Source organism: Eumetopias jubatus, unplaced genomic scaffold (assembly GCF_037043125.1).
Source record: "Eumetopias jubatus isolate StellerSeaLion01/CBP00866 unplaced genomic scaffold, mEumJub1_p1.0 scaffold_16, whole genome shotgun sequence".
In the NCBI taxonomy this organism is placed as follows: Eukaryota; Metazoa; Chordata; class Mammalia; order Carnivora; family Otariidae; genus Eumetopias; species Eumetopias jubatus.
The window spans coordinates 13,335,729-13,396,676 of record NW_028274822.1 but is presented as its reverse complement, the minus strand read 5'-3'; the positions used below and the strand labels follow the sequence as shown (position 1 = coordinate 13,396,676).

General features: G+C 39.6%; 1 protein-coding gene and 1 pseudogene across 1 annotated transcript; both read right to left on the bottom strand.

The window, feature by feature from the left end:
* Window positions 1-3,243: 3,243 nt before the first annotated feature.
* Window positions 3,244-37,829, bottom strand: VPS4B (vacuolar protein sorting 4 homolog B). Its single transcript, XM_028102931.2, has 11 exons — window positions 37,569-37,829; window positions 26,118-26,229; window positions 24,585-24,741; window positions 21,597-21,664; window positions 18,241-18,360; window positions 15,360-15,516; window positions 14,829-14,977; window positions 14,241-14,322; window positions 12,668-12,887; window positions 9,245-9,385; window positions 3,244-7,435 (listed from the first exon to the last, which is right to left on the bottom strand). The coding sequence occupies exons 1-11, from the start codon at window positions 37,593-37,595 to the stop codon at window positions 7,334-7,336; spliced, it is 1,335 nt and encodes a 444-aa protein (XP_027958732.1). The 5' UTR covers window positions 37,596-37,829; the 3' UTR covers window positions 3,244-7,333.
* Window positions 10,047-10,830, bottom strand: LOC114208789 (RWD domain-containing protein 4 pseudogene; annotated as a pseudogene).
* Window positions 37,830-60,948: the final 23,119 nt, after the last annotated feature.

Here is a 60,948-nt window from a genome sequence, read left to right as displayed (position 1 = left end):
TTTGCCCTCTTGGGTTCAAGCTGCCAAGTAAAGAAACTCAGGCTGGACTACTGAACGATAAGAGACCACAAAGCAGAGAGAGGTCCCGCCAGCTCAGCAGGAGGCACTGGAGATAGGAGTGAAGCCATCTTGAATTCTTTAGCCCAGTCAAGCCACCCGAGCCAACACCACATGAAGCAGAGGCAAGCCCTCTCCATGGAGCTCTGCCTAATTTGCAGTCACGAGAAAAAAAATAAATGGTATTTTAAGCTGACATTGATTTTGAGTGGTTTGTCATTGAGGAAACATAGCAAACAAATCCCGTGTAAATATTCTGTGTTTCATGCGATAGTTTTAGCATCCATTGATATTTGCCTGGGTCAATTATTTCATTGGGGTTGCCAATGAAAATTGGCTACATTTTGCTGTTCTCTCTACAGCAGAGAGAGAGGGAGGGAGGGAAGAAAGGGGAGACAGGAAGAGGGAGAGAGGAAAAGCACTAGCTTTCTGTCAACTTGGTATAAATTACTGTTCCTCCTAAGAATGAAGGGTGAATGAATGCTTAATCTTTCCCATTATTAGTTTCAGAATAAAAAGTTGAATATTCACCCCCCAAGGACGGCAGATGAGGTTCTCTGCCCCTCTACTTCTAGCCTTCTTTCAATGCTGGTCCTCCGTATTTGCGTGGTCCCCACGCATGTCTGTCACTGAACTCAAAGCGCTGCGCTCTAATTGCTGATTCATTTGTCTGTTTAGCTGAACTATATGCTTCTTGAGGGCAAGCACATTAGAGGCGAAGCCAAGTATGTATAAATTCTAAGCGAAATGAGACTTCTGTCATACCCCTGCTTTTTTTCTTCATGCATATTATCTTACATGGTTTAGATAATATCTGATATGATTTTTTTAACCATGCAATTGCTTTGTCTTTTGGTGATTTTGATGTTTTTTCATTTCATTTTTTAATCAAAAGAGTAACTACCCATGGTTATAAAAACAAACAGTAGCGTGGGCCGGTTATGTAAATCAGCAGTTCCTGACCCTCAAACCCTCAGCTCCACCAGGGGTAATTAGGTTTGGTTCTTTTTTTTTTTTTTTTTGGAAAAATGGCCACGATATCTTTCAACTCAAATGCCTTTTTCACTGTGTTCCCCTTGTCTCCCTGTGACAGGTGGGATCTATATCCTCTCCCCTTGAAACTGGAGGGCTTTTGTGACTGTTTCAACCAGTAGAGTATGCCAGAGGTGACACACAGTAACTTCTGAGACCACCACTAAAGGGAATATAGTTTCTGCCTCTCTGGGATACTTGGATCTTGAAGCCTTCGTCCTGACCGCCCCGGGGCGGCCATGCTGCATGGAAGCCCCCACTAGCCCATGCAGACACCGCTTGGAGAGGCCCTGAGACTTCATGGAGCTCTCCCGCTGTCCCCTGGCTGTGTCAGTGCTCTGCTCTTCCAGCCCCAGCCCCTCTCCGATCGCCACTGTGCACATGGCTCCTAGCTAGACCCCGCGAGCTAGAGATCCACAGATTCTGATCCACAGAAATCAAGGGAGAAAAACAGTGCTTTAAGCCATGATGGTCAAGCCTCTTGGAGGCCACACTTGGGAGTTTTTTGGTTATACTAATGAAGTAGCATTTACTTCATTTACCTTGGTCCCGAGGACCCCAGCACCACTGAATTATTGCTTATGATCTGAGGCGAAGATCATTCTGTCATGCCAGCTCTATTACCTCATGTGCTGACCAAGTCCACTCGGCTTGTACTGGTTAATTGACATTACTTGGCTTCTGCAACCAAAGGATCTTTCCAGCTCCAATCTTTCAAAGAGCCAGTAAAATAACTGGGAGTGTATTTCTTTCACCTATCAAAGGCTCAGTTAAGGGACTGGGTTATGGATCTTCTCTGGGAACAGTGAAGCCTTGTGAAGGTTCTTACAAGGTGAATCCACGCCAGCATTTCTATTTCCTAAAGATATTGGGTTCTTCCTTTTACATTATATATTAATGGAGTTCCAAGTGGGTCGATTGTCAAATTATTTCTTCAACCAGCCAAACAATTAAAACCACTCGCAGCAGCTCAAACCAAAATACTAAATTCAGAGTCTCTGTTGACTGAACCCACATCAATAAGATTTGATCATTTCTGAAACTAGGTTCTCCTTTTCTTGACTGATCATCAAAATACTCCACTTCCACCCACAGTGCTCCAGGTTATGTCCTGAGACTCAGAATCCTTCAAATCCTCATAAATTTACACATCCCAGAACTATACACCCTGCTCTTTGCCTCCCAAATTTCCTTACCTTCACAGCAAAAAAACAAAAAAACCCCCACAAAACTGAATCTGAATTCAACTGATTATTGGTAACTTGGTAACTGCTTGGTAACTTGGTTACTTGGTAACTGCACAATCAAGTATTGTTTCACTTGACTATTTTAGTACTGTGAATGCAAGAAATGTTTATAGTCATAGAAGATCCCTGGGCTTCTCTCCCTGCCCTGACCTCAACTAGCAGTCCTTGAAGTTCTCATGCCTTCATTTTGTTCTACAGCAGCTACGAAGCAGTTCCCCAATGTCTTGTCCTCGCTGGGCACTTCATTCCATGGGATCACAGACCATAATGTAATTAGCTGTCTCGCCACAAGCTACCAGATTCCCATCGGGTCAGATGCTACTGATGCTGCTATGACCCTGTTTTTAATGTCCTGACATCCTTGTGGTGCTCAAGATAGAGGGACCTGGATGGCAGCACCTGATTAACCATGGCTAGTCAGGTGCCCCTGTGATGGCTGCCTCGTGCTGAAGAAAAACAGGATGTCCCTACTTTGGTTCTGTAGCAGGAGGCTAGGGGCATTCCCAAAATCAGGAAGGCAGTTTGGATGAATAGCACTCTTCCAAAGTCCATTTGTTTGAAGAATTATCTATGCTGTCTTATTTTTTCACTCTCTTCTTAAAAGCTGTTGTTATTTTTATAGGGCTCCAAAGAGGGAAACAAATTCCTGTGATCAGCTCTCAGCCCAACTGTAATTCCTCCCTAAAAACTTTTGCTTATTTTGGGAAATTAAAATATTTAAAGATGAAAACAAAGGAAAAATTAACAAGCTTCCATACTGCTACCACCCAGATTTAGCCACTGTTAATTTCTTGATGTATTTGTTTTCATTCCTAATTTTCTTTTTTTTAAAGTAAAAGCGTGGGAGAGGGGCAAAAATAATATATGCTTATTGTAAAGTATTCAAACCGAGAAAAACATACAAAGATTCATTCACTCAATAAATATTTATTGAGCACCATCAGGCACCAGGCACTGTTCCAGATACTGAGATACAGCAGAAAGAGAGAGGAGAGAGAGAGAGAGAGAGAAAAAAAAAACAAACCAGCAAAGAAAATCCCAGTTCTCACAGAACATACATGTTAGTAGGAAAAATTACAAATAAGAAAAATAGTAAACTATATAGCAGGTTACATGGTAAGTGCTGCAGAAGAAAAGAAAGCAGGGATTGGGTATAAGAGCATCAGGAGGGATTGCAATTTTAAATAGGATGACCAGGGAATGTCTCACTGAAAAGGTGACATCTGAAAATATACCTGAAGATAAAAAGAGGTAGAGAAAATTAAAAATAAAAAAAAATCAACCAAAATCTCACTACCCACAAATAACAAAATGAACATAAGGTGAAAATAATTTGTTTCTATGTATATGTACAGGTATCTGGGTGAGTGATTATATAAATGGACAAAAAACATACAGCTAGGAGAAATATACTATTATAAAAATGGATTCAAACTATAAAATATATTTTTTAATCATCAATAAATTAAGCATCTATTTTTGTTTTTGGAGATATAGAATACATACATAGATGTACAGAGTGACCTACATATCACCCAGACCCAGATTTGAGATTACATTAAGTCTAGAATCAACTCAGAATGGATACTTTGCTAAGTCTTCTGACTCATGAACATCTACTTACTCAAGTTTTTCTTTGTAGTGTATCCTAGTTTTTTATGTGAAGGTCTGTGTATCTTTCAGACTTATTTTGAGGTATCTGATGCTTTCTGATACTATTATAATTGGTATTGTTTTCATACTTTCAATTCCTAATTGTTGCTCAGATAACCACCATGATTTTATTAACTTTGCGTCCTGTAATCTTAGTAAATTCAAATTCTAAGTTGTTTATATTAATTTGAATTTGCTACATATACAATGTTATCTGAGAATAACAATTTTGTTTCTTCCTTTTTAATCCCTAAACTTAGAAATTCCTGTCCAAAGTTGAAAAGTGGTGATAGCCGGGGAGTAGTTTTCCATAATTCACAATTAAGTATGATGCTTGCTATAGTGCAGCTTTTCCTTTTTTTTTTTTTTTTTGCAGATGCCCTATATTAAGAGGCTCCCTTCTTTTCCTAGTTTGTAAAGTTTTTTTAAAAAAAATCATAAATAGGTACTGGATTTTATCAAATGCTTTTTATGACTCTAAAAATGTAACTTCTGTACTTTATTTCTGTAAATGCAATAAATATTAATTTTTCAATTACAAACAGACTTGGTTTTGTGTGGCACCATGCTAACTGCAATTTGATTTCCGTGGCACGACTCTCCCACCGCAGCAGATTTCAAGCTGCCAAAACAAGCTCACGGAACTCACAGGTAGGAAGAGATGGGCACTGGCTCTCCTAAGCCAAGAGGAGCCAGTCCTGGCCTACCTCTGATTTTACTCCCCAGTAACCAAGACGGAAATTGATCATTTCACTAGAGCAGCAAGAGCAAAGTCACTTCAAATGATCTATTTTATAAAAAGCCTCACAGATAATCTAGGAAGCCAAAGGTAGGACTGGGGGTAGTTTAGGAATTCTTCCTGGCAGAGATGATACAGGCCATGAGCTAGGTCTTAGTGGAAACAATGGGATTTGGACCAGCAGAGAAGGACATTGTAGTACAGTAACAGAAGGTGGTAAAGGAAGGTATGGAGGCAGGAAAGCACATGACATCTATGAGAGCTCACAAAGGGGAGGTAAAAGCAGTGTCCATGCTGGGCACTTGCTGTTGTTCCATTTGCAAAAGCATCAAGCAACATCTACGGCTACGTTACAGAGGCGTGCCTCAATTTCTAACCCATGCCAGTGAAAAGTGGCTGAATGGTACTTCACGTTAATAATCAAATATATATACTCATTTTTTTCTGCATGTTATCAGGAAACTCAAAAGTTAATTTTCTTTTGAAATTCTTTTTATTAAGACTCCTATCGTTTCCAGGCTGGAGGAAAAAAAGTGTTCTTCAACATCTAGGGTACAGCTCATAGAGGTACACCAAGTAGCCTCAGAAACCATCTACCCCAAATTTTGTAATAGTCCAAGTTCAGGCAGAGCCTGAACATTGTGAGTACTTATCTGTCCCTAAAGAACTCACGGGATATGGTCTACGTGCTACCATTTCAGAGTAAGTCTAAAATTGTTTGATTCCAGAAATAGGTTTAGAACCAGAAATGTAAAAAATGTAGATGTAATATAGAAAATGGAGCCATGGCTGGAAGTGATATGGATACTGAGCTACCCTTCTCTAAGCACACTCAAGAATTAAGTGTGAGAAAGTACCTATTGGGTCATGTATTTTGTCAAATTAAGTAAAATACCTCCTCAAAATAAATTCTGGATTTACAAAAAATTCTGAATTTCAACTATTATATAATTATGTGAAGTCTCCTAGTGATATAATTAATAGCAATACTATATAATTCTGAGGCTGATAAAGAATATAAATTATTTTATAAGGCAGCCACAAAGAACTGTTAGTCTGCCAACTTAACTCCCAACCCTCACATTAAAGTTGAAGAACAGAATTTTCATGTGTCCATTCTCAATAATTTCTAATGATATCTTTGTATCTAATCAATTTAGATAATATTTTCTCCTTTACAGATCCCAAAATAAAGCAGCATACACAGAATATACCCAATAGTAGGTTATATCAATTTACTTCACATAAGAACAGCGTATTTCAGGCCTATGATTTCCATTTAGTATCAACAAAAACAATCCGTACAGAAAATCCAAAGGCAACGACAGAGCATTATACATAAAATGTGCAAATATACTTTAAAATGCAAGTTATTCTATAGTATTTGCAAGGTAGAACTTTATAGTCATTAAGGAACCAACCTCATTCCAGCTAACTTAATCATCCTTTTGCATATATAACCAATGCAAACGCACAAGGCACAACTTAGTGTTGATGCTAAAGTGTGTAACATACACCTTCGGATTTATTTGGAGATATTAAAATAACATAATCATGTTTGTATTTTATTATTTAAGGAGACATTAGCTCATTTCTAAAGCTTCACAAGCGTTACACTTGATAACATATGTGTGGCAAGGACAAACTGTTCCCTGGACTTAAAAGGTAAAAGACAAGACCCTTGGTAGCCTATATTTAAAAAAAAAAAAAAAAAAATTTTATATATTTATATATATGTACACACACACCCCCACAAGAAACTTCCCATAATTCAAAGGGAGGCCATTCCTTTTAGCAAAAGTTCCCATTATAGTATTTCATGACAGAATTATTTAAAAAGTATGTATTTATTTGCCATCTGTTTTGGTCAATCTTCCTACAAAAAGATACTGAAATAGACAATTTTCTTCTTCAAGATGAAGACAATACCAATTTAGAAAGTCTTTCGAGACTGCACAGTGAAAGGTATTATTTAATTAAATATAGAAGTTTGTTGCTCTTAAAGAAAATTACTGATATCTACACAAAGAAAAATGTTAGTCTATCAAAAATCAATGAGACTTGGCTAGAACACAATTCAGAATCTTTCAAGCCCAATCACAGTGCTCTTTGCTGTTTTATTGCCCATCCCTGAGAATATTCTATTATTTAAAATTTTTTAATAAAGTAAATAAATTTTACATTGATGAGAATTATGCTTAAGAACTGTTTTTCAAAATATAAAGTAAGCCCTATTTCATTTTGGTAAAAAAGAAAAAAAAAGAAAAAGAAAAAAAGAAATGCTCTTTGCAAATACCACCAATTCTAAATATTGGTATCTCAATCAATGTTCATCCTCTTCCTAACTGGGTAATTCCTATTTTTTGCCATTCATGTAACACTCATTTCCTTATTATCCATTATTTTATAATTTTTGTTAACAGGAGCATTTAACTGGTAATGGAGCAAAAATACATATAAAATTAAAGGAACTCTGGAGTGAAATCTGTATTTCCCTGTGGTAAAAGAGTTTTACTGGAAATAATCTGAATGCCATCCAAGAAAGGCAAAAGGACCTACGAAATAAAGAACACACATGGTAAATGTCTTCCTCGTTGTCTTTGGTTTAGCCTTCTTGGCCAAAATCTTCTGTAAACTTCTTTAATTTCAACAAGTCATGTTCGTTGACTGTGGGTTTTGTGTTAGATAGTGACCGTAACATATCCGACTGTCAGGGAAAAAGAAGGGAGGAGTATTAGTAATAGATTTAATCAAATAAAAATCATTGTATTTATTATTAACTAACTTCCCACCTGAGGTTAAATCTAAGTATTTGCAGTGTAACTAAGTTACTAACAATAAACTCTCTTATTCTTTCCAAAGGATGTCTTTGATCCTGTTCTTCCTTTGCACAGTAACTTTAAGCTGCTTGCCTTGTCCTGACCACAACTTTCAATGGCTCCCATTAGCTATCAGGAGTATAATCCTTTTAGCTTGAAGATCAAGGCCTTCCAAAATATGTCCCTGATCTCTTTTCTGGTCTTATCTGTTTTTTTCTTAAAACAAGAGAGTTCACCAAGTGCAGTCCAAAAGGAATTTAGTCATTCACTTATAGAAGTTATTCACTTATACTTATGTGAAACACAACACCATTTAATTAAAACCAACTATACTCAGAATTTTTTAAAAAAGATTTTATTTATTTGAGAGAGAAAGAGAGGGACAAGAGAGTACTGGTGGGAAGGAGGGGAGAGGGAGAGGGGGAAGCAGAGAGCCCAAGATCAGGCCCTGAGCCAAAGGCAGACATGTAACCGACCAAGACACCCAGGCGCCCCTGGAATTTTTAACTATTAATTAAAATTATGATCAAAATGGGAAGAAAATAGGCTAACATCAGGGATTCATTAAAAGATTAACTTCTGGGCTATGTCTCTTATAAAACAGTATGAAAAATGGTCAAAGAACAAAATCTTTATAAAAAATAACCCAAGTGGGGCACCTGAGTGGCTCAGTTGGTTGAGCGTCTGGCTCAGGCCATGATCTCAGGGATCCCCACCATGAAGGGTTCCACATTCAGCAGGGAGTCTGCTTGAGATTCTCTCTCTCCCTTTCCCCCAGCCCCCACCCGCACTCACTCTTCTCTTTAAAATAAAGAAGTAAATCTTAAAAAAAATAACATAGCAAGGACTGAAACAAAAAAGGGTTTCTGAATAACTTCTCAGAGAAGCATAATTAACACATAAATATATCTATATACATACTATGTACTTATAGAGGTACGTGTATGTCTATAGATCTATGTGTACATATCACATAAATAAGTTTCTCCTCTGGAAGTTACTGTTAATTCCGGCATAAAGCTCTTTGAAAATCTGTAACTGAAGCAGAAGATTTAAAAAACTCAGGTTGTACCAATGAGAAAACATAAAAATAATAAATGTAGCTTTTCACAGTAAGCTTCCTATACCTTACAAAATAAGTCTTAAGAATTATAAATCCCTCCAATATAAACTATAGAAATGGGATTTTTTTATCATAAAAATTTGGTTTCAGGACTTTTTCTTTCAAGCACTACATTAAACTTTCTACAAAGCTTGAAGAAGTAAAACAGAAAAACACCGATTATGATTACTATGACAGATGCATTAAGGTTTCTGGATATTTTACAAAATCTTAGATTCAGAAAAGAAATTTCACCAGTTCTACTTTTTAGTTAAGTCTTGACAATAATTTATGCCATATAAATAAGTATTCTGTTGATAGTATCCCAGCCATAAGACCTATATAAACTTAGAAACCTGTTTTTTGAAAAAGAGCTTTTTCACTTAAAATTTTTCTTAAAGCCCAAGAAACTATTTCAAAGATAATTATTTTTTATATTTTTAAGTTCAATTAACTTTACAACTTTTTGAGTAGTATTACACAAACATGCTTGATCACACTGATATTTTCTAGCTAATCTTATGTAACTGAAAATGTTTATCTTTGTCTCACAAATGACAAACCGTTATGTTTTAAATTTTTTAAAATGTCAAACCATGCAAACAACTGGCTCCAAAAGTTTATCCCCAGGAACCTCCATCCATGTCATTTCAATGGCACCAGGGTCACCGGGAGAACAGGGTGTTAGCAGGTCATCTATTATTTTGTTGGGATCATCTCGTGAGGGTCCTCGCACCTGGAATAAAAAGTAATCTGAAATATTTACTTGAACAAATTAACTAAGTTAAGATTTAGGCAATTATCAAGACATGTGAAAATGTACTACTCTGTATTTTGTTAAAATGTTTACTTCTAAAAATAAATATGAATATACAACAAAATGTAGTTATCTTTGGGTGACAGGATAGATTTTGTTTGGTTTTGATTTTTTTCCTGTTGCTTTCCTGTATTTTGAAATTTCCTACATTACTTACATGATCAAAGGAGAAAAGGAATTAAAATTAAAAAAAAAAGAAACATCTGTGGTTAAGAGTTCTCTTTTCTCTAATGCCTATTAAATGGTCTTAGAGTCCACAAAAAAGGCATCCTCAATAAGTCTCTTAAGTTTTCTCCATTTTCCAAAACCGAGAAAGTTCTGTGATATTTGGAAGATTTATAAGTGTGAAATCACTGAATCTTTCTTTCTCAACAAAAATTCCTTCTTTAAAAATAAGTACAAAATTAAATGCTAAGTGTAATTTCAGTGCTATTTTGAGATTCCTAACTGATTTAAAATAAAATTTTAATAACACCCAGAGACAAAACTTTGTGACTTAGAGTCACATGCAAGTATTTTTTTTTAACATTTCACCTTTTATTAAGGCAAGTTTGTGAAAATAATACAACCAGATCTCTTCATGAACTTTCAGCTTAAAATGTTTTTTACATAAGAAACATACAAAAAAAATTGTTTTATAGAAAGCCACCTCAATACCAGAAAAAGAGTAATGAAGGATTTTGAACCCAGTTTACTTCTTAAAGGATTATCTTCCCTTGTCTTCAATTCCAAGTACCATTCATCATCTTTAGAGCCAGTTTTGCTTAAATGCTTCACCACATCAACCCAGTTCCATCCTCGAGGCAGTTCTCCTTTGTGATCTGTTTTATCGACTGGCTTACGTTTCTGGGTTTTTGAAAGCTGTTCTTTTTTTCTTTTTTTTTACTCCGTGGGGCTGTATTGGGATTTCAACGGAGATGATAACTGCTTATGGGTATTACAGAATTCACGGGCTGGTGATTCTCCATGAAGTGCTCCTTACTGTCCTTGGCATATTCAAACAACGTGTAGGTCATGGCGGTCCCTAGATCGATCTCCACTTCTTCCTGTAACTTGGCTAATATGCTCTGCTTTACAGCCGATGATACCGTGTTGTTAAAAAAAGCGTTCATAGATATAATTGGAGGTGTTTGGGGATATGCTTCTGTCCAGGAAATCTCTATTAAGAAGGCTTTGGGATCACCATTTTCACCTATCCTGTACTGAAATGACACTGGACCTAATTCCTGGAAGCTTTCATCTCCTTCATCAATAGAATGTAGAGCTTCCAGTTCCATCTCTCGGTCCTCGTTGGCACTCACTGCGTCGGTCGTGGGACGCCCCCCCAGGAGGGCGTCTGCGACAATGAGAAAGCGAGGGCAGTGGCCCCGGGCGTCCCCCTTCCAAGCCCTGGGCTGCGGGAGGCACACCCCTCACACAGGGGGCGAGAGTCACGCGCGCCCCCAGCCTCCGGGCAGCATGAAGCCGCCTGCAGGGGTCTGTGGGCGGGCAGCCCCAGCACATGCAAGTATTTTATAGGTGGCAACAGATCTATGCTAAATTGGGGGCTGCTTTCACATTTAATATTTGACAATGATCAATCTTAAATATTACGTCAGGATTAGGGCAGATGCAGAAAAATAAACATTCTAGCTTTACTCATTATGTGTATTTTATTGTCTGTCTTTCCCCACAAAAATTTCAGCTGCAGGGATTTTTGTGTTTGATTGTAGTACTTTCTGACTTAACTCTACACTCAGAGTAGTACTTTAGACATTTGATAAATAAACAAACAGGCAATCTTGTTTTTGCTAATTGAAATAATCAGCCTTAAGAATGGGAGTAAAAGATGGAGCATTGAGATATCTACTAGATGGTGATGCAGGAGGCCAGATGTTAACATTCATTTGGCTGCCTCACCTTATCCTCCTAAGAAGGACCCAGCTTCAGGGACACAGAAGCTGTCCCTGGCAGTTACATGGAGAATAGAATGGAAAGTTCTGGGTAGGAAAGGACTGAGTTCCTAACAATCAATAGCTTCTAAATGCAAAGAGAATTTAAAAGAAAATACAATGGCTGGACATAAACTTGACCCTGAGCCTCCTATATTTCCCTCAGTAAAGAAGTGGCTGCAGAAGGAAAGGGCTATTCCCACCCCGCCCCGGGCTACTCAAGTGCTTTATGAGAACTACTTCATTTCTTTCTCACAGTTGTACTTTGAGGCAGTGCTATTGTCTCTACTGTAGAGATGATAAAAACAAGACTTAAATGGGTAATAAAATTTGCTCCAGGAGATATAACAAATTGTGGAGTCAGGCTTTAAATTCAGGTTTTAATTCAAGCTCATCATTTTTTTTTAAAACTTATTTCAGTGTGGGACAAGACATATGTATGTAACTTAGTCATGATATATCAGTCTTGTCATATTGCTGGATTAAGTTTGCTAATCGTTTTTCAGGATTTTCACGTCGATGTTTATGGTAATATTGGGTATTGCTGTCCTTAGCAACAGGGTTGGTACAAATTACCTACTCCACCATTACTTAAATATCTTGGGACATCCCAAGACCACAGTCTTTTTACAAAATGCTATATGCTCAACCCATTCATGCAGACAAAACAGTGCATGGGAAGCGGGGACTCCGATTCTGAAGTACACGTGACCTAGAGAAAAATCACGTGTCTGTACCTCTCTGGTCGTACCTTGGCAAACCGTGTTAGCAGCCAAGTCCCAGTTTAATCCTGTTAACATCTGAGTCTGAGATTAATGATCAACAGGTGGCAACAGGCACCTCTTGTAGAATTTTTGTGAGGAACGAATGAAATAGTGAGATATAGAATAGAACACAGTGAATATTTAAATATTAGCTATTGGTATTTTTACTTTGTTAACGAGGTGTAAATGCACCAGATTCGGCTCGAGGATATTCTAGTTACATCAGCAGTAACTATACATTTAAAGTTTCTATACTTATATCAAAATAGTAAGTACTTCAAAAATCACTGCATAAAAAATTTTAAAATACATTAAGACTATTAATAATAGCTATTAATAAACTTTGTGGGAGAACTTATTTTCAAAGAAATGGCAACGTTTATTCTATAAACCCATTATTTATTATATAAAACAGAAACCTTCCTGAAATTCTTTGAAGACAAATCAACAATGGTCTCAAAACTTGACTTTAAAAGTATCTGAAAGGATGGAACAAAGCTCCTTACCTTTTTAAAATGAGTAGCTGACTGCACTTTTCTAACAGGCTGCATAAGCGCATCACGCACAATGACACTTATGTCTGCCCCCGAATAACCGTCTGTTTTCTTCCCAAGTTCTCGGAAGTCTGTTTCTGTGAGACTGTTCTGAGTGGTCCCCAAGTGCAGTTTAAACATCGCTGCTCGGGCATGGGCCTCAGGCAAAGGAATATAAATTCGTTTCTCAAATCTTAAAATGAAAGAAATTTACGTCAAAAATATTACTACATATATTTAATTTCAACTGAAAATTCAGATTCCTCAAGAAACGAGATGCTCAGATATTCTCATTTACATAAAGCTAAGCTGAATAAGTTAAATGGGCCCATTGTGTCAGAGTTAAACATATATATTTACATTAAATAATGGGAAAATATCCAGAACACATTAGCAACTAACAAGTAAAACCAAAATAGCCAGAGAACCAGTTTGGAGTAATTTAATCTTTCTCACATGATTTTTGGGTTATTTTGGCCATAGTGTTTATAATGTCTAGAATTCACAACATGATATGTCCCACAAGATTAGCTTCTCATAGAATCATACTCTGAACTCCTGATCCAGGGATTAATATGGTTAATCATATGAAATAAGAGAGGGCAAAATAATTCTCTAAATTCAAAACGGTAAAGCTACTCAAAATCTTATCTAATAAACCTATGTCTACACAAAATGTCCACTTTATTATAAAAGGTACATTCAGGATAAATAATTCTAGTAGTTCATAAGTAAACACTGTTTTATTAACAGTAACTTTGCTTGCCTTCTCAGAATTTCAGCATTTGGGTAGGGAGGAAGCAACGAGGGAAAATTTAAGTGGCTGTGAAGACTTTTAGTTCTTTAGGTAACTCTCTGTGGCTATGAGAATTTTAAATTTCCATTATTTCTAGAGATGGGTTTAGAATTAGGCCATTTTTCAAAAATAACCAGCAGATCTCCTTTCTTAATACTGGATGGTAACCTAGCATCCTGGCAAACCATCAAGTGAATGGGATAAAAGTGGCAAGAACTGGTGCTAATTTTTACCATGCAAAATTAAATGAATGAAATAGGGAACGGTGTGCATGAAAAGTAACGAGTCGGTATACCTTTCCTGGAGCTCAAGTTCAACATGTAATTTAAAAATTATAGACATAAAGTTTTAATGAAAATATATCTTGGTTGTCTAGCATACTTTAACTTATATGATTGTCATTTTGCTAAAATTTTATGTGAAAGTTTCCCATTGAAATACCAAGCTACATTTGTACATTTCTGAAGCATCAGTGCCTTACACTAAGCTTAATTAGAATTAAAAGCATTAGGTAATATATTTTCCAACGTGAAAGATTCTGTATACGAAAATCTCATATCTTCAATATAGCAAGCAAGTAAGCAAACAAATGCCTGCCTCTCTTCCCCCAATGCAGGGGGCAACAGGGTTAGAGTACATCAAAAAAATTCTGAAAAGTTGTCAGAATGCCTCTTCAATGAACAAAAAGGGAACTGTCACTGACTTATTACATCTGCAGTGAGAAATAAGATCTTCATTGTATCATCATACCTTCTTCTAATGGCAGAATCCAGAACCCAGGGTATATTTGTAGCTCCCAGAACCAAAATTCCATCATTGTCTATACCAACGCCTGCATCAAAATACGTAATATTTTAAGTAATTTGTCATTTTAGTGTTCTTTGAACCTCATCTATATGTTAAGAATGTGGTGTTTTAATGTTAAAGTGCCTCATCTTGAGAGTCTCTCTCTGAAAAAACTGTCTTTAATCAAAGATCACATTATTCAAATATGATGCAAATATTTCCAAGAATCAAATTTGCTAGACTATGGACAAATACTATTCATATTCTTCTCAAAAGATTTCATTTGAAGTCTACACATTCTTTCACTGATAGTGTTCCTGGTAGGTTATAAGCGAGTATGCGCATCTCCTTATTGTTTATGCCAGAATCCCACAGATGATTGCAACGGGGTGCAGACTTTGTGTGCATGTGTAGGACAATCAGAATGAAACATGGCACAGTGAGAACACTTAGTCTGCTAAAATGGAGAAATTCGGCTTGAATTTTTTCCATTATTATGATAATAGCAGTTATAAAATAAATAGAAACTATTTTAGAAGTCAGTACCCCTACCTTGCATTTGAACTAGGAACTCCGTCTTAATTCTACGGGCAGCCTCGCTTTCATTTTCACTCCTTGAGCCGCACAGAGAATCAATTTCATCAATGAAGATAATGGAAGGTTTATTCTCTCTAGCAAGTTGGAATAAGTTCTTAACTAGCCTAAAAATAAGTAAAAGCTTTCAGTTTTTTAAAAAAATAGTAAATGACACATGACTTAATAAAAAACACTAAAACAGAATATATACAGTATTGTAAGAACTCTAAAGTCCAATCATGTTTTGGGTCCAGAAAGTAAGACTCCTACAATTGGATGATTCAGTTTATGGTTTTACTAAACTATAGTATATGTAACTGTACATATGCTATCTTTTCCCTATGAAATGAATTTCAAACTAGGGACTGATCTGACACAGAAATGAATACTTATGTCACTTCTCTGAATACCTATGAATGATATAAGCCTATTAATTTATAGACTGATACAACAATTACCAGGCAAAGAGAAACTAAAAAAAAAAAAAAAAATCAGCTTACTACTTACTTTTCACTTTCACCTAGCCACTTTGAGACAAGGTCAGAGGAAGATATTGAGAAAAACGTGGAGTTGTTTGCTTCTGTTGCTACAGCTTTGGCTAAATAGGACTTTCCTGTTCCAGGCGGCCCAAATAACAGAATTCCTCTCCAAGGCGTTCTCTTGCCTAAAATTTGCATTAGAAAAATAACATGAGAATCTCAAGACGGTTAATTTGTTACCAGAGACATCATCCATACTGAAGAATACTGTGAAGAGGTTTTCACTCTACAGCTATCAGAAGAAAAAAAAAACTTTTAAATAAATAAAACAGAAGTAGCTCATTTGCTTTTTCTTTTTTTTAAAAGACTTTATTTATTTGAGAGAGAGAGAGAGAGAGAACGAGAGAACACAAGCAGGGGGAGTGGGAGAGGGAGAAGCAAGGAGCTTGATGTGGGACTCAATCCCAGGACCCTGGGATCGTGACCTGAGCCGAAGGCAGACGCTTAACCAAATGAGTCACCCAGGCGCCCCTCTTATTTGCTTTTTCTGGAGAACACTTTGTCAAATATGTTTACATAGATACAATCCTTCTAACAGGAAGTTCATTTACTTCACTCATTCATTCAACCACTATGTACTAAAACCACAATGTATAGACCGAGAACCTTGAATACAAAAGGATCTCTGCCCTCCATGGGCTTATAGTCTAGTAAGGGCAGAATTGTTCAGTTAAAAGGTACTTCCTGATTGTCTGCTGTGTGCAATACTCAATATCAGAATACAGTAGGATAAACTAGATCCACAGGGCAAGGGCAGCTGGAAACATTTTCTTTTAAATATTTATATTTCTTATAAAATATTTTGATTCTTTAATATTAAGAATATTAGTCTTTTAAATATTTTGGAGGAATGAAACTAACACAGTCTGACTGATCCCTCACAAAGTTCTATTCAATTCCTGATCCACAAGGAAGAGCAGGTTACTATTACAGAGAGCATATTCAAGGTGGTTGGGTAATGATGAGGAGACTCCCTGAAATCCTAGTTTTGCCAAAATATAACAAGTGAACAAATTAACTCTTTGTATTTCCATTTTCCTAATAAGAAATCACAATACTGCCTGAAATAAAACAGATTGAGTTACATCTGGCAAAAAAATATCAAATATACATTTAAAAAATTCTAGGTTCAAACTATGGATGGGTACATGGTATCTACAGAAGAATGACATGTAGATGACTAATGGCAGAACTAAATACTGTTGTATTTATTGTTATGAAACCCTCAACTTTGATTTGAGTTCTATCTTCCTATTTTAAATGTCTGCAGTTGTAAGTCAGTGTTCCCTTAAGTGCGGTATATACGACTGGTGGCATAGGAAGTGCTTTTCAGGTAGTATACAAATACTTTTTATTTAAATCATTCTTAAAATGTGTATTAGAAAAATACAAATTTTTCTATTTAGAGTAGAAACAAAGCAATCTTTTAAAATGGAGTTACTACAGAAAAACAAGAAAGAGGATTTATAAGTTCAAATACAGGCAAAACCATCTATGGTGTTAGGGGGAGTCAAGAGAGTGATCACCTTCGCAGAGGAAAGATCTGGCAGAGGGACTTGTGGGTTTCTGGTATCATTTCTTGATCTTTGTGATGATGATTACGTAGATGCACTGACTTTCTGATAATTTGTGAAGCTGAACACTTTTAGGTTCCTGCTGGTCTCTGTATATTTATGCTGTACTTTAATAAAAATATGCTCTAAAAGTGAGTGATTTAAAGAAAAATATTTAAAAATATTTACATATTTAAAATAATGGTACACGTATATGGAAACAATCATAAGGAAGATACATACATGACTTGTGTTTGGAAAACACTGGTGTAAGTAATAGAAAATGAGCTCACCCATACTTTTGTGCCTTTACAGGATCACGATATCAACTTTTACACTGTTATTTCATATTTCTGAAGTTAGGTTGTAAGTCATACCTTGCTTGGCGGACCCTGAGTGGCTCACAGGGTCTTTGCTCATCACTCCTCTATATGACATCACTTTCTGGACCTGTTCAGGTTGAGGCCAACACCACAGATTTGCTCTCTACATAAAGCAGCTTGTTTCTAAAAGGGACAGCCTGTTTCACGGTTACGCTGTGGGTATAGCCACATCACCACAGAGGCAGGCTATCAGTTACAAAAAGGACAATGGAAGGAATGGTTCAGCACAGACAAATCGGCTGCTGCTAGAGCTGGAACTTCAACTATACCCAGATGGTTGTGTTAGCAATAGTCTCCTCACGGTGAGAACGAGCTGTCCCTAGAGGACAGGTACTTCGTCTGAAAATGTTAAATAATTCTTGCTCCGCTTTGTAAGAAACGGGAAAAACTCTGATCAAACTAGTACGTGGCCACTGTAAAAACTTCGGATGAAAGTTCAAACCCATCATCTTATCTTCTAGGTATAACATTAGCATTTTTGTCAGTCTGTCTACATTTACTTCTCAGCACACACATTTATTTCACAAATGTAGAGTCATACTACACATGTTTATAGCTTGTGTTTTGATCTTTATATATATGTGTGGACATTCTTTCATGTCAATTATAACATAGATCTAAATTTCTTAATGTAGACGCACCCTCTAACTGAACGAGTGCACAGTATTCTGCTGCATGCTGGTGATTTACCCTTTGCCCTACTGGCTGACATTTAGGTTTTTGGCAATATGTGTATACTACAAATACGTGTATGAAATAAAGACTTTTGTGTAGAGGTATATCACTGCCTTATAACAGAATTTATTAAGGTGCTAACTTATAATATGGTGACAAAAATTCACAATGCTCTACCTCAGTCGTCAATGTTAAATTTAAAACAATCATCAGAAAACCTATGTAACAGTCATCTCACCTGTAAAAAGATGAGGGAATTTAATAGGCAATATCACAGCCTCTTTAAGTGCCTCTTTAGCTCCTTCGAGACCAGCAACATCACTCCATTTCACATTTGGTCGCTCTATAACAATAGCACCTACAAGAGAAGTACGTCATCTTTAAATTAAGTAAGATTATTCCATCACCCATAGAAGACACCATGAAATAATGACATTCAAGAAATACATTGTAAAACTGTCTGAAAAAGTTTTATCTATTTAAAACCTTCTTGAAACTGTGTGATTAGGAAGTAGCTGTTGGGGCGGAGTCAGCGGCTGTCAGAAAGCTGGGCTGGGTGACTGGCTAACCTAGGGTAGGTCACTTAACTTTCCGATTTCCGCTTCCTCACCATGAAATGAAAAGAATACTGTCTGCCCAAACTACTTAAGATGGGTCAGTGGAGGGATCAAATGACATAATGAATATTAGAGTGTTTGATAAAGCACCAAGCATTACATCAAGTGGTTACAATGTTCGAATGAACTGATTCTGAAGTATTAAAAGTACCTGTTCAATGGGGGCTGATCTACTTTTTTCTTAACAAAAATACCCAGTGATCTAATGCTCTCCTTAAGCACCAAAAGGAAAAGATACTTAAGAACTTAGACACACAGACAGACAGACGGATAGATAAATAGTAGAGAAAATGGGAGGGAGGGGATGATGGAGAGAGAGACAATGTGCTCCTGGAGATCTGCAATACTTTCCTGAGATTTGCCAAATTTTCTTTGGAGCCTATAAATAGACCTACTTACAATTTTTGCACATTAAAAAGTTATCTAAATGATTTAGTTTTTCAATACAATATATTCAGAAGCCCCAGCACTTGTTGCAGTGAGTCTATAAAAGGTTTCTTCTAATATAGCTTACTGGCAAAAGTTTTTTGAATCCTCTTTTATCAAAAGCTTTTCCAAAAGCTGGTTCTAAGGTGATAAGGAATTGTTTTAAGTACAGCAAAACATCACCACTTACACAATTCACTGATTACCAATGAAGTTAGTTTTATGGGTATTTCTTCTTGCTACAAAACATCATTTATTATTATAAGAGTAGTTATATTATACAACCTACTTATGAAAATCCTTAGCTACAGATTAAAATTAAATGAAACCAAAAATACTTCCTGCATTCTAAAAGTTCACATTAAGTATAAATTAAAGCCAATTCACTTCTTCTTTTCTATGTTCCATTCAGTTTAGTAACCCTATGTGAGGAGATATTTACATCATCTGATAGGATTTTGTGATAGTTAAAAAAGAAAAGTAAATTTACTTTCTGCATCAGCAGCATCTAGTAAACTGAAGTTTTTTCTAAGTATGGATTTTCTAATTATGCCAAAACTTATCTTCACATATAACTAATACTTTTTGAGGTTTAAAGGTCACTTTGGAATGTTTAGTGACACAAGATTATTTACATAAAAGTAATATTAATAAAAGTAGTAATTAAAAAGGGGAGAGGGATTATTGGGAATAAAAGCCAAATGATATGTCTCCAATTATATAAATTTATCCAGTCTTTGATTACACTCACGTTATTAAACCTCAAAAGTCACTGAGCATCAAAAGAGCTAACAAAAAACTCAAATCATAAATTCTTTAATTTTAATAATCAAATACTATACTTAAAGTCATAACTTAAAACAGAAGTAAAAGATTTAAAATACTCTTTCAGAAAAAAAGAGGAAAAATTCAAAAAACGGTATCATACAGTGAAATCCATGAGCAAACTATTAAATGAAAAGATAGAAAAAAGGACTCTGAGATATGAAAGGCTAGGACTCCTTCCATACTCCACTTCATCCTGAAATTCCAAATAAATTTCCTCATTTAAATATTTTCAGCATTTGTATTTTTATACATCTCTGGTTCTTATCATTACTGATTTTAAAGAAAAATTCCCTATTAAAAACGGGCTTGTATCTTTTCCAAGACTAAAGATACACTCCAGTTTTTACTTTCTGGGGGAGAGAGGGAAACAAAACCAAAAGGACAGGAAAAAAACATCTTTTGCCTTACAATCGAATTAAGGCCACCTGGCACAGACCGCTGGGTTGTCCAGCAAAATGGACTATGAAGTGTGTGCCCACACTGTTCCAGGCGGTGGTGGTGTGGCAGCAGAAACTCAGCTTTTCCTTTTGGACGTCATCCACCTTTGAAGTTCTCATTTATAAATTAACCTCACTAACTGTAGTGCTTTCAAGATATTAACCTTATAGTATTCTCCTATATACCCCAGTGGGGCTGGTAAAACCAAAACTAGAATAAAAATGAAGAGACTAGTTGGTACAGCAAGGTTAAAGGACTGGCCAAGCTAGATATATTCACCATTCACTAACCCAGCTGTGCCTCTATAATGGAAATCCTTCCCAGTTATGCATTCTATTTGGCAAGATTCAAATGAGCAAAATACATAAAATTCAACTCAAAAAGTCATCAGCTAACATATCAAAAAACAATCAAATCTCAGTAAAAGCCAGCAATTAAACAGGTGCAATTTTAGATACATATAGCTACTAATGTTTACTGAGGCCCTAAAATTTGTCAGATATAACATTGGCAGTTTTTACACTGTCATAATCTTCTAACTGCCCAGAAACGAAGGTATTAGTAATTTCCATTTTAGAGCTGGGGTCTTCTACTCTGAGAGGTTCGGGAACCTGCCCAAGATCAGACCGCTTTTCCGCAGCGGGCCCTGGAGGGGACTCCAGATCTGAATGGAACCAAAATCCATACCTCTCATCATGTCACTATACTACACGCACAGGAGAATGAAAGACTTCTAGAGTTCTGGAAGGTAAAAACAGAAAGCTGAAGAGATAAATGTAAATGGCGACACTGAAGAGATAAATGTAAATGAAATATTATAAAACATAGATGAGAAAGGTCTGGAAACATGAAATAAACCATCAATGAATCAGCTACAGCAATAGCAATAAAAGCCAAGTATGAGTCCCAATTTATTCTGTTCCTCTGACAATTTGGAAATTTTAATACTGTCAGATTTTATAATGTGGCTAGTAGTGTAAATGCTACCTTTTCTAAAAGGGGGCAAATAAGACAAAATGAAAAAGGGTAAGTTGACTGACAGGTTTTTTTAAGGCACATATAAAACCAAACAATGTTTTTACTACATGGGAAAAACCAACTTAGTAGAGACCCTATACAGCAAATCCTATGAAAACTGACAAAGTCAGCATGTGACCACTGGGAACCAAAGCCAGTTCTTGAACCTCATTTGAATAGAGGGGGAAAAAATAATTCAAATAGACAATTCACTATGAGGTTTTTAAAAAAATAAGATAGTAAATTTAAAAATGAAATCTAAAGCAACCTTGAAGTTGATTCTGTAGTTTCTTTTTTTCAGGATCATCAGATTCTCCTTCCCCATCACTGTCATTCCTAATAAAAAGAATTTAATATATTCAAATGATCACTCATTGCTATCAAAATAAGGCAAAAATGAAGGAAAAATTAATCTGAAATCTGTAACTTAAGTGGCAAAATAAGACATTCACATTAAAAGTTATGCTTATTTTATTACTTTTAAGAGTATATTAAATAAAATAGTAAGCAGGCATATTACCCATCAATACGGAATCATGAACAGGAAAGGGGCAAAAAGACCAGAATGAAGTCAGGAACCAGCTCCAAATTCCCATGACATACCTATGTATGTACAAATTCATAAATGCATGCCCCCACGCCTCATTCCACAAAAGACTTAAGATGAATTACAGGAGAGCTGTGAACAACATGGAAACACCAAACCAGGCAAACTATGTATCAGAATGAGAAGCCATATCCAGGAAAGAAAAACCGAGAATATTAATTATTTAAGGTATAAAGGTCTATAATCCTTAGTCTGGGAGATCCAGAGAATAGATGAAGCTATTGATGAAAACGAACTGAGACCAAAAGACAATAAATCAACCCAGATATTTCATATCTGAGAATTTATTGTGAAAAAATAATTTAAAAGGAGTTCAAATATTTGACTACAAGGATAATCATGCTCACACTGTTCCCAAAAGGGAAAAATTAGAAATAAAGTATGTTCAATTATGGGGAGAGACTACGTTGCATATGATAGACTACGCTGCAATCTTTAAAAATGATGTAGAAACAGTTTACTGAGATGTTTATAATACAACGTGGAATGAAAAAGTGATAAAGTAAAAAATATGGCATTGCATCATTTTTTACATAGAACATATAAAGGGAGACTTAAAAGCTTGACAGATTTTCCCCCAAAATGGGATTGGCTTGTTCATCATAGGATAGTGGGCTTATGGGTTGGGCAGAGACTGCCAAGTGATCCACTTGACATTCACTCCAACCTTGTTCTACCAGGCTTTCTTCTACAATAAAGACTGTACTTACAAAAAGTTGCCCTTTCCGGGCTTCCCTGCAGCTCGGGCCCCACATGAGACCTAAGTTCCTCCAAGAAGGTGGAGGCAGGAACTGAGGTGGCAGCTGCATGAGAGGAGACCATCCCTTCGAGGGAAAGCCCTGGCGTGCTGAGGGACCTGTGGCAGACGTCCTACTGGCCCCTTCCTGGCATCAGAAGGCCTTGACAGGGGTGTTGGCAGCAGTGGGATCCCTACCAGAACCACCCTGGTGGAGGTGGGCATTTCTCCTAACAATATGGAATCCAAGCTTGATTCCCGGCCCTCACCTCAAATCTGTAACGTCAATACTCTATAATAAGCCCCTTTTTGTTAAAAATTAGCCAAGGTGGCCCTGCTATTCAATACAGAATTGGCACCCACCCACCCCACCCCTCCCCCCCTTAGGTAGCCATCTCAGGAGGGGAGAACACAGGGTCTTCAAGCAAGACCAGAGAAGCCTCAACTCACAGGGAGGAGAGGACATTTCTGCTGGCAAGGGAGTCTCAGGAAGAGTAGGGGTTCCAGGCACTTGAGGTTAATGAAATTTTTCAGAAGAGTTTCATTTTAATTTTGGAGACCCAGTCTTCCATTAAATGGCCCAACCTTCACATAAGAAACCCTAACATTGACTCTATGTTGAAATTCAACAATCCGTAGGATTAGCTGGGGTCTGATTTTTGTAATGTCAATGCTGTAGGTGCAGAAGATAAAAATATTCTTAGGTGTCACAAGAACTCCCTGGTTTCCTGACCATGTCTTGAAGAGAGAATATAAAATCTTGTGCTTGTAATTCCCTTCAAACTCTCCCATGTGGTCAACTCTAGTTTTTTTTTTTTTTTTTTTTTAATTTTTTACTTCATTATGTTATGTTAATCACTGTATATTACATCATTAGTTTTTGGTGTAGTGTTCCATGATTCATTGTTTGTGCGTAACACCCAGTGCTCCATGCAGAACGTGCCCTCTTTAATACCCATCACCAGGCTAACCCATCCCCCCACCCACCTCCCCTCTAGAACCCTCAGTTTGTTTCTCAGAGTTCATCGTCTCTCATGGTTCGTCTCCCCCTCCGATTTCCCCCCTTCATTTTTCCCTTCCTGCTATCTTCTTCTTCTTTTTTTTTTTTAAACACATAATGTATTATTTGTTTCAGAGGTACAGGTCTGTGATTCAACAGTCTTACACAATTCACAGCGCTCACCATAGCACATACCCTCCCCAATGTCTATCACCCAGCCACCCCATCCCTCCCACCCCCCACCACTCCAGCAACCCTCAGTTTGTTTCCTGAGATTAAGAATTCCTCATTATCAGTGAGATCATATGATACATGTCTTTCTCTGATTGACTTACTTCGCTCAGCATAACACCCTCCAGTTCCATCCACATCATTGCAAATGGCAAGATTTCATTCCTTTTGATGGCTGCATAATATTCTATTGTATATATACACACCACATCTTTATCCATTCATCTGTCGATGGACATCTTGGCTCTTTCCATAGTTTGGCTATTGTGGACTCTAGTTCTTACATTCCTATGTCCTTCAAAATGGCCTTTGGTAATAGCCACAGAGGCCCTGAAGTACTGCCTTCAAAAGACACTCCATCCTAGTGACCACAGGAGGTTATCTAAGTACCTTGTGCCACTGCATCCCATGAACTATGAGTATCACATCCTCTAACATGAACCAGAACCTCCTGCCTCAAACTCAACCAGGGCAGATAACTCCATCCCAGAGTTTCATTTTTTAGACATCAGAGACGATGTTCCAATAAAACTATTTACAAAAACAGGCAGCAGGTCAGATTTGGCCTATGAGTCATGGATTGCCAACACCTTGTTTAAACAAAAGAAACTGATTTCACAAATTAAATGTCATTTTATCTTTTAATTAGATATAATAAAATCTAACACTCTAAAATACATACCCCTTCTCGTCAGCTGGACTTGGCTGTCCCTCTTTCACTGGCTTCTGTGGATTTTTCTCTTTCTTTTTCAGGTACTCCTTTAGTTTTTCTGCTCTATCAAGATATTCTGTACACTTTGCCCTGATACTTTGCTTGGCTTTATCACCCTGCGCTTCATCTATTAAAGGGAAATGAGAGAGATTTTTCCATTAGTATTCTGGGTTTAAACAGACAGGTTTAAACCTAGACACAATTCTGAGACAAGGATAATCTATTTTGGGGGAGGGAGGAAGAGCATCCCTAGCTCATCATAACCAATGATCATCAACTCTTCTCTGCTGCCTCCAGCATGGTTGGAGGCCAAGAGTGGGTCTGAGTCAGAAAAAAGATCTGAGCAAGACACTAGGATATTTTAAGTTAATGTTAAATAATAAGAAACTGTTTAATATTCTTTGGGTTTTATATTCTTCCCATAACATTTTGTGCAGATAGTTGAAAGCTGCTTGTCTCATACAAAACCAATTACAAGACAAACAGAAGTAATATTAACCATTTCCATTAATGTCTACATAAACTTTATTTCATAGCAAAAAAAAATGACAGAATCCCATATATTATATGTACTACTAATATTGTAATTTTACTACATAAAGGTCTCTGTGAAAGCAATTTCAAAAGCAGACTTCGGCAGGACGTGCAGTGCATGGGACTAGCCCCACATATCTTATGTTATGATTCATTCTTAGTTTCACTTTTATTTGACAGAAAAACCTCAAAATGAAATGGAGCTCAAAAGAAAATCCTGAGTTATTCAAATACTAAAACTGTTATTTAAAAATAACTTTAAGAGGGGCGCCTGGGTGGCTCAGTCATTAAGCGTCTGCCTTTGGTTCAGGTCATGATCTCAAGGCCCTAGGATCGAGCCCCGCATCGGGCTCCCTGCTCCGTGGGAAGCCTGCTTCTCCCTCTCCTGCTCCTCCTGCTTGTGTTCCCTCTTTTGCTGTGTCTCTCTGTCAAATAAATAAATAAAATCTTAAAAAAAAAATAAAAATAACTTTAAGAAAGACACTGTTTTCAAATGCTCAGCATTAGGTTTAAGATCAAGAAAGACAGTGTTTTTTACCCATTTTCCCCTCACTGCTGTATCCCAGTGTCTACAACAATACCTGGCACATGGGAAACATGCAATACATATTTTGAAAATATACAAATAAAATGTTTCCCAACCTATTTTTTTTAATGTACTTAAAAGAGTATTTTCAGAGATGCTTAGAAAATGTGAGGTTCATACATAATCTGAGTACCTTACCAATAAAAAACTATTTCCACTGACTATGTGGTATTTTAATATGCTTAGGCATACAAAGTAATAATTAACTATGGTAACTGTGCACGTTTGTTTGCTGAATACTCAAAAATTACTAACAAGCTAGGGGGAGTTTTTTGCAAATGGATGGTTTAGAATTTTCTGGCATTGTACTTCAATTTTTATAAATGAAATAGAATAATCTTTTCCTTTAACGTTTTAAAATAAAAAGCAAACTATGACCTTACATTTAACTATATGAAGAAAATACTGAACAGCGTGTTGGTAGAGTTGAAGAGCCTCCTCATAGTTCCCAGCTTTGTCTTCCTGGGCTGCTTTGCCAGCAAGATCTATTGCTTTCTGTTTGAAGGGAGGCAAAATCATACCATCAAAATCACATAAGCATTACTTTGAAGTAAATGTTCATACTGAAAGTTTTTTTTTTAATAAAAGCAACCTTAAAACAAACCCATCTGTTTTCTCTAAATCTCAATTGCATGTTATTATAAATTGTAATGATTTATAAAATGTAAACTACATTTGTTATACGGGTAAATGCTATCTGATTTCTACTTTATCCAGTACTAATCACTAAGATTCTCATACAACTTTCATTCAACGGAAGTCAAGCTAAGAGCTAGTAAGGAATATCTGAATATTATGAAAATTCATGTTAAAATCATTCAGGGAAATTCTCAAAAATCCACTGCTGTTATAGATAAAGTACATAACAATAGTAAAATATAAATGGTATAAAACCCCCTCAGAAGCAATGGGGCAATGAAATATCAAGAATTTGAAAATACCCAAATCTTTTAATCCAGTAATTATCTACAAGGTTAACTGAACCAAGATAGTAACCAGAGGGGTCTTTAAAACAAAACAAAATAAAACCGGAAAGCTTGAATTTTAAGCAGCAAAAAGATGTTACACAATAAATTATTAGAGGACCATTCAAATAACCCTATTCCTATCTGAAACAGCAAGGACGAACAAAAATACCCCAGGAAAAGGACGGAAAGAAAATTTAAGAGAGGCTGTCTTTGATAAGACTCAACTTTTTCTTTTTCTGCTTTTTCACATCTTTTAAAGATGCCTATAATGAACATGGGCTTTTGTGTAGTATTAAAAACAAAAACAAAAACAAAAACTCCTGAAATAGATCCATACAAATATGCAAAACCAAGTTAATGGTGGAAGAACCAGTGCTGGAGCAATTAGACATCTGTAAGAAAAAAAACCCAAAACACAGAGACTGAGCATCTTGTTTTTTTGTTTGTTTTTTAAAGCAGGCTCCATGCCCAGCATGGAGCCCAACATGGGGCTTGAACTCACAACCCTGAGATCAAGACCTGAGCTGAGATCAAGAGTCAGACCCTGGGCAGAAGACATGAACAGGTATTTCTGCAAAGAAGACATCCAAATGACCAAAAGACCCATGAAAAAGTGCTTCACATCCTCGGCATCAGGGAAATAGAAATCAAAACCTCAATGAGATACCACCTCACACCAGTCAGAGTGGCTAAAATTAACAAGTCAGGAAACGACAGATGTTGGTGGGGATCCGGAGAAAGGGGAACCCTCCTACACTGTTGGTGGGAATGCAAGCTGGTGCAACCCCTCTGGAAAACAGTATGGAGGTTCCTCAAACAGTTGAAAACAGAGCTACCCAAGACCCAGCAATTGCACTACTGGGTATTTACCCCAAAGATACAAATGTAGTGATCCGAAGGGGTACGTGCACCCCAATGTTTATAGCAGCAATGTCCACAGTAGCCAAACTATGGAAAGAGCCTAGCTGTCCATCAACAGATGAATGGATAAAGAAGATGTGGTATATATATATACAATGGAGTATTATGCAGCCATCAAAAAATGAAATCTTGCCACAATGTGGATGGAACTAGAGGGTATTATGCTAAGTGAAATAAATTAATCAAAGAAAGACAAGTATCATATCATCTCAGTGATATCAGGAATTTGAGAAACAAGACAAAGGATCATAGGGGAAGGGAGGGAAAAATGAAACAAGACGAAACCAGAGAAGGAGACAAACCATAAGAGACTCTTAATCTCGGGAAACAAACTGAGGGTTGCTGGAGGGGAGGGGAGTGGGAGGGATGGGGTGGCTGGGTGACACTGGGGAGGGTATGTGCTATGGTGAGTGCTGTGAATTGTGTAAGACTGATGAATCACAGACCTGTACCCCTGAAACAAATAATACACTATATACTTTATATGTTAAAAAAAAAAAAAAGTCAGACCCTCACCTGACTGAGCCACCCAACAGGTGCCCAGAGACAGAGAATCTTGACCTAAACCACTCTGTACAAAAATTACCTCACTATATTGTTCACCCAAAACTAATTAACTAACTGGAATTTAAATAAAAACTTTCTAAAAATCACATATGCTCTTAAAAGCAGAGAATTTTCTCTGGTTCAAAGTAGGAGATAAGAGGCAGAAGGAAAGGTCAGAAAGAACAGAAGCAGGATGAAAATTCAACCAACCACACTGGATGGAAGAAGAAAGTGGCAACAAGTCAGAGTATGCAGGTGGCTTCTACAGGGGGTGAATCACCCTCAGCCGACAACCAAGAAAAAGAACCTCAGTCTGACAACCACATGAAACTGAAATCTGCCAACAACCTGAATGTGTTTAGAAGCAGATACATCCACCCCTAGAGCCTTCAAAAACAAACAAAAATGCAGCGCTGCAGACACCTTAATGTCAGCCTGGTAAAACTCCAAGCTAGAACCTACCTGAGATATGCTGTACCTGGACTTCTAGCCTATTTAATTTGAAAAAAAATTAACTCACAATGGATTATAGACTTAAATATAAAATGTGAAACTATAAAATCTTTAGGAAAAACACAGAGAATTTTTAGCATCCAGGGCTAGGCAAAGGGTTCTGGAACTACATACCAAAAAGCACAATATATAAAATGAGAATATGGTATTGGCATAAAAACAGACACATAGATCAATGGAACAGAACAGAAAGCCCAGAAATAAACCCACACACATATATGGTCAATTAATTTACCACACAGGAGCCAAGGATATCCAAAGAGAAAAGGACAGTCTCTTCAATAAGTGGTGAGGTGACAGGGTGGTGCAGTCGGTCGGGCATCCGACTCTTGCTTTTGGCTCGGCTCATGATCTCAGGGTCATGGGATTGGGCCCTGCGTTGTGCCCCACGCTCAGCGGAGAGTCTGCTTGGGATTCTCTCTCTCCCTCTGCCCCTCCTGCTCGTGCTCTCTCTTTCTAAAGTGAATAAGTAAATTTTAAAAATGAAATGGTGTTGGGAAAACTGGACAGCAACATGCAAAACAATGAAACTGTCCTACTGTTATTACACCATCCATGAAAATTAACTCAAAATGGATTAAAGATTTGAACATAAGACCTGAAACCATAAAACTCCTTAAAGAAAATATAGGCAAGTAAGTTTGGACTCTGGTCTTGGTGATGATTTTTTGGATTTGGTAACCAAAAGCAAAGGCAATAAAAGCAAAAATAAACAGGTGGGACCACATCAAACCAAAAAGCTTCTGCACAGCAAAGGAAACCATCAACAAAATGAAAAGGTGACCTACTGAACAGGAGAAAATATTCGCAAATCGTGTATCTGCTAGGGAGTTAATATCCAAAATATATAAAGAACTCATACAACTCAACAGCAAAAGAACCAAGCAATCCAATTAAAAAATGGGTAAAGGATCTGAACAGACGTTTTTCCAAAGATATAACAGATGCCTAAAAGGTATCTGAAACAGCATTCAACATGACTAATCATCAGGGAAATGCAAATCAAAACTATAATGAGCTATCACCTCACACCTGTAAGAAGGGCTGTTATCAATAAAACAAGAAGTAACAAGTTTGGTGAGGATGTGGAGAAAAGGGAACCCTTGTGCACTGTTGATGGGATTATAACAGGTGCGGTCACTATGGAAAACACTACGGAGGGTCCTCAAAAAACTACAAATAGAACTACCATATGATTCCGCAATTTCACTCCTGAGTATTTACCCAGAGAAAATGAAAACCTGAACTCAAAAAAATATATGCACCCCAATGTTTACTGCAGCATTATTTAAAATAGCCAAGATATGGAAACAACCTACTTGTACACAAACAGATGAATGGATAAAGAGAATGTGGTATACATATACAATGGATTATTATTCAGCCATAAGAAAGGGGAAATCTTGGCATTTGTGACAACACGAATAGATTGAGGGCATTTTGCTAAATGAAGTAAGTCAGAGAAAGACAAATACTGTATGATCTCACTTATGTGTGAAATCTAAACAAAAAATCCACAAACAAAAAACCCCAACCTCATAGATACAGAGAACAGACTGGTAGTTACAAGAAGTGGGGAAAGGTGAAACAGGTGAAGGGAGTCCAAAGATACAAAATTCTCATTACAAAATAAGTAAGTCATAAGAATGTAACATACAGTATGGTGACTACAGTTAATAATACTGCATTGCATGCTTGAAAGTTCCCAAGGGAGTAAGTCTTAAAAGTTCTCATCACAAGAAAACCATTTTTCTAACAATGAAAGGTGAGAGATATTAAACAGACTTATTGTACTGATAACTCACAATATATACAAATAATGAATCATATTATACACCTGAAGCAAATGTGTTACATGTCAATTATACTTCAAAAAAAAGAAAGAAAGAAAAGAAAAATGTAAGTTGGACCTCATCAAATTAAAAAACTTTTGGTCTGTAAAAAATCCTGTTAAAAGGATGAAAAGACAAGCTACAGATTGGGAGAAATATGTGCAAACTACATATTTAGGAAAGGACTAGTATTTAGAATATAGGAAGAACTCCCCAAACTGAACAGTTTAAAAAGAATTCAAGTAGAAAGTCAGCTGAAGACAAGAACAGACATTTCACCAAAGAGGTAATACTGATGGCAAATTAGCACACAAAAAGATATTTAAAATCATTAGCCACTAGAGAAAGGCAAATTAAAACCACCATGAGATATCTTAAAACATCTATCAGCATGGCTAAAATAAAAAAATAATGACAATAATACCCAATGCTAGTAAGAATACAGAGAACTGATCACTTATACATTGCTGGTAGGATGAAAATGGTAGAGCCACTCTGGGAACTGGTTTGTTTTTTGACAAATGTAAACATGCAGCTACCGTAATTAACCAGCAACTGCACTCCTGGGTATTTATCCCAGAGAAATGAAGACTTGTGTTCACACAAAAATTTATACATGAATATTCCAGATGTCCTTTAACCTTACAGTGGTTAAACAAACTGTGATACACCCATAGCATGGAGTACTACTCAGTAATGAAAAGGAACTACCGTGATCCATAGGACATGAATGAATCTTGAGAGAATTATGCTAAGTGAAAAGAACCAATTCCAAAAGGTTGCATATTGTATGATTCTATTTTTATAACCTTCTCAAAATGACAAAACCAGAGATGGAGGGCATATTAGTATTGTCAGGAAACAAGGATGTGGGGCAGGGGAAGAGAAAGAGAGGTGATTATGGTTCTAAAAGGGCCAGAGGAGGGATCCCTGTGGATAGAACTCTTCTTCTTCTTCTTTTTTTTAAATATTTTATTTATTTATTTGAGAGAGAGAGCGAGCATGAAAGGGGAGAGAGTCAGAGGGAGAAGCAGTCTCCCCACTGAGCGGAGAGCCCGATGCAGAACTCGATCCTGGGACTCCAGGATCATGACTTGAGCCTAAGGCAGTTGCTTAACCAACTGAGCCACCCAGGCGTCCCTGGATAGAACTATTCTGTATCATGACTGGGATGGAAGACACTTACCCATGTGACAGAACTCTGAACACACACACAAATTATACATGAGTAGAGGGGCGCCTGGGTGGTTAAGTCAGTTAAGTGGCCGCCTTCAGCTCAGGGTCCTGGGATAGAGCCCCGCATCAGGTCGGGCTCCCTGCTCAGTGGGGAGTCTGCTTCTCCCTCTCCCTCTGTTTGCCATTCCCCCTGCTTGTGCACACACGTTCTCTCAAATAAATAAAATCTTTAAAATATATATATATATACATGAGTACACGTAAAACTGGAAAATCTGAGTAAGACTGGTGGAATGTATCAATGTGAACATCCGGGTTACGATACTGTACTGTAGTTTTACAAGATGCTACCACTATGGGCAAAGGGTAAACAGGATCTCTCTCCATTATTTCTCACAACTGCATGTGAACCTGTGGTTATCACAAAATAAAACTTTCATTAAAAAACTATTTTTAATATTTAAAAATATACACATATATATAACAACAAGCATAGTTTATTAAAACATTCCACCTGATTCATCCAGGTAGTAAAACTGTATCCACCAAGAATAAGAGCCAGTAGAAAAAAGGATCATGGTGATGCTATAGTAAAAATAAGCATATAATTAAGATAAGACAAAAAAATCATTCAAACAATCCCAAACCAATCACATGAGAATAGTATATTTTGAAGCAGTTGGTATGGACTGCAGATAGGATGAAAACTGCAAATGGGAGGAATAGGTCTTCCATCTGTTGTAGCAGGAGGGGAAAAAAAAAGAAATGGTGTTTTAGCATTGATAAGATGTAGTAGTACGTATTTCACAGCTCAAATAGCCTGAACTTGAAGCTAAATTTTCAAAAGTTTGGTAAGCTAGGCAGGATATAAAGGGTGGAGTCACAGCACTCATACACATGGCCAACTGGTGGTTTGGTGCACCTGGTCATTTAAAAATGGATGCAGAAGACTCGTGGCTACGCCATGCAAAGGAAATAAGTTCTTTCTTATTCTAGCTACAGTTTTCTTCTACTATTTTGAATTGCTGTGCCACTCACCTCTCCAGCTACACACTCCCCTCACTGGCAGTTAGTCCTCTTTTTGGCACCATAATGATGGTTAAAGGAAAACTCTTACAGTCAGTATCTAATCATCTAGCGCCAAGTACGGTACTAATGACTTTAAACCAGCCGTTCTCTGATGGTCATGACTGTATTTGCACTAAAATGCAAGCCACTATCTATAATCGGCTTCTGAGCACCTGTGGCTAGCGTGACTGAGGACTTTTAAATCTTAAGTAAAATTCAAATTTCAACAGCTACTTGTAGCTACTGTACTAGACAGCGCATGTTAAACCTTTAATCAAACATCATGATTTGAGAATATGCATCTGTTTTTCCCTTGCTGAATATCCCACTTCACCCTTGTTTCTGTCAGCATTTTTCATCTGAAATGAAATTAACTATGTCTTGCATGGTTCTGGAGTGCCAACTATTCTTAGTCCTGACCACTTCCATCGCTACTATCCTAGCTCAATCCACTAATACATGTGTCAAAACTACCACTGTGCCTCCTAAGCGGTCAGCCTGCTTCCGCACTCAACACCCTGAAGTCCTTATGGCAACCAGTGAAGGGCCGGCCCCTTTGATGGATTTCCACTGCTGGGTCATGGTCATGGTCTACAAGGCCTTCAGTGACCCTGCCCTGGCTCCTTCTGGGTTGCATCTCAAAACCGTTAGTCCACCTTCACGCAGGCAGCCTGTGCACTGTTGGTCCCTCTGCCTAGAATGCTCTTCCCCGCCCCCCCCGCATAGGTGCATGACAGTCTCCTTTTCAGCCATAGAGCAAATGCCAAGTCCTCAGAGAGGCCCTGCCTAATCGATTTCAGAGGCTGTACTCCCTCCGTCGCTGCCTTCAGTTCTCTCACCCCCAGCCCATCATTGTGCTTATCGTTACATTTATCTGTAGACACTCACGCATTGCCTATCTCCTTATATATAAACGTGAGCTCCATGAGCACAGGGACTTCAACTGCAGCACTGCCCTATCCCCAGAGCCTGGAACAGTGCCTGGCACACACTGAGTACTTAATAAAATTGTTGAACAAATGAAAAAAATCCCCAATTGCTTTCTCAAAATCTTCCTTTTGGTTATTTTACCTCTATAATCTCTAACCATTTTTCCCCACTGGATATTTTCCTGTCAATGCTATGTCTTTTCCCTATGCTCTGGAGACCATCCCCACCTTCCTTCTCTGACATTCACCCTATCAATTATATGCCACTCTACTGCTCTCCCCAACCTAACCTTCCTCCTCCCCCCCTTTTTTGTTGGGGCCTTCCTCCGCATAAACATGTATGTAAAGTCCTACTTCAAACTCATATCTACAAAACACAAACTAAAACACACCGGCTCTCCCCAGTTCCTAGGTTCCTCTCTAGTAACTACCTTACTCATCTTTTCAGCTCCATAGCAAAATCCCAAAAAGAACTCCAAGTTTATCACGGTTCCTTGATTCTTCCACAGCAATGCTTCCTGCTGACTACCAGGTCTCACACTTACCTCTCTCTCCACAGCATTTAATCCTCCTAACAGACAACTGGACATGGCCTCCTCCTCCGTTAGCCTCATGGCACCATTCTCTCCTGGTTTTACTCTGGATTATATTAATGATTCTTTTTCAGACTCCCTTTTCTCTCTCCTTAAATGCCACTATTCCAGAGTTTCTACCTGTTCCTTGTTTTTCCTCATTCTATGAACTCTCCAGGATGCCCACAACCTCTGCTACCATCTGTACACTATTAACTCTCAAACCCTCGTTTCCAGCCTGGCCCCCTCTCTCTAGTTCTGTGCATATGTATCCAACCACTCATTGAACATTTCCACTTGGTTTTCCCCACAACGCATTTCAAGCTCAAATGTTCCAGAACGCCTGCCCCCAAATATGCCCCTCTTCTTGTAATCCCAGAACCAGTTCCTCCCCATGCAACCCAGGGATCTGGGAGAAAAGCCAGACTCCTCCTGCGCTCTCCTTCTAAGTGCAGAGCCAGGCCTGACCGTTCCTTCCTCTTCAATCTGTCTCTGATCAAGCCTCTCTTCTTCTTTAACAGGTACTACACTACTTTGGCCCTCACCATCTCCCATCACACAGAACCCTGCCTTCCCAACTGGTCTCCCTATTTCCAGGCCTGCTACCAATCAGGTTGTCCCCTGCACACAAATGATAGTCTCCTTCTACAATAAACACCCGGGCAGATTCCTTTCTGATTCTCCATCTACAGAGCAATCATCTCTGTGTGGCACACACCTCTCCATGGCCTAACTAGGCCGGTCCTCCCACCTTACACACTCAGTCCCAGTCCTACCAAACTAGGGACAACCCAGACAACTCAGACCTCAGGCCTTTGTTTACGGTGCACTCTCTACCTGGAATATACTACCTGACTATCTTCCAGTCAGACTCCAGCTTCTCTAAGCATCAGCATAGTCATGGTCTTCCTGCTGCAAAGCCCCCCCACCCCCACCCCAGGGGGCCTAGCCTATGCTCCCTCGAAATTTCCACTGCCGCTGGTGCACACTTCCAAAGATCACACAGTATCCCCATTCGGCCACTTTACATGTCTTCTCGCATCAGAATACAAGCCCTGGGAAATCAAGGGTGATATATTGCTTTTATGATTCCCTAAGACTTAGCAAAATGAATGGCATACTTAGGATAAGGAGTAAACTTGAGTTCTATGCATACTGCATTACTTGCAATTTCTCCCAACCCTCTCCAAGGTTTATTACACTTCTAGACTGAGGTATATATTCTTTGTCTTTACCTGAAACGCATCCCATTTTCTTGTCCAAAAAGGCCTAATTTCATAGTGAAAGAAAGCACAAACTTACAAGCAAATAAACCTGGATTCAAAACTAACTTCAAAACTAATTAAAATCACAACTTTAATATACTTTGGTTTCTTACACTGAGAAACTGGAGTAATATTGAAGAGTTGTTTTGAAGATTAAATAAGATCACACCAAATACCAGGTGGACAATTAGTGTCAGTACCTTTCACATTATCTAAGCTCACATCATCTCTGTGAAACATTTTTCATTTACCCTTGAAGAGTTAGATAAGTCCTTCCTTTCTGCCCTCCCGCACTCACCTCTACTTCTATTATAGCACTATTGTATTATCTTATAATTTTGATTTTTAATTATCTGCATTCCTCCATTAGATTATAAGCATCTGGTTACGGGGAGTCTTGCCTTGTTCGGTGGGAAAATTATTTGTTATTTGAATATTCTTCATCCAAATTTCCTAGGTTAGAAGGTTAAAAAGGTTGAATGAGAAAGGGCACCTATGACCCAACCACAATAAAATTATAACTCAACATCTCTCCCTGTTTAACACCAGCAACATGCCCTTAATATGTGTCAATCTGATTCACTGAGGAACACCTGCCCCAATTCAAATATGATGCAAACGGAGTACAGAATGAAAGTGCAGTTATTACAAAAGAAAAAAGGTATCAGTGAGTGGATGAAAATTATGTTGCGGAATGTCCAGATTACATGCAAGGTCTTGACAAATGAAAAGTTAGTGGGATAAAACGAGTTAACTGACCAACAAGGATGAAGACAGCACTTCAAAAGAAATTGCCTTTGATATTCAAAGGGACAATACTTTTTCCAAGAACATTTACCAAAAAGACCCTTTCTGAATGGGACTACAAAAAATAAACAAACAAACAAACAAACAATGTTAAGTGGAGATTATTATATCTTTATTATATCTTACTAAATGCAAGCCGGTTGGGAAAGATACAAAAATCGACATATGACCTATTCTTGATTCTAAGTCACAGTTGCAATGATGTTTTGAGATATATAAAACGTTCACTTTGATACAATCTTTTGGGTCCATTTTCAAGGTAAAAGTCCCAGGAAAGCTCCTCCCTCCCCCAACTTTTTTTTTTTTTGGTGAATTTTTGAGCTCTATTTAAATGGATCTACTTTCAGCGGTCTTTCTTCAGGATCAATTACCCTGGTTTGCGCAGGTCTTCCATTATCCTTGAGCTTGCCCCAGGCACTCAATAAATGTCTCATCAACTACTGCAAGACCAAGACAAGGACTCAACACAGATATTTTATGCCGATCTTTCCCCAAAACTGACCTAGTGGACTGGGAGTCCTGGAGGTTAAGACACATCCTAAACCCCTCTGAAACCTCAGATCCATTCTAGGGATGGGAAGCACCATTTCAGAGATTTGTCTTCTCAAATGAATTCCATAGAGATCCAACAATTATGTCTAAAAGTTTAGAAGTCTGATTTATGTACAAAACACTGTACTCGCTGCGGTAGGGGTGGGAAGGTGGAGCACAAAGGAGCTTAAAACTACTCCCTGATTTTGTATACATTTTGGGAGCACATGAATGCACAGCTCAATGAATTCACGGATCCCTCAAATTCTAAGACTGTCCTCATAGTTCTATACACCTGACAGCTAAAAGAGAAGGGCTTTGCTATACCAGCTTGAGAGACGGAGAACTAAGACCACCTTATCTTCAACTGGCTCAGGGCAGTGCTTTGCAACCTTATGTTCTTTTCTCTTACAGTGATTGGAGCGTCTGGGCCTCTCGTTCAAAGCCATGCCCAGTTCGGTTCAAAAGAGGAAAAAAAAAAACACCTCAAACAAAGTGAAGATTTCCACATAGCCGGTGGGCTCTGGAGACCCCGGAAGCTGGAGGAAAGAGCCCGACCCTCCCGCCTGCAGGTTGGGCACGAGCGCCGCCCTCCTCCGCCCCGCACTAGGGGCGCGGCCGCTTCCTCCCTCCTCCTCGGCCCCCACTCCCAAACCCGCGCCGCCCCTAGGCTCCGGCTCTCCAGGGGGCGGGAGAACAGTGATACCTGGAGGTTGGAGGAGGTGGATGTCATGGCGGAGATCCGAGGCGATTCTCTGGGGAGGAACGAGGGCAGAGGAAGCCAACAGCGGCAACGTCGAATCGCGCCCGGTGTTGCCCCCAAGCGTGTGCAGGCCGGTGGCTCTCGGACCCGAGCAGCAGGTTCCTCTCTGGAACTTCCAAAAACGAACGGCGCTCCAAGAGCCGCCCGACCCTTCTCACAAAACTTCCGCAATCCTAAACCCCCTCCGGGCTCTCGCCCCGCCTCTGGCCCCAGCACTTCCGCTTTTGTCATCAGCACGCGCGCTACCCAGGCTCCAGCCGCCGGGTCTCGCTTTTGCCCCGGGATCTCGCGAGGCCTGTAGCGACATCTCTGAAGCTCTCCCTGGGTTTGTGGCGGTGAAGTTGAGCACAAGCGCACTGCGGCTCCGGCCTAGGGGCAGAGAGGACACCCGGGGTCGAGATCTGTTCCCTTCTTTTTCCAAATGTCTTATACTTGAGGTGAATTATTGGTTCTGACCCCTTCCACTCCACGCCATGGAGCGTGCTCTGTAGCTCGATGGCTTTTGAGTGAAAAAAGTCATCCCATTTCCAAGACCCATCAGTTGGGGACTTGGGCCCGTGCCTGTGCCAGATGGGAGGTAATTATAGTGCCTACCTCAGGATTGTGAAGAATGCTAGTGACGTGCCATAGCATAGTGTTAGGTGAACAGTAAGATCTCAGTAGGCTTCGGGGCTCATTACTCAGCACTTTACACTCCATTCAGCAAGCACTTTTCCAACGATTGTCATGGCTCTGTGAGGCCCTGAGCATGTTAATCAAAGGTATGTATAGCAGCTGCCCTCGAGGAGCTCACGTTTTTGCTGAGAAGCAGGCTCCTGAACACAAGTCTTGTGAAACTGGTAGACCAGATATCTTTTAATACCGTTTGTAAAGAAGGTTAATGACTTGAGAGGTTAAGTGTTTTATGTGAGATCACGTGTCAGGGATTAGTCGCAGAACTAAAATAAGACCTTTCCTCAGCTGTTTCTATTGTTTGCTGCCAAAATCCTCCCCTTCTTCTAACTTTCATGGTTAAACTTCCTAAAGGAAAGTGAAATAGATATTTAATCGTTCCTTTCATTTTATTTTGCACTCAGTCCCTAATTCTTTCCAATCATCTGGTGTCTCCTAAATGGTTAACATACCTCCCGCCCCCTTCTTACTAGGTATTGTCAACTACTCAGTTCTAATAGTATTATACTGATACAAATTTCTTAGCTTTGATAAATAGACAAGATAAGATGTTAACAGCAGGGAAAATCGGGTAAAGAGTATGTGGGAATTCTCTATATCTTTGCAACTCTTGTATCTATTATTTTAAAATGAAAGGTTTTTTGTTTTTTTTTTAATCCTGCTCTTTGGGAGCTTACATTCTAGTGGGATAGAAACTTGTTACCTTTTACATGTTTAAAAATATAAATCTAAAAATGTTACATGTGTGAAGATTTATAAAGTACTTCCACATATCTTATTTCCTTATTCTGTGAAGTCAATCTTAAGTATCCCATATGAGGAAAGCTAAGCCTCAGAGACATAGATGTTCCCCAATCCATGCAGCTTTTAAGTGGCAAAGTTGGAGTTTGATCCCAGGTCACCTGACTCCAGATTGAATGTTAGAAGATAAACAGTGACAAATGGTAGAACTGAGGCAGATTGCACCACAAGGCCACGGAGGAGAGACCCCTTAAATTGGAATGAGTGGCTAGGAATTTCATGGGGAAAGTGTTAAACTAAATCTTAAAATCTTAAACTGATTTTGACAGAATCTAGGCCATTTCAGCCAGAAGACAAAGCATGAATAAAGGCACAGGAGAGTAAATATCTGGCATGTGTGAGGGATGGCTAGAATGTAGGAAGCAGGAGGAGCTCTGGGGGAAGGAGTGGCAGGAGCAGAAGCTAAAAATGCGCCGATGGGCACTGCCAGGTCCTCAAAGCTTTGGATGATAAGGAGTTTGGACTTTCTTCTATGGGGATTAAGTATTCATTGAAAGTTTCCCCCCTCCCTTTATCCTGCCCTTCTTCCTCTCCCTCCTAACTTTCTTCCTTTTAAAAGAAAGTAGATTAAGTAGGGTCCTGATTTAATCCAATATTGGTTTTATGAAAATGGATCTCACAGTTGTTTGTAGAATGCACCAGGAAGAGAGAGGAGGTGGGAAGATCAAGTAGGAGGCTATGGCAACAGTGTTAGGTTTTAGAAAACACAGTGTACTGAGCCAGATAGCATATGTCCCATTCCAGAAGCCCAGCACCTATTTGGGCTTTGATTAATACATCCTCGCTCCCACAATTGCTTTCACCAGTTCAACGTGGTTGAAATCATACCTATTCTTCAAGTGCTAGTTCCAAAGTTAGTTCCTCAAGATAGCTTCAAAACATTTCTGAACTCTTATAGCACTTTTGACCTTGAATTGTCCTTACATAATGCACGTTAAGTCCCTAATACAGTGCCTGGAGCACTGCAGAGACTCAAAAATTGTTAGCCTCATTCACACAGTGTCCATCCTTTCTAGACTGTAAAATCACCAAGGCCAAAGACTTCACCATATTCCTTTTTGTAACCCGCTGTGCCCTTACTCCCCGCATATACCTACAGAGTATGTGCTTAAATAGCCAAGGTTTGTTGAAGAGAATGAAGTCACCTTGCTCATGATCAAGGGTTTTGGAGATTAAGAAATTTAGTTGGCTGTTAAGTGACATTTGTGGTTTCAGGCTCAGCGAGTCGCTTGTCCAGCCCATTCAGGACCAAGTCCATTTCATTCAAACCATCTTAAAGGAAATGCCTAATCTGAAAGTCCTCACAGCATGCCCTGCACAGCCACTCAAGTCCACCCAGAAGCCTGGTCCCAGCTTGTTGAGTCACCAGCTCCCTCCCTGACCTGCAGTATAATTATAAAGAAGGCAAAGCACCAACAGTGCTGATCACGTGAAAGAAGTGACTTAGGCAGTTTCTGGGCAGGAAACCTGTTCTCCATATCAGGCAGCATACCTGTCGGCATGTGAGTTGGAACTCTGCAGACCCAGCCCTTCCTCAATAGCTGCTATTCGTTTTATTCATATGGAGTCACACAGCGTTTCTGGACTGATGATGTCAATGTCCATCAGCCTTGTGAGGGAGGGTATGTCCATCGAAGTAGCTCTTCACGGTTGTTGATTACCTATGGGCAGATACACTGTAAGGCTTTCGCGCAGAAGATGAGGTGCCTGTCCTCAAGAAGTTTACAGGCTAACACCACCATCCCCCAGACTGTGAATACTTGGAACACGGATAATGTCCTTAGAAAGAATTGATTTCTAGCTCCTTTCCCTACTCCTGTTCAACCCAAGTCTTCTCCTGTACAGCTTTGTCCAAGAATGCCTTCTGTGCTTTTTTTTTTTTTTTTTTTTGAGAGAGAGAGAGAGAATGAGCGGGGTGGAGGGGCAGAGGAAGAGGGAGAAGCAGACTCCTCACTGAGCAGGGAATCTGACGTGGGGCTCAGTCCCAGGACCCCGGGATCATGACCCGAGCTGAAGGCAGACGATTAACCGACTGAGCCACCCAGGCGCCCCACCTCCTGTGCTCTTGCACTAGATTCAGTATTCAAGCGGTTGTGGCTGAAAGCTGAAAACAGTCAGAACTCCCTTTTTTCCCCTTCAGAGAGTATCAGACGTGAGCTACATTTTTTCAGTTTTCTCCCTTTTTCAAGACCCTTGGCTCAATTAATACCAATTAATTGATCTTCAGGACACCTGGGTGGCTCAGTCAGTTAAGCATCTGGGATGGAGCCCTGAATCTGGTTCCTTGCTCTGCGGGGAGCCTGCTGCTCCCTCTGCCTGCCACTTCCCCTGCTTGTGCCCACACGTGCTCTCTCTGACAAATAAATAAAATCCTTTTTAAAAAAATAATTGATCTTTGGCACTATAATAGGAAAAACAGCACTTTCTAATCGTATATGCTCTCTGATACATTTACAGATAAAATGACTTGCTTCATAATGATGTAGTGTAGGGATGGGTAGGTTGGAAGAGTGTGTGTGTGTGTGTATGTGTGTTTAATACACAAGAGTGGCCATGACTTACTGCCTTGATGACTGTTATAGCTGGGAATGGGTGCAGGGTGGGGGGATTGTCCAATGCACCAATCTCTCTGCTTTTCTATGTGTTTAAAATTCTCCACAATAAGAATTTTTTTTTTAATGTATTTCCATATTTGTGTTGAACTGTGTTCAAATTCTTTGTCCAGTTTTCTGGTGTGGTGCTCACCTTTTCATCTTTCTTTTATTGATTTATTAAAGTCCTTTGTACACTAAGGAAGTTCTTTTGTTATATGTGTTGCAAATATTTTCCCACTTTGTTCTTTTCTATTACTTCTTTTGGCATGAAAATTTGTTTCAACACAGTTACATTTATCACTCTTTTCCTTTTTCTTTTTTGGTTATGTTTAGAAAGATCTTACTCACTACTAGATTATTTAAAACAATGACAATATACCTGTATCTTTGTACAATACTTTAGACATTTTATTGTTGCATTAAATCTTTGACCTCTCTGGAATTTATTTTGGTGTAACAGTTGAGGTCAAGATCTAGCTTTGTTGTTTTACTTTTATTTATTCCAAATTGATAATCAATATTGTCCCAATATTATTTAGCACCCATTTTTTTCCTCCACTCATCTGAAAGGCTACATTTAGCATGTAACAATTTCTCACAAGGATTTGTCTGAAATCTTAATTATGTTTTTTTTTTAACATTTATTTATTTATTTGAGAGAAAGAGAGAGAGTGCCAGGGGGAGGAGTAGTGGGAGATTGAGACAGAAAATCCCAAGCAGACTCCCTGCTGAGCAGGCAGCCAGATGCAGGGCTCATTCCCACTCACCAGAGATCATGACCCAAACGGAAATCAAGAGTTGGACGCTCAACTGACTGAGCCATCCAGGCGCCCCATGAAATCTTGATTATGTTTTAATGATCCCTTTTCACTATCTTTTCTTATGCCAGGAAAATGGTTTTTCATTATAGTAGCTTTGTAATACAATTCAGTATTTTGTGGAACTGCCTGATTCATTCTAAGCAGAATGGAAAACTAAGGGTTCAGGCTCTGATGTTGGAATGCTTGGTTCAAATCTTGGCTCGAATGCATATCAGATAATTATTTATCTTCTGTAGGATGCTGTTTTTGCTTCTGTAAAATGAGGGTGGCAACGCTACCTGTCAAATGGGGCTGTGTGAGAATTAAATGAGCCTCGCATATAGTAGAATTGGGCTTGGAATATGGTTAACACCCACCAAATGTTAGCTATCCATAATTTTCAGGATAGTTATGATTTTCTTATATTTATTCTTCCATGTCAACTTTGGTATCGCTTTGTCAAGTTCCACCTAAAAAGCTTATTTATTTTGGAATTGAATTGGTAGATTAATTAGGGCAGGTGAACATTTTATGATATTGAATTTCCCTCAGATTTCAAAAACAGATTTTTATTCAAGTCTTCTTGTATGCTTCTCAGTAAGTTTCATTATTTTTCTTTATATAATTTCTAAGCATTTCTTCTAGGCTTATTTCTAGGTATTTTATTGTATCATTGCTATCATGTGTAGTATAATTTCTTCTCTTTACATTTTCTCCTGATTGTGGTTTGTATGTAGGAAACCATGAGTATGTGTAAGTTAATTTGGCACATATGTTGTTTCTAATAGATTAACAACATATCCTCTTGGGGTTTATAGATGAACAATGAAAACATCTGCAGGCAGTGATACCTTTGTCTCTTTCCTGTATAATGTTGAAAGTGTCAAGAGCACTCATCCTAGCCTTCTTCCTAATTTAAAGGAAATGCTTATAGTGTTGTAAATAATTATTTTAAATGCTATTATATACATTTTTTTGTTGCTGCATAAAAAATTACCACAAAGTCAGCAGCTTAAAACAATACACTCTTAGCATCTCCCAGTTCCTGTGGGTCAGAGTTCTGGACTGGCCTTGCTGGGTTTTCTGCTCGAGGTCTCACAAGGCTGAAATTAAAATGCAGGCTGGCCTATGTGTTCTGGACACTCAACTAGGAAAGGATCTGCTTCTGAGCTCTCTGAGGTTGTTGGCAGAATTAATTTCCTTATGTCTGTAGAATTCATGATTGCTGGCTCCATCAAAACCAGGAATACCCATGCGTGCATGCCCACACACAGTCTCTGTTGCTTCAAGTCTCTGACCTCAGAGAAGGCTCAGACCCTCCTGTAATAGAACTTACTTGATTAGGTCATACCCACCCAGGATAATCTCCTTTTTGATTAACTCCAAGTTAGCTAATTAGGGACCTTATTCCATCTGTAAAATCCCAACACTTTTGCCATATTCTATTGGTTTGAAGGAAGTCACAGGTCTGTCTGCACTTAGGGAAGAGGATTATTCAAGGGCATGACTCACTGGGGATCCTTTGGAGTATGTCTACCACAGCAATATTTTACAAGACATCCCTATAAAGGAGATCGGAGAAATTAATACTGTTTTTAACATTAGAGCAATATGTAAGATTTCATATTACAAATACTACATTCACAGGCAACTATACAATTTTTATTGGTAATCTCTCTCTCTCTCTCTCTCTATATATATATATATATTTATGATTTCTTATACAGCACTGTGGTAATTATTACATCCATTAGGGTAATAAAAATAGATAATAAAAATTGGAGTGACTAAAGATAGATGCTTATAAAGAAAATCTTCATGATAAATCACTGCCTTGGAAAATTGCATGGAGCAGAAGCATTTGGTTTAGAAAGAGGAATCACTTCTCTGTACCTTTGAAATATGCTGACCAATACATATTCTAGCACCAAATTGACTTGGACCTAGAAGCTCTTGTTGTTCATTGAGAACTCCTTCTCCAGAATCTCTTCCAGTTGTCTTTTTTGAACAGGCAAAATTTCCCCAAGATGCTACCACTAAATCAACATGGACATCTGGGGGGAGAGTGTTGTGTGGAATCATTTTTAGTCCAAAAATCAGCCTCCATTTACGTCTCATGGATTGGTTCCAGAAGAAGGGCTTGAGAGAATTTGGGTTCAATCTCAGAACAGCCCCCAGCACCAGATAGCAACAATGCCATCATCAAGCTAATGACTGTCTAGATTAGCAAAGAAAATTTGCATTTTGTTATCTAAATGAACATTTTCCCTGGAATTATAGTCTAAATCAGTTGTTCATTGTCCCATTTGATTGCTAAATTAAGTCAACTCAACAACAAGATTAAGCAAAAATAAAATGAATACACCATAAGAGTAGCCATTACGTGTTGTACCAGAGAGGGCTTGAACATGATATGTCTGTTTAGTGGTGTTTTTTTCTGCTTCTGAAAATAGTGTAATGCTCCCTTCACTCTTTCAGAAGCTCATTAGTATTGACTTCAAGCAAATCTGTCCAGACCTTAAGCTTTACTTCCATCTTCATTTTCTTTCTTTTTAGACTTAGATCTGCACACGTTTTCAAAAAGATAGCATTGTGTCAGGAAAAAAAGTTGGTTGTGGTTTTGTGTAGAACACATAGAGAAGCCTCACGATTTAATTACTAGCTAAACATTTAGTAAATGGCAGTACGGTACATTTCTGAGTAATAAGCGAGGATAATATTCTGAGTAGAGGAGAGTGTGGGGGGCAGGACTGGACCCCTAAGTAAAAGGTCAACCTGACCACCTCGAGATTGAAAATCAACTGGCAACATTCTTCTTTGCGATTCATCAGTTTCCCCGTTTAGTATTTAAAAACAAATTTGAAACTGATAAATGTCAATGGCGAGATGACGAACCAAAAATTGCCAAGCCTAAAAAATGTTTTATTGGAAGCCGCTGTTTCAACGCACCTTAAGGTTTGTACTTTTAAAAAACCACATGAGACATTTAATCTCCCAATCTCACATAAGACATGTAACTGTGTTGGACTTTGGATCCAAGCATGTGACATGGAATTCTTATTAAACGTGTAAATAGATATAAACCCAGAGACTCTAAGAAGAGTCAATTGAATTAGTAACATGCCTATGCTTGAACCAACAATATTTTTCTTAAAAAATTTTTTTATTTGGGCCTAGTCGACACACAATGTTACATTGGTTTCAGGTGTGCACCATAGCGATCCAACTACTCTGTACCTTATGCTGTGCTCACCACAGGGTCCCTACCACCTGTCATCACACACTGTTACAGTATCATTGACTATGTTCCCTATGCCTTGAACCAACAATATTTTTTAATCACTCAACCAACTGGTGCTGATAGAGCTTCAGTTAGGTATGCAGCACCCGAATCTGATATTTAAATGAATCTACATGACAAGTCAAACTTAGCCCCTTCTACCAAGAACCGCTAGCATGGAAAAATAAAGCAGTTGCAAACAGAAAGCAGTCTTCATATGTCAAAATGCATGATAAATACATACCAATATGCCTGATGAGTTAAAAGCAGGTAGGGAGAAATGTGGGCTGCAGTGATCATAGAAACAGTTGGACTTGAACTGTGCATAGAGAACAAATTTAGATACAATGAAGGAATTTACATTTATTCCTATAAAGACACTCTGTGCTCCTGAGGAGAGTTGTCCTTTCATATTATTCAAATTATAATTACAAAATCGGAGTCTTGAAAGCTTAAGTGTTTATTCATCATCTTGGCCAAAGTCCACCCTAGAAGAGTAAGGATAGGTTAAAAACCACAGCCAATTCAATTATTTAATTTCACTGTATTAAAGCTCAAGGTTGCCAAATGATCTCATTACCAAATTATATCCTAAGGTCATGCTGGGAAAATAAGCGATTCTATGCCAGGCAAACTACTCCCAAGGGCAATTCCTGGCTAGTGATATTGTGAAGTTGCAAAATGGCTGTTTTTCATTGGAAAATTCCATCCTCCACCCCCAGTGCTCTAGGAGTTCCTCGACTTACCTAACCTAGTGTAACAGAGCACTGGGCCAGACAGTTAAGTAAAAAGACACCCAGGTACGTGCCAATGACAACTGGTGGCAGTCTGAAGAGCAATTTTATGATAGACTTTATAAAGAGGCAACTTGGGTCTATAAAAATCATAGGAGAAAAGCAGCACAGTGCAGCGTTAATGACAGGTGCTTTCCATATGTTGTTATGATCAGGTATTCACAGGTTGTTAAAATACTATAGTAAGAGACGTCATGCTCGGGGAGGTGATAAATAAAGTGTGAAAAGACGGAAATGTTCAGCTTTGATGGTTCATGTTTTTGGGCCTGTTTTTGAAACGGTTTGACTTTGTAGAACCAAAAGGCTCAAGTTCTTTCTTAAAAGAGAAAGTATACTACCCCTATTGAGGCAAGGAATACCCCCAAATAAAGTGGTTTTATTGTACCAGTGGGAAATTCCAGAAAAGGGGGTATTATAAGAGCCTCCAAGGGGCAGATTTAGGTCAGGGGAAATATACACCTTGGAGAGCGCGATGGAGACATTAACTCATTTAGGAGTCGACTCTCTTCAAAGACCCCAGAGTGTAAAGTATCATGTAATTGATCCAAGGGGACAATATGTCAATCAACAAATCTAAATCGAGTTGACTATTATGTGAAGGGCATCTAACCCTCCAAGCTCCTTCTAAGTTTCTCGAATGAATAAGGCCAGCATTGTGCATTGATTGTCTAACTAATGGGTATTACAAGACAAATATATTTTAGAATTGCCAACAGTGATGTTGTAATTTTATAGTGTGGTGCAAAGAGCTCTCTCTGGGCTTAGAGTCCTGATGTCCCGTGTGTTAATCCTGACTCTCCCAGTCAACAGCTTTGTGGCCTTTCTTAGAGAGTTAAATGAAGAGGGGTTTTGCTGGAACGTGGTGTGATTTTAATCTTGCTTTTAGACCTTAGATAGGTCATTAGCTTCTCTTGTTTTTAGTTTGTTTGTTTGCGAAGAGGTTGAGCTAGATCATCTCTAAAATCCCTTGCTGCTTTAAAACAATCCCTCAAAGCACAGCATAATTATATTACTTGAAATTACTGTGGAAGCTTCGACTTGCATCTTGGCTCACAGGCCAGATTGTCGAGGCACTGTGGTATATCAGAAACTATTAGAGATTCTGAAGTGAGACCCAAGGTCAGGCACTTAGCTGCTCTGCAACTTAGTTCTCTTACCTTTAAAACTGGACTAATAATTCCTCCTTACAGGGTTCCCGCAAAGATGGGAGATAATGACCTATGATATCTAGCATGTAGTGACCATTCAGTAAATGGTGGTGCTTTTAATTTTTCCCTCTATGAATGACTTGATGCCAAGGTGTAGCATTATTCCTGTGGGAAAATAAAACGGACTGTATCACCATCCATGGTTTCTAGGGCATCACTGGGGCTGACACGGTAGAATGCTATCTTTTGTAATGCCGATGGTGATCAGGTAGGGACTTGTAGAAAAACCTACTAATGGACTCCAGTAGGAGTCTATTACTTTGCAAAGGTATTGGATGTTAACTTTGTAATGTCTTTTACTCAGATCTTACTGTTAATTCTGACACTTAATGCCCATGGTTTCCACAGCAAGGCCAGCCCCGGCAGGCCCCAAGTTCATGGGCAGCTATAATACGGACCAGATGAAGTTCCTTCTCAGCATGGCGTTTTCTTCCATTATTCTTTTCAGGGTTCTTTCCAGCGCCTTCCCTGGCACGTGGGGTCCCCACTGCTCTGTGCTTCTGCATCTTGGCCACATCTGGATACTGTTGGACACTTCCTCTTTCTCTCCGGCAAACAGAACAACACACAGGTTTCTGCCAACCCTGACCCCTTCCCTTCATCTGATTTGCACCAAAAGTGGTCATTCTAAGGTGCAAAATTAGAAACACTTTAGGTTTGGCACAATCATGTCTGATTCTGGAACCTGCTTTGAATTAATTAACTTATCCCATTTTGGAGCACCTGTCACTCACCATTCTTGGACCTTGAACTTCTTGCTGGCACTTCTGAGTGAGCACTGATGGTAGTGTTTCAAGCTTTGACGGTTTCACTGGCAACTCCCTGTAGGAGGCCCCATCCCTGTTCTCAGAGGGCTTATGATCCCATCCCGCGTGGAGGGATCAGCAACAGACAGTCCTGAGAGATAAGCGCGAGCTGAATGTTATAAGCAGCAGAAGCTGCAGGAAGGAGAGGAGATTGCTGTGGGCTGGACCAAGCTGGCTATGAAGGGGATCAGAACCCTGGAGCTGGTTCCCAGTGGTGAGAGAGGAGAGGCCCCGGGCAGGTGTGGGGGCGGGATGGGCTGAACATGTGGTTTGTGCAGAATTTTCCCCAGAGAGGTCTCATAGGAGATTCTTACTTCCCAATCAGTTCATAAGCTCATCTTTGCTGTGGATATTCTTTTTAGCCTAGCACGGAGCAGAAAAGTGGGTGTCATGTACTGTGTGTGTGAGCCTGGCTAGACCATGTGTCTAATTCCAATTTTTTCAACAGGTACAGCTAGCCTCGAGGGCTAATGTGACAATTAAGATGGAACCCATTTTCCTGGGAGGGAGGAGGCCCTTGGTAAATGTGAGATGTCACCTCTTCCTCTGCTCCACATAAGTATATCTGTGACAGGTGGAACTGGGTCGTATTTATCTCTCTAGTTTATTCATTTTATATTAGAATTGATTCACAAATTAATGAACATATTTAGGTGAATAAACCCAAATGTAGTAGATCTATTCATTTCCTAGCTCTTTGTTATTTCTGGAATAGTTCTGTGATGGATTGAAAAAAGATTAAAAAATAGTTTTAAGGCAATCTTGCCAAATGCGTAAGCACAAAAAGCAGAAGACTGTGTCTGCGGTTTTTGGTGACCCAGCTGCCAAATGGCCTTTTCTTGTTTAGGGGACCCCTGGTGTTTGAGCCTTCTAGGGCCGCTGTAACAAAGGACCACCAACTTGCTGGCTTCAAGCAACAGATGTTTATTCTCTCACCGTTCTGGGGGCAGGAAGTCCAAATCCAAGTGTTGGCAGAGCCTTGCTCCCTCTGAAGGCTCACCTCTCCTGCATTCTAGTGGTGGCTTGTAATCCTTGGTGTTCCTTGGTTTGCCGACAAATCACTCTAATCTCTGCCTCGGACGTCACGTCATGTCTGAGCCTCTGTGCCCAGATTTCTCTTTTCTCACAAGGGCACCAGCCATCTTGGATTCAGGGCTCACCATATTCAGTGTGACCTCACCTTGATTTGATGACTTCTGCTTCTCATGTGGAGGCTGGTGTAGAGAGGGTGGACGGGGGCAGTCTCCCTGCTGGGTAGGGTGTGAACTCACAACCTCAGCTTGGGTGCTCTTGTCTGAGCTTTTGAATCCCGTGCAAGTGGCCCAAAGCCACAGGGGCAGTGAGCTCTGACTACATAACCCAGCAGTGAATGGGTGGCCCCGTGCCCCCCCCAGCGGCCAGGGACAGTGGCTCACGGGCCGGTGAGCGGGGAGTTTCTGGTCTCCTTTAGTTCCTGCTTAATGCCTGAGCTTGATTTCTCTGGCTTTCCCTTCAGTTCTACAATCGTCCTGATCTCCTCTCAACAAATTCCCTCTCCTTTATTTAAATTAGACAAAGTCAGCTTTTCTTTTTTGCAGGCAAGGACTCGGAGTAACAGCAATATCAACAAACTAATTTATTATCCAAATGTTACCAGACGGTCCCAAGGAGAAGCAGAACCCAGAGACAATTAGCTTCAAAAGAGTGACTGCCATTAAGAGCATTAGTTATGACAGGACATTAAATATTGATCGACTACCAAGTCACCTTTTGTTGTAAATATTTTATACAAATGACAAAGGATAGAGCTCTTTTATAAATAAAATGGTTACATCAGGAAATTTTGGAATTTTCCTCTTCAATGTCTGGAGATCTGAAAAATGGAATTAAAATTATTTTAAACGTTGTAATTCAAAAGGGTTTAGGAAAAAAGCTAAAAGAGAAAGAGTGGAAATATTGCTTCTTTTAATTATTGTTGGGCTCCTGGAACAGTTCCCTAATATCAGATCCATCTGAGAATTTTAAAGAACTTCTTCGACTCAATATTAATGAATAAATTTCCTTAGTTCCATCAGTCTCTCTGTTAATAATCTGGAGTTGGTTAAAAAGAATTTCTATTTCAGACGGTACACACTGTTTTTCCGTCCTCAGCGTGGTAAGGGGCCCCTCTACTGGCTACTTGTGGAAACTACAGTTCTCTAACTACGGCACCTGACACGGATTTAAAAGTAAGCCGTTTCCCTTTTCTTGCATCCCCTGCTTGAAAATCGGCATGGGTAGCAGCCTCAGGGCAAGAACAAGAAAAGTCAGGGCAAGAACAAGAAAAGACACTGTTTAGGAAACCAGCTGTTAGGCAAATCTTGGCCACAGCTCTCTGGGTTGAAGTGAAAAATGCCTCTCTATAGAATAATGTTGTCCAATAAAAAAGTAATTCGAGACACAAACGTGAGCCCCATATATAATTTTAAGTTTCCTAGTGGCCACATTAAAAAAAAATAAAATGAAACAAGAAAATTAATTTTAATTATGCATTTTTACTTAGCCTAATATATCTAAAATATTATCACCTCAGCATGTTGTCAATATAAAAAATTAATGAGTTTTTTTTTATGCTCTTCTTGCACTCGACCTTTGAAATCTGGGGTGTACTTTGCACTTGAAGCACGTCCCAGTTTGGACTAGCCACATTTCAGATGTTCAGTAGCCCCATGGGGCTAGTGGTTAATTAGCACAGGACTAGAGAAACTCCAAAACAAGAACGGGAACATGAGGGATATGGCATTAGCAATTTCATAATTTACAATTCATAGCTCACACCTCACAATTTGCCCAAAATCTGTTTAGAAAAGGACCATCAAGTATAGATAAATTGACTTGCAGGATCCTAGAGCCTAGAGGTCCATGTTTCTGTCCCGTGTATCATTGCCAGCAGAGCCTACATTGTATAAGGATGCTGGAAAGTGGTTTGATGTTATGCATCCAGAGTTTTCCAAACATTAGACCCTCTGGGCCAACAACGGTTGCACTTGTGAGAGTGGGGCTTGGGGGCCACGCTCCTGGCAGACAGTAGGTAGGTCTTTGAGTCTCCTCCAGCAACTCTTGGGCTGGCTGTAATCCTCAGCTGTAGAGCTCTACCCAAGCGCCATGTCTGGGCCCAGGAACCCAGACAACCTGGAGATGCTGGTCACACGCTTGACTTGCTTTCCCTCCCCTTCCCGTGGCCTCTGAGGCTGGGTGGGCTAGTTAAACATAAGATGCATATGTAAAATTAAACGAATGAATCAACATATGTAATTTAACTAATTAAAATAAGTCTATAATTAAACTGAGTAAATTTACTATTGATCGTGAAGGTCTTTGTCCTCAAGAGCATTTTTGCTGGGTCTAATCAGAAGGAGGCATGGGTTATGGTGGAAGGGCATGGCTTTTCTAACAAAGTATGCCTCTGAATGGGAATCTACCGCAGGGAGGTAATCGAAGATGCAGACCAAGAGATCTATGGGTGAGACTGTTCAACATGACCTTATTTTATGAGGGAAAAACAGAAGCCGCTTAAACATCAACATTAGGTGATTGCTTAGATGTATCCCCATATGATAGGAATTACACAGCTTTCAAAGTAAGGCTTCAGTGAATGTTTTTCCTCTTTATTTTTGGTTTTTGGTTTTGTCAGTGATACCCAAGAGTTCTGAATGGTTTGTTATGGAAAGCGTCAGCCCCCCTGCTTCCATCTTTCCTCTTCCTAGAGGCCCCCTCTTTTACCTCTTCTGAACTGGCCATTTTATTTTATTTTTGTTTATTTATTTATTTATTTTAAAGATTTTTATTTTATTTATTTGACACAGAGAGAGACACAGCGAGAGAGGGTACACAAGCAGGGGGAGTGGGAGAGGGAGAAGCAGGCTTCCCACTAAGCAGGGAGCCCGATGCGGGGCTCGATCCCAGGACCCTGGGATCATGACCTGAGCCGAAGCCAGATGCTTAACGACTGAGCCACCCAGGCGCCCCTGAACTGGCCATTTTAAAGAGTTCTTTATTTATTTGAGAGAGGGAGAGAGAGAGAGAGAGAGAGAAGAGGGAGGTGTGGAGGGGCAGAGGGAGAGGGAGAGAGAAACTTAGCAAACTGTGCTCAGCATGGAACCCACACTGGCTCTATCTCACGACCCTGGGATCATGACCTGAGCTGAAACCATGAGTCTGAGACTTAACTGACTGTGCCCCCCAGGCGCCCCTGAACTAGCCATTTTAGAATTTACTTCTAGTTCTCCAAAGAGCGGGCATGTATTTCTACTTCCGCTTTTCTCAGCTTTAGTTATGATCTTTCGGGTTTCCACCCTGGTAGGTGAGGATTCAGCCCTTTCCCTTCCCGTCCCCACCACACATGCTTACCTCTCCCGTTTCCTAGTCCTTCTTCCTCTTTGAGTTTCCTCCCCAGGCTCGGGCTGGGTTGCTACTCTCAGTTTACCCCATGCGCTGCTCTGTCTTATCTCCTGCCCCACATTAGATTACAACCATTCACTATGTTCATTGCTCCACAGGGAGTCTCTGAGGATAAGGTCTTTCTATTCTGTGTCTCAGGTGTTTAAGACATCCCAGCCAACGCTGGAGGAATACAGAAATTAAACAAGGCACGTGGCAGTCTGTGGGCTGCTGCTGCAAGAAGAGTATGAAACATCAGTTGCAATTAAAGACTTCCCCACAAGGAATTCATTAGGCAAGGGGCATCCATCTCTCCACACCTGTTACTATGTTTTAACTGGCATCCCTCTCCCCGGACCATCCTCCCCCGCCTTGGCTTTCACATTGAGGTTCCTCTTATTTCCCCATCCTTATGTTGGTCAGCTTTGTCTCCGAGTCTGTCTACGACTGGGAGAACTAAAAGTGAATCATTAAGGTCATTTAAATTGAGTGTTCTCATTGAACGATCCCAAGTGGAACTGTGTTTTCTCCTGAAAAAAGAGAAACAGTTAGGACGGTTCTACATTAGGACGGTTTAAAGATTCAGGACAATACCCAAAGATGGAGATGGGGCTTTTTTTTCTTGCAGAAATGTGTCCCAAGTAGAAACTGTGACTGAGCAGCACGGGTTGTGTTCCAGGAAAAGCCACCCATTTACTTTCGCTATAAATTAACTCTACTTATGTTGGATGTTCCACCATAATTTTGTTGGTGATTAGACTTGATGCACTCTTGCCTTCCAGAGGAGCTTGTACATATTTGTGGAGGTTTGTGTGTTGTAAGTGTGTGAGTAGAGTATCTACCAGATTCTGTTGAATACCTAGCATAAGACAGGCACCATGCTGGGCCTTGGGGATAGATGCAGTCAAAAAGACATGGATCTTACAATCCAGTTGATGAGATAATCACAATAATTAAATAAGTAGTAAAACAGATGATCACAGACAATTATAAGTACAATAAATGCTATGAGGAGGATGGTGGGGGGGAGGGGAGTCATGGAAGGTGTCCCTTGAGAGAACTGGATGGAACTCACCTTCCATTGGCAAAGATTGTAGGGATGTGGTGTAGTGGTTAAAAGTCAAATTCCAAGTGCTTTAAGGAATGGAGATAGAGCAGCTATACAAGGAAATGTTTAAAGATACAAGGCAAATTGTGAATTAATGTGATGAACTTTCAAAAACCAGACATAAAAATGTAAGTCTCTGGATAATTGAATTTAATTCTAATATAGAGAAAAGAAAACAGTCTGGCTACTTATAAGTCAATGCAGCTCCATTCAGTCATTCGGAGGGGGGCATTACCGATTTAAAATTTTGCCACTCTCGGAACAAACTCAGTGACATTCAATCTTACCATTCTGGGCACTATTCCCTTCCCCAGGGTGGATATTAGGATGTGATGGGTTTGCATCCCAGCCCCCTGGAAGAGGGGTGGCCACGGCCTGCCCACATGCCCTCCAGTGCCTACACACACACTCTCGGAATGTCATTTCCCCGGGAGGGCCGCCCCACCTGGTAATCCCAGATAGAACCCCTTCGCGCAGCCTGCTGTCCTGTCTCTGGCAGGATTTGAAGCCCCGGGTCTTGTCAATTGTTCTTGGGTTCTGAAACTTCAATGAGGCCTTAGTCGTGTGCTCTTTCTTCTCCTTCCACCCCCAACCCCACTTGCCAAGGGATAGGCGGATTGTGTGGCTCCCACAGTGAAAATGACCTTCTGGCTGCCTTTTCAAAACTTCCTCCTCCTTCTTCTCAGATGAGAGGGTCTTCTATTTTATTGGAGTGGGAATGGGGACTGGGGAGCCCAGCTCTATTATTCCTCCTTTCTCATCTTTTCTGCCTTACTTCTTTCAACACTGTTCGTATTATAATTCCTTCCAAGCCAGGGCCGCGGGGCAAGCTTGAGAGGTAAACGAGATTCGGACGGAGGGTGGAGCCACCTGCAATCATAGCCCACGAGCGCCCCCTCTGTTCACAAGGGAACGGGGATTCCAAAGTGGCCCTGCCTGGGGAGGGCGGTGGGTCGGGGTGAGTGATGTGGGCCTGGGGAGAGCTGCAGCTGATTGGGACAGAGCAGGGAGCTTGGGAGGAAACAAGAGTCAGAGGTCTGCGCCAGGAACCGGCGACGTTAGGTACTGGGACTCAGGGGAGCTGAGTCAAGATCAGTGTTGTGCTAGCCGACGTGGAGGCGTTCCAAGTAAACAGAACTTAACCTATATTCTAGTTTATGCCTTGGTTCTAAAAATTTTATTTATTACTTTTTTTTCATTGTTTCAATTTAAGTGTTGAAACAGGATTGCTTACTTTATTTCTCGGGCATGAACACTTTCTTTTATCCTTGAGTAAACGCGGAGACATTTGAAAGCGCAATAAATTAAAAGCATGTGGTAGCTTATAAAAATATGACTCGCCCCTCCCAAGCCCAGTATGTCTGAGTGGGTCAAGCTGAGCGTCTCCTTCAAATGTGCTGAGTGGGCCAGAGGTGATGTCAGTCGTTGGCAGTGAACCCAGGAAGGCTATCATTGAGGCTGACAGGACATTAGGAAAAAAACGATTCCCCAGGGAAACCCGTTGCTCTGCCTCTCCTTCCTTGAGATGTAAATCGTCTCTGGAAATGCATACATATATGCGTTACTTCTCACCACATAAATATTTATCCCTAAGGTAGAATGAATGTCATGGATCACAGTGTGGTCAGCATTCATTCCTCAAAGGTACAGTTCAAGAGCCCCATTCCTGGGGTGACCAGGATCCAAAATAGGATCCTTTTAAAAATTGTCCCCTAAAATTCCCTCCTTGCCCTTCCTCAGTGTGTGAGTTCACTGTGTTGAGCCAAGATTCGGTGAGAACAACGGGGCTTGCCCGTGCCCTCATGGAACGTTCTTTTCAAGTGTGTAACAGAGATACACTCGTTCATCCCCGCGTACAACCTGGTGGGTTTTTTTGTTTGTTTGTTTGTTTTGTTTTGTTTTGTTTTGCAGGGGCCTGTTTGGGCAATTCCTCTGCTGGAGCAAATCCCATGGGAGCTGTGCCCAGATCCTGGGCAGAGAACCTGCCCACGCACATCTGCATCCAAGAGCCAGATGTCTTACGAGGAAAGGAGCGAGTTCTCCTGGACGGTTTATGATCACAGTGGGGGAGAGGGGTGGATCTGATGGAAGTAAGAGACGGCAGGTAACTTCAGTTTGTCCCACTCCTGCTGACGTTAACTTTAACCCCTTGATTAGCCCTCTTGTTGTAATATGGTATATATATATATATATTTTTTTTTTAGAGCGGTGTTAGTTTCATAGCAATGATGAGAGGAAGGTGCAGAGACTTCCCACACACCCCTTGTCCCCACACATGCGCAGACTCCTCCATTGTTAACGTCCCTCACTGGAGTGGTACCTTTGTTCCGACTGGCCAATCTACAGGGACACGTCCTAATCACCCAGAGTCCAGAGTCTGTGGTTGTCCATTCTACGGGTTTGGATAAATGTACAATGACGTGTATCGATCATTATGGTAAGAGTATTTTCACTGACCTAAGTATCTTCTGTGCTTTGCTTCTTCATCCCTCCCCTCCCCCACCCTCCGGCAACTGTTGGTCTTCTTACTCTCCCCACAATTTTGCCTTTTCCAGAATTCCGTATGGTTGGAATCATGGTATGTGACCTTTTCGGATTAGCTTTTTTCACTCAGTAATATGCACTTACGTGTCTCCCATGTCTTCTCATGGCTGGATAGCTTTCTTTTTAGTACTGGATTAGTATTCCATGACCAGGATGGATCACAATTTATTTATCCATTCACCTACCAAAGACATCTTGGTTGCCTCCAAGTTTGGGCAAATATGAGTAAAGCTGCTATAAACATCCATGTGCAGGTTTTTGTGTGAACATACATTTTCAGCTCCTTTGGATAAATATCAAGCAGTGTGATTGCTGGATTGTACAGCAAGAGTATGTTCGGTTTTGTCAGAGAAGGCTCTGTAGTTTTCTTGTCATGTCTTTGTCTGATTTGGGTATTAAGGTAATGATGGCCTCATAGAACTAGTCGGAAAGTATCCCTTCTGCTTCTATCTTCCAGAAGAGATTAAAAAAAATTGGTATAATTTTTTTCCTTAAATATTTGGTAGAATTAATCAGTGAACCTATTTGGTGCATTCTGTTTTGGAAGGTCATTTATTATTGATTCAATCTCTTTATTAGATATCAGCCGACTCAGTCTATTTCTTCTTGTCTGAGTTTTGGCAGATTATGTCTTTCAAGGAATGGGTCTGTTTCATCTCGGTTATCAGATTTACGGGTAGCGTCTCTTGGCCTCAGTATACCCATCTGTAAAACAGGGAGGCTACTTGCCACCTGCTTTCTTCATGAAGAAGCAGGATTGTGGATTAATAGCATGGCCTTCTGACGACAGAGGCACTATATACATAAAGGCTTCATTCTCATTAGTAGTAACAATCTCATTGTGTTTTCTGTTCTTTCATTGACTTAACATAAAGACTAAAATTTGTTTCTCTCTTGCCTCAAAGAGTTATGAGGCCTAAGAGGGCTTATAGGTGCTTTCTTGTCCCCGCTTGAAAGGTGCTATGCAAATGGTAAATTGAAAATACTAGCAAGCAGCAAGGTCAGATTCTAGGCTTCCTTGCCCACTGCCTGGCTGGGCCAATTGAGGCAGTTTTTAATCTATTTGGCTCTCAGTTCCCTCAACTGTAAAAGAAAGAAAATAGGATTTTGTCTATGTGAAGGCAGTGACTGGTCCAGTCCATTTCTTTTTTCCTTTCTATCTATATTCAGTTAATTCAATTACTGATACACATACTTAAAATCATGTGATACAAAACAATACATTCATTTTGAAATATGACATTTCCTCACATTCACATTTCTGAAGGAATTTTATTCAAATTCTTTTGTATATCTTTGCATCAATGTCTTGTTTACCGCCAGAGCCACTTCCTGAGTCAAACTTTTCTAGAGCACATGACGGCGTTCATCTGGATTGTCTGAAATGCCGGCTCTGTCTGATCGCACTCTGAAATTGCAGCTGGCCCCCCAGCCTCACAGGTTTTTCATCCATTTTATAGGCATTGTAGCTGTGACCTCTGCTATGTTACCGTGGATCTTATTGCTTACTTTTGAATTTTAATTTTGAATTTTCATTTTTATCAAAATCATAGGTACGCATAGTTTAGAAAGTCAGTGTTTCAGCATGCTCACCAAAGGAAATCTTTACTACCCAGAAGCTACTACACTCAATTCCTTTGCCTCCATCATCACAAAGCCCTTGTCCAAGTAGGTCTTTCTGTCTTCTTTGTGTCCAATTTTCCCTTGTCTTATAAGGACACCAGTCCTACTGGCTTAGGACCCATCTTAACCCGATCACATCTGCAAAGACCCAATTTCCCAATAAGGGCACATTTAGTTATTGGGGGGTAGGATTTCAGAATATCTTTTGGGGGGTACAATTCAACCCACAATACCTAATGACTTCCTTTGACGGTGGATGAGAATTTTATATCTCTTACACCTTCACCTCTTTTTCTTCCTCACATCCTCCCAATATAGTTACATCACAATTCTTGGTTAAATCTGCACGCTGTTTTCATTCTTATAATGATGTGAGTGATCAAAATTACCTAATGAATTCCACGGACCATTGTTTGAAATCTTTCTGGCTCTTGGCTCTGTGGTTCTAGCAATTCCTTAGGTCTACTCTCAGTATTTTGGGAGATGTAGCAGACAGTATTTCATTAACTCAAAGCACAGCTTGTAAATGTCTAGTTTACCCCAGAGGGTAACTGGTAGGATGGAGCCAGCATCTCCTGGAGATAACACAGAGACTGTTGACCATCCTGAGAACAATCGCTTTTGTGTCATCCTAGGCTGAACACCTGCTTTGGTTGCACCTGAGGGAGAAATAACTTTTGTTTCTGGGGGGGAGACGGAAGGGAAGAAGGCCGTTGGGATGGTAGTTGTGGGAAGAAGACTTCTCATTTGAGCTAGACATTAAAGGTGAGTACATGCTCACGAGTGGAGGGAGGGGAAACAGAATGTTCCAGATGCACTGATGGAAATGGCACAAAGCAGAAAATGGTTTATTCAGGGAACAGGGCATTCCGCTTGACCAGAATAGGGGCTCTAGACCGACTTGCTAAAAGTCAAGTCAACTCAATCATTGAAGGATCCATTCACTGAAGGAATAGTCTCAAATCAATTCAATGAATATATGTGTGTGTGTATGTGTGCATTTTTATGTGTGTGCATATATATTCGTGTATGTATATATGTGTATATATGTACATATCCACGAATACTTAGTTCTAATGGATATGTTGGTGAATCTATTCTTCTTGAATAAATATATTAAGGTTTGGCCTTTTCTCTTCTTGAAGCTGGAGAGGTGGAAGAAGTTCAAAAAGGAGAGGGAACGTGGGGATTCCCAACAGTTGAACTTACATTCCTTCCCAAATGAATAGGTGGCTGGGTTTCCCGCCATCTTCTTTCATGTTAAAATTGAGAGTTAAATTGGTTTAAGAGTATCCTCATCTTAAATACAGATTCTAGATCATGTATCATAGAATTGGTCCTTTGTATCTGAGTGATAGAAGTGGTAGAAATCTAGATGAGTGATTCCCAAACCTCAAAAACACATGAAGAGATATAAAAACAAGATAATCTTTTCGGGGGGTAGGGCTCAGAGAAATGTCTTTTCAACCAGATTTCGGAAACATTGGCCACACCAACCTCATGCCCCCCACACCTCTTTCCCAGTCTTGAATTTTAGTACATTCTAATTAGCTGGAGAAGCTGTTAAAGATGGAGATTTGGAGCCTCTTCCCAGAAATTCTGACTCAGTATGTGTAGGGTGGAATCCTCATTTTACAACCAAACCTGGTGATTCTGTTGAATCACAGTTTGAGAACACTCCTTCCTTCCTATCCAGTGATTCTCAACCCTGGCTGCTATTTAGAATCGCCTAGGAGCTTTTGGCTGGTATTGATGCCTGGGCCCCGCCTCCCTCCCCCCAGATCAATTACACAAGCGTTCTGGGGGCGGGGCTTGAGACCTGTATTTGTTAACCGCCCTCTGGTTAATTACAACATGCAGGTTGGGCAAGGAGGATCCTAGCTAGACAACAGAATCCTAGTGTGAAGTTGGCATTTGATTGCATACATGGAAAAAATGGTGCTTACTTACAATTTAATGCATTTATTTAAATCTCACAACACTCTATGAGTTTGGTGTGATTATCCCCATTTTATAGACAAAACAATTCTGAGGCTCAGAAAAGTTGTGTAATTAATCTGAAGGTGTGTATCTTATGAGTATTGAAACCAGCATTGGATCCTGGGGCCAAAGATCTCTTCTAATAACTTTTGCTGCCTTCTTCCACCAAGAGATGCTATGAAAGAATGAAAAAGAATTTGATTCACTTTTGAAATTCAAATGAACCGATGATCAAAATGTCTCAATGGAAAGTTGCCCCCCCTTAAAACCTATTTTTAAACATTGTTTTATAACCTAGGTAGGTCTCATGCATGTACTGTGATGAACGATCAACCAACCAGTTGGACACAAGTTTGTTAATGGATAAAGACGGTGTTGCTGATTTATCAAGAGTGTTGGAAAGGAGGGGGACGTCTAGTCTCCCAACCCCCCCACCACATACCAGTGACTTGCACTCACTGTGGTCAGAATCCCCTCCGGATAAGTCAGTCAGCTCCTACGAAGCCAGGGCTGCCCAGAACAATTACCTCTTGTTTCTCTCCATTTAATAATTGTTTTGAGTCTCAGTGAACATGAATTCATGTATAATAATGGAAAAGAAAATACTTAATCACTTATGTCCTCATTTGCAGTGTTTCACACCTGACTTGGCACAGCTTCTATGGAGAGGTGTGACCCCAGCAGTCATCTGGCTTCCTCCTGGCCTGTGACATCA

Excerpts from the sequence above, each read along its gene's own strand:
- VPS4B (XM_028102931.2), bottom strand. The coding sequence starts at position 37,595 with ATGACATCCACCTCCTCCAACCTCCAG. Across the intron at positions 21,665-24,584 it reads AGTCCAGCTGACGAGAAGGG|GAATGACAGTGATGGGGAAG; the intron begins GTATGTATTTTA and ends TCTTTTTATTAG. Across the intron at positions 7,436-9,244 it reads TGGAGCCAGTTGTTTGCATG|TCGGATATGTTACGGTCACT; the intron begins GTTTGACATTTT and ends TTTCCCTGACAG.